General features: G+C 42.4%; 8 protein-coding genes across 16 annotated transcripts; 7 read left to right on the top strand and 1 right to left on the bottom strand.

Annotated features, from left to right (window-relative positions):
• The first annotated feature begins 1046 nt into the window (after positions 1 to 1046).
• On the top strand, positions 1047 to 7618 carry tom1 (target of myb1 membrane trafficking protein). Of its 4 annotated transcripts, none has more exons than XM_069701237.1 (16): positions 1048 to 1201; positions 1893 to 1977; positions 2066 to 2144; positions 2230 to 2379; positions 2463 to 2597; positions 2705 to 2839; positions 3049 to 3165; positions 3391 to 3521; positions 3651 to 3693; positions 3768 to 3906; positions 4097 to 4151; positions 4636 to 4699; positions 5056 to 5118; positions 5506 to 5568; positions 6298 to 6337; positions 6888 to 7618. In XM_069701237.1, exons 1-16 carry the CDS (start codon positions 1150 to 1152, stop codon positions 6980 to 6982), a joined length of 1446 nt encoding a protein of 481 aa, XP_069557338.1. In that variant the 5' UTR covers positions 1048 to 1149; the 3' UTR covers positions 6983 to 7618. The 4 variants fall into 4 exon arrangements, with proteins under 4 accessions (XP_069557340.1, XP_069557338.1, XP_069557337.1 ...); XM_069701236.1 differs by having other exon boundaries at positions 1049 to 1201; positions 3388 to 3521; XM_069701239.1 differs by lacking the exon at positions 2705 to 2839 and having other exon boundaries at positions 1047 to 1201; positions 3388 to 3521.
• Positions 7619 to 8363: 745 nt separating this feature from the next.
• Positions 8364 to 13067, top strand: gcat (glycine C-acetyltransferase). Its single transcript, XM_069701240.1, has 9 exons — positions 8364 to 8642; positions 9382 to 9512; positions 9608 to 9709; positions 9803 to 9949; positions 10633 to 10787; positions 11610 to 11692; positions 12009 to 12180; positions 12363 to 12484; positions 12622 to 13067. The coding sequence occupies exons 1-9, from the start codon at positions 8423 to 8425 to the stop codon at positions 12771 to 12773; spliced, it is 1284 nt and encodes a 427-aa protein (XP_069557341.1). The 5' UTR covers positions 8364 to 8422; the 3' UTR covers positions 12774 to 13067.
• Positions 13068 to 14261: 1194 nt separating this feature from the next.
• mcm5 (minichromosome maintenance complex component 5) lies at positions 14262 to 19830 on the top strand. The gene is made up of 16 exons (XM_069701069.1): positions 14262 to 14549; positions 15149 to 15275; positions 15383 to 15511; positions 15598 to 15770; positions 15857 to 16012; positions 16119 to 16288; positions 16382 to 16553; positions 16639 to 16750; positions 16873 to 17016; positions 17097 to 17162; positions 17245 to 17421; positions 17508 to 17620; positions 17719 to 17847; positions 17964 to 18106; positions 18608 to 18735; positions 19506 to 19830. The coding sequence occupies exons 1-16, from the start codon at positions 14377 to 14379 to the stop codon at positions 19605 to 19607; spliced, it is 2214 nt and encodes a 737-aa protein (XP_069557170.1). The 5' UTR covers positions 14262 to 14376; the 3' UTR covers positions 19608 to 19830.
• Positions 19831 to 19875: 45 nt separating this feature from the next.
• Positions 19876 to 21514, bottom strand: hmox1a (heme oxygenase 1a). Its single transcript, XM_069701068.1, has 6 exons — positions 21388 to 21514; positions 21251 to 21300; positions 21039 to 21150; positions 20720 to 20935; positions 20371 to 20643; positions 19876 to 20212 (listed from the first exon to the last, which is right to left on the bottom strand). The coding sequence occupies exons 2-6, from the start codon at positions 21298 to 21300 to the stop codon at positions 20048 to 20050; spliced, it is 816 nt and encodes a 271-aa protein (XP_069557169.1). The 5' UTR covers positions 21388 to 21514; the 3' UTR covers positions 19876 to 20047.
• Positions 21515 to 22937: 1423 nt separating this feature from the next.
• On the top strand, positions 22938 to 34383 carry foxred2 (FAD-dependent oxidoreductase domain containing 2). 3 transcript variants are annotated; one of them, XM_069701233.1, is made up of 10 exons: positions 22938 to 23066; positions 24412 to 24629; positions 24727 to 25032; positions 25116 to 25367; positions 26110 to 26424; positions 26557 to 26723; positions 27013 to 27178; positions 28372 to 28598; positions 28696 to 28866; positions 33575 to 34383. In XM_069701233.1, exons 2-10 carry the CDS (start codon positions 24415 to 24417, stop codon positions 33805 to 33807), a joined length of 2052 nt encoding a protein of 683 aa, XP_069557334.1. In that variant the 5' UTR covers positions 22938 to 23066; positions 24412 to 24414; the 3' UTR covers positions 33808 to 34383. The 3 variants fall into 3 exon arrangements, with proteins under 3 accessions (XP_069557334.1, XP_069557332.1, XP_069557333.1); XM_069701231.1 differs by having other exon boundaries at positions 23322 to 24629; XM_069701232.1 differs by having other exon boundaries at positions 22938 to 23394.
• Positions 34384 to 34574: 191 nt separating this feature from the next.
• On the top strand, positions 34575 to 39976 carry ankrd54 (ankyrin repeat domain 54). Its single transcript, XM_069701230.1, has 8 exons — positions 34575 to 35304; positions 36297 to 36344; positions 36432 to 36530; positions 36805 to 36876; positions 37092 to 37139; positions 38646 to 38770; positions 38871 to 38978; positions 39102 to 39976. The coding sequence occupies exons 1-8, from the start codon at positions 34920 to 34922 to the stop codon at positions 39174 to 39176; spliced, it is 960 nt and encodes a 319-aa protein (XP_069557331.1). The 5' UTR covers positions 34575 to 34919; the 3' UTR covers positions 39177 to 39976.
• Positions 39977 to 40192: 216 nt separating this feature from the next.
• Positions 40193 to 46686, top strand: hmgxb4a (HMG box domain containing 4a). Of its 4 annotated transcripts, none has more exons than XM_069701225.1 (13): positions 40193 to 40250; positions 40914 to 41011; positions 41277 to 41413; positions 41521 to 41596; positions 41708 to 42289; positions 42437 to 42640; positions 43593 to 43771; positions 43867 to 43948; positions 44058 to 44122; positions 44226 to 44322; positions 44427 to 44590; positions 44775 to 44897; positions 45465 to 46686. In XM_069701225.1, exons 2-13 carry the CDS (start codon positions 40975 to 40977, stop codon positions 45507 to 45509), a joined length of 1791 nt encoding a protein of 596 aa, XP_069557326.1. In that variant the 5' UTR covers positions 40193 to 40250; positions 40914 to 40974; the 3' UTR covers positions 45510 to 46686. The 4 variants fall into 4 exon arrangements, with proteins under 4 accessions (XP_069557326.1, XP_069557329.1, XP_069557328.1 ...); XM_069701227.1 differs by lacking the exon at positions 40193 to 40250 and adding an exon at positions 40283 to 40785; XM_069701228.1 differs by lacking the exon at positions 40914 to 41011 and having other exon boundaries at positions 40217 to 40250.
• A 1473-nt stretch (positions 46687 to 48159) lies between these two features.
• LOC138622428 (GTPase IMAP family member 7) lies at positions 48160 to 51641 on the top strand. The gene is made up of 3 exons (XM_069701224.1): positions 48160 to 48276; positions 48705 to 48847; positions 49631 to 51641. The coding sequence occupies exons 1-3, from the start codon at positions 48252 to 48254 to the stop codon at positions 50495 to 50497; spliced, it is 1035 nt and encodes a 344-aa protein (XP_069557325.1). The 5' UTR covers positions 48160 to 48251; the 3' UTR covers positions 50498 to 51641.
• The last annotated feature ends 9307 nt before the right edge of the window (positions 51642 to 60948 follow it).

The following is a 60948-nucleotide window of genomic DNA, read 5'->3' as shown; positions in this document are numbered from 1 at the left end:
CTCACAGAATCCTACTCAAGTAAAAATGTACCCAAATTAAAAGAACTCATTATGCAGAATGGCCCATTTCAGAGTCACCCATATTATATTGTTGGATTATCATTATTTATTCATTGATTTGGAAATATCTTTAATGTTTCAGCTGGAACACTTTATCTTCTGATGGGTAGCTTAATCGACAATAATTCAGCATAATTTATTAGTTGATTAAAATTTCATATAAATAATCAGAATCTCCAAAATAAGTGACTAAAGGTTAGCGACCTCAAAGCACTGAGGTCCCAAAAGTGGTTCAACGCCAACCTGCTGCCTTATTTACGCTAAAACACGCCGTCGGGTCCCTCCGATACGGAGCAAGTAAACTGGAGCTCGTCAACCAGAGCAGAGACGCAGATTTCACTCCTTTTGCACTGATCACTTCCGGCATGTTGAGTCGACTTTGTTCTCTGATGCCATTTTAATTTTAGCAACTAATTTTTGTTTTTACTTTCCTGCTGTACTGATTGTACATCCATTCACCCACTCACCAACATTCAGCACTAAAATAAGTATTTGGGAAGAGGAAATGGACAAAAGGAGATTTTATTTTATTATTTTATTTTTTTATGGAGTTAAAGGTTGAAAAGTGCCAATAAAAATGACATGTTGAGAGTGTGAACTTTCTTTACTTACTTTAAATAATCAGCTGTGATCATTATCATTGTCTAGTTCAATGTTGCAATAATGACAGTAATTAATATGTGTCAAAAATATATATTTAGGACCTTTTAGGCTTTGTTTTTCACATCCAGATCAATAACAGTTTGTTTTTTTTTTTATTGAATTGGAGCAGCATTATTCTCTTAGATGATTTAAAGACAACCGACTGGTGTGTGTGCAGACTTTTATATATAGGTACGGTCTATGGTGCAGACACGAAACATACCTGTGTGGGGCGCAGTTACAGTGTACTAACATTATTACAGCGCTCAGGCTGCTTTCCCTTTAAAGTATGACGCAGTTCAACTGGTAGCCCACTTTGTTGAATGAGCAGCCGCAGCCGCAGCAGCAGCCGCAGCAGCCTGCAGGAGCGGAGCGGCGGGGCTTGTTGTCGCATACGGCTCGGCTCCGGGGACGTCGGTGCTTTGCTGGAACCTCACCGCGCTCATCATGGAGTTTTTAATGGGAAATCCGTTCAGCACGCCGGTGGGACAGCGCATAGGTGAGCTCTTTTATTCCCGTCACATCGTTGCATTGTGTGGAAAAAGCAGTGAGGCTCAGTCATCGTCGCTCAGACCTCCAGCGGTCACGTCTCTGCTCAGCTGCTCTTGTCGGCTTTTTTTTTTTTACTGCACGACTAATCCGCTTATAATGTGAATACATCAAAATATAGAAATCAAGTTACATTTATTGAGAGTGACGGCGTCGCAAGGGCTTATGCTGTGATTGACACGTCCGCCACGCAATGATTTGGCAGAGGCGGGAGGACGAGGCTGAGGGGCCGAAACTGATTGGTTGTTGTTGTCGTGTCCGTTTAACCTGCAAATAGCTGGGCGGGACGCTCAGTGGCCGACATCCCCCTGACCCAAATTTGATTGTGCACATTGTGTCTTCGTTGACTGATGGAAATTGACAGTGGGCCATTAAAACAAGGAGATCAGCAGATTAAATTAGAAGCTGCAGTAGTGCAATTTATACAAACTGTAATATTTTACATAAATATCGTCTCGTAGCCTGTTTTTTGGCATAAAAACTGCAAAAGACCATTAGAGAGTATTTTACATCCAGTCCAAATTTTAGCCCCCACTCACTAGAAGGATTTAGATGCAGCATGAGATAAATGCTTTTCATAGTATCAAAAAAACTTCATGTCCTTCAGCAGTGTCCTATTTCTTCTCACCTACTTTGCACAGAGCGTGCGACCGGCTCCAGCCTACCATCTGAGGACTGGGAACTCAACATGGAAATCTGTGACGTGGTCAACAGCTCAGAGGAAGGGTGTGTGTGTGTTGTCTATCAGCATCAGGAACAAGCTACTCCCCTGGAGGTTACATTTCTCTGACCTTTGAAAATTCTCTAATTACAGACCCAAAGATGCAGTCAGAGCCATAAAAAAAAGGGTTGTGGGCAACAAGAACTTCAAGGAAGTTATGCTGACGCTGACTGTGAGTATTGACTCTGTTTGTGATCCCATCAGGTGGGCGTAGTTTGTAGTCTGTAAGGTGCTTTCATGTCTCATTTTGATTGCAGGTCCTGGAGACCCTTGTGAAGAACTGTGGCTACAGGTTTCACATCCTGGTGACGACGCGGGACTTCATCGAGGGGGTCCTGGTGCGGTCGATCATACCGAGGAACAACCCTCCATTAGTCCTGCACGACAGAGTGCTCAGCATCATACAGGTGAGTTGTGGTGCATGGAGTGAAGAACAAACTGTCACATTGCTTCACTGTCTGATAGTAATGTGTGGTTTTCTCTTGTTAAGGCGTGGGCCGATGCATTCCGCAGCTCACCCGACCTGACGGGTGTGGTGTCGGTTTACGAAGACCTGCGAAGGAAAGGACTGGACTTCCCCATGACTGAACTGGATGGTTACTCACCAGTCCAAGGCACCACAAAGGTTCAAACAGGGCTGTATGCACAGTGTTTTGCTGCTGATAGTTGGGGTGGTGCTTATCATCTTGGCTCATTTTTCTTTCTGGTCATTTCTGTGCCTTCGTCTGTCAGACTTTGCCTGGGAATGGGCCTGCTGTTACTACTCTGCCTGCTGCGCTCCTCTCTTCCAAAACTCCGCTCATCCCTCCTCAGACCTCTGAGTTAAAACTGGCCCTTGAGGGAAACAATGCCTTCACTCCCAGCCAGGTGATGGGACTAGAAAGAGATATTAATCTTTCAATATCACTGTACTCCTGTTAATCACTGGTCTTTCTCCATGTTGGTTCAAATGTTCTCTCACATCTCCTTTTCTCTGTTTCTCAATTCATTTGGACCTCTAACCCTTATTGAAATCGATATTTGCCTTCTTCACAGAGTTAGCTGTGCTTATTCAATAACTACCGTTGATATTACAGGTTAAACAGCTGAAGACGGAGCTGGGAGTGGTGCGGAGCAACCTGACGATGATGTCAGACATGATGAGTCAGCTGGATCCAGTCACGGTAAAACAAGCAGACATGGAGCTGCTGGAGGTAAAAACAATAAATCAATGTTTACATGCGTGCTTTACTTACAGCAATGTGTGACGTTTTCTCAGCTCTTTCTGTTGCAAGAAAATCTTTTCCTTCCATTTATGTTGAATAACGCTGCGTTACCCTTAACTGATCTCCTACTTTTATACATTTTGTGTTGCATCGACCCCTCCAAACCCCCCCCACCCCACCCACACATTCTTTGTCTGATTGTGTCATTAGCAGTTATACACAGTATGTAAGGAAATGCAGGACAGGATAGTGAAGATGGTCCCCAGACTCAGCGAGGAGAAGCTGATCGAAGAGTTACTGGCGACTAACGATGAAATAAACACTGCCTTCACTCGCTATCACAGGTAAATACATTATTATTGTTATTTCTATCATTATGATAATATTACCTCATTCGATAACAAAATAAGACGATGATGTTATTTCAGCCTGATGGGTTTCTCCGCTTGATGATTTTGTTTTGTTGTTTGCAGGTTTGAAAGACGAATACCCAATGGTCAAAACACAGCACAGAAGGTAAAGAACATTGATATCAGCTTTGAATTGGTTGTTTGAATTTCAGCACTCATAACTCTATCAATTGATTTCAGAGCCACACATACGTCAACCTGACAGACCTCGATTTGAAACCTGAGTCTGTCAGCCAGTCAGGGCTTGCATCGTTCCCCAGTGACAGCTCAATGAGCCTGTCGAAAGCTGACAGTTTGTCTAGTCAGATGGCAAAACTTAGTAAGTACTCCAGTTTCATACATTTTCAGACGATGTGATTTTATTATTATTTCTTTATTATTATAAGCGTAGTTATGACTGAATGAATCGTGTAATAGCACACATGCCTTCATATATACTGATTTACTTCTTCTCATTCTGTGCTGTATAAAACTCACTCGTCTGCTACTTGTTGCTCTTTTTCTTGCAGGTACAAGTGAATCAGATGACACATTATCACAGAAAATATCTCAACAAAAAACAAGGTACAGAAAAACTTAAAGCACGGAGCTGTGATCTTGAAGATGTAAACACATTTACAACCAGTTTGTACAGAAGTACAGCTGTTGAAATAGCTAAAAGTAATGGCTAAATAGTTTAAATACAAAGCTAAATATAATGGATAAGTGGTTAAAACATCCAGCGTCTTACAACTCAACCTAACCTAACCATCAAGAGCTAAATTTTTTATAAGCAAATCATTGTAAAACTATGTGGCACACTTGCGTACTTGATATAATAAATGTTGTGTGAATAGCAACGGAATTTGTCGACTTATTTTGTGACGCTTTTGTTGTTACAGTTTTGCAGCGGCGTCATGAAACTGTGTCACAGGCTGTTTCTCAGGAATGACTCTTTTAAAGCTGCTTTAACTGTTTTGTTTTTAACTCTGACTCATTACCTTCCTTCTCAAGACCTTAGTTATTAGCTTGCATGGCTGTTGACCAAATTGTAAACCTTGTGTTTCAGTAATCAGAGTGAGGTGGATGGCCTGGCTCAAGCTCAGGACAGCGGACTACCAAACACTGGAGCGGTAAGCAAAGATGCCATGAAATCCAGATTTGATACAGTTTAACAGGTTTAGTCACAAGATGTATCAGCTGCTACGGTTGAATTTGTTCCTATTTGGGATGTGACCTCTGAGATGTACCAGAAAATAGAAGGGTGGAAATTGTTTATCTAACTTATGAGACTACAAAAAAAAGCACCATAGTCAAGTGAAAATTTTAGGTTTTGTTTTCAGCAGAGTAACGAGTGTATATTCACGGTATTGTATTTAATAGCTGAGCTGTAATACAGAATCACTGGGCTGAACTGTAACTTGAGTGAATATGTATGTTGCTCAGTAAATGTTTTCCTCTTAAATTCACTCTCTGTCTGTACATGAAGGATGACAGTCCAGACTCCACCGGCTCCTCACCAAAGTTAGATTGGATGATTAAAAGGGGAATGGTGGGTGTGAGTCCAAAAAAAATTGTCCTGGCTTTGTACTGATTTCACCCTCCCACACCCTGTGTCTCTTGGTTTTTGTCATGAGGTTGTAATTTTACTTTTGCTGCGGCCTGGGTTTCTTTTGTTTGGAACACGTTTTGGGTTTCGTGGTTCAGGTTTTGAAATAAAACACAATGGTTTGCATGCCAGTGTTTGGTTTGCTATTCCCGTTAAACTTCATTACTGTCATACCTGGAGTCCTTTTCATTTCATGATTTACTGACATGTGGTTGTTGTTTTGTGTGGGTTTTTTTGTTTATTGGTAGCTTTGTTTCATCTTCATCCAGTTTTACGAGTGGTTCATATTTACCTCCTGTGACCAACCTACTGCTCTGCTTCCTTTCTCAGATTCCTATCAACCAGTCCAATGTAATGGATGACATTGAGAAATGGCTTTCGTTGGAAGATGAGGTGAGTTAAATCCAATAAATAAAAATACTAAATTTCCCCACTGTGGGATTAATAAAGTCTAATCTAATTTTATCTAATAATCTATTATTTGGTTTTATTGCATATTTATCTGCATTTTAACCTACTTTAAACAGCTCCTATTTTAAAAGTGTGAACATTTTCAACTCTGTCTTATCATTTCTTCTTTGACTGAAGAATAATTTTGGTTAATTTAATGTCTTAACTAACTCAAAAAAGTGTGTATAAATGCTCCATCTGTTTCTTCATCTATTTTCGCAAACTTACATTTTTGTGCTTCATGCTTTTTTTTTTTTTATTAGCTTGCCTTTTTTGCTGTTCAGTTACAGTTTTGCAATCTCACAGTTACATCATATTCTGTAAATTATAAAATGTGAACTCGAGCAGTATTTTCATACAAACCTCCTTGTAGTAATTAAAATTATAAGATGATGTGGGTGCATTGCAACATTAATTGCAGATATCAGTCCACTGTATTAGAAATTATGAGTTATATCCACATAATGCCAAATATCTGTAAAAAAAAAAAAAAAAAACTACCTGCTGTCTTCTATTAGTGCATGCTCTCATAGCGAGATACAATTATTTGAAATGAAAATTAACAGAATTATCTTGTCACTGTAATTACCCTTTAACTGGGGTTTCCTTTAACTTAAAAATATTCATAAATATATGTAAACCTGACATGTGTCTTTTGTGTTCGTGACACAGTATGATGACTTTGAGGACTCTGACGGTGTGACCAGTGAAGGTAAGGACTTTTACACTTTATGTTATTTTTAAAATGAGTTGCTATTATTTTATTTAGCATTAATATCCACCTGCAGCAACCAAGGAGTTCTTTTTTGAGGCGCTTACTGTCCAATAGAAACACTTAATATTAAAAGAGAATTTTTGTTTACTGTGTTAACCAGCTATATGTGAAATTAAAGGCACATCATGAAGTTGTGATCCTAACGTTGCATTTACTTGTTCTTTACATAAATATTTCTAACACTTAAATAGATTATTTCTACTCATCAGTCAGTTGCTAAATATTTTAGCATTTGACCAATAGCCAACAGTAGAAGCTTTAGTACTGGGGAAATACTGTCTCATACTCCCTCTACTGTCAGTGACTCTAAAATGTTTTGACTCAGACGTTTTTATTACTTCAAGGACGAAAAACTAAATAACGTGAACAACTCACAGATGTCTTAATCATAGTCTAACTTTTTAACTTACAAAATATTTGATCAACTATTTTTCTCAATTTCTCAGTTGACATTCTTTGACAGCATCCTGCTTGTTTCCCTCTGCAGAGTTTGACAAGTTTTTGGCAGAAAGAGCAAAAGCAGCAGATCGCCTGCCATCACTGAGAGCTTCCTCACAAGAAAACAACGTCTCAGAGTCTTAAGCCTCGCTCGACCCTGCCAAACTAACAGTACTCATGAAGCTCCTGCGCTGTCGGCTGGAAAATGGAGATTTCTTATTGATAAATGGTTGAATGGCACATTTGATACGGGAATTCCTTCCATGTTTGAGGAAGGATGTCTTTCCTGTGTACTCTGCTCTTTATTGGGGAGCAAACGTGTTTTTAACTGCTAAAAAATAATGTTATTTGATGAAGGACAGAAGTTTTTACTTGACATCGTTATGTGGGTTTGTCCATGAGCAAACGTTTGCACATTTTATATGGTTACATTCCTGCCGTCGAAGGAGAAAGTAGATATTGTTAAAAAAAAAATGCTTTGCAACATAGATGATGTATTATATTGCTGTTAAATATATATATAACTATATTGTTAATGATGGGTTACAGAAAATGCCCCTGTCAAAGTAGCATCCACTGTAAAAAGAAGCTCAGCTATGACATACTGTAATAGTGTGACGCTTCACATCATTATTGATAGTGGATGTTGATAAAAAAAAAAATTTGATTTTTTTTTTTTTTTACATCCAACTTTTCCCTGTGAAGATGTATTACTTGAAATTTAACGAAACGTCATGACAGACTGCTGTCTGATATTAAACTAAAACTATTAACTGGAAATCTGTATGTTCTCATTCCCAATTCAAAGTGCACTGCATTAAGTTTTCTTACTATATAATCCACCTCATGGGATCACTGCAAAAGGTTTACAATTCCTGTTAGTTGTTAATGGCTCTGATCCTGAATGTATCACACCTACTTACTGCCTTCAGTTTAGTTTTCAAGTAAAAAGAGTGCATTTAAAACACACTAATGCCAAGATTTACCATAAAGTAGGAAGATTCTCATGTGGGACGCAATTTAATGTTTAGATGAAAGTGCAGTTTAGTTTTATCCTGAAATGACATTAGTCTTCAAAGGAAACTGAAGGCGAATGTGTAATGTAATGTAACTAGTCATAGAGGGTAAACAGGGTAACTGTGTGTGTGTGTGTGTGTGTGTGTGTGTGTGTGTGCGTGCGTGTGTGTGTGCGTGCGTGCGTGCGTGCGTGTGTGTGTGTGTGTGTGTGTGATAATGACTCCCAAGTTTTTCTTGATGTAATACCGTGTATCGTGTCAATATTAAACTGTGAATGACTAACAAAGTGGTTACAATGTAAGAAATTTCAGTGAAATTGAGTTTAACTTATAGCAGTTTATATTATGCATCAGACTCTGTCCTCTGCTACCATAGTGGATCTCAACAAGTGAGTAAACACACCCTGAAATATGATTGCACAAAACAAGACACCTGCCAAATCGCCCTTCCCTCTGATTGGTCACCCACACATACGCCTACCCTTATTACGTGACGCAGCCACGCCCCGTCTTTACGTCTAGTCTCGCCGTGACACGTTTGTCACCTCCACGCTGGTGTTAAACTGTCATGTCTCTCGGAAAAGCAGCCCGGAGTTTGGTGAAACCGGTGCGGGGGGTCCTGCAGACCTCAGCCTCGGCTCTGACCCGGAACTATGCCGCTGTCGCTGAAGCCAGAGCGGTGCTGGAGAACGAGCTCGACGCGATCCGAGCCGCGGGGACTTGGAAAGGCGAGAGGATCATTACCTCCAAGCAGGGTCCTCAAATCAGCGTGGACGGCAGTCGTGGCAGTAAGTGGTGGTTGTTTATAACAACAGCAGTTAGTATATAAATCACTGGGAGAAGCAAGAGCATGTCCGTAAACGCACCATTACGTACAAAAGTCTGTATAAATGTGCGTCTGCTGTGGAGTTGGCGCTCAGCTGCGATGTTATCTCCAAATAATAGGAAATAATAGTGTCTTGTTTCACACTGCTGAGGTGGTTCTCAGGAGAACCTTCAGGAAATCCATTCCCAGAAATGTAGCAAACAACAACAAAAACATAATATTCAAATTCATTTAAAATAAGGGACAGCAATTCGTCAGTTCCTCTTAAAAATGGCTCAAACTGTAAGCCAGCTTTCATTTCAAAATAAAAAGGAAACCTAGTAAATAATAAAAAAAAATTAAAAAAAAAATCTAATAATGACGCAGCTTATCTGTGCCTCTGTTCTGCCGGCACAGCAGCCATCAGTGTTTACATTTCAGCATGAACCATTGCCAGAGATTGTCTGATTCATGAATGGCCTTTTGACGTTGGGCCATGACCCTGAATGACTCTTGAGCTCAGTGTCATTGTTATTTCTGTGACTCTTTGTTCTGTGCTCTTTGTTTGTTTTCCCTCTTTGACCGCAAAATACAGGCCGGATTTATATTTCACGCTGCAAGTTATTCAGTGGTTATTGTCTTACTGTCTCAAACAGTTGTTATTTTACTTTAAGTATCCTCTTTTGCATCTAAATGCTCTTTTTTTTTTTCTTTTTTTTTAGGTATACTGAATTTCTGTGCCAACAACTACCTGGGACTGTCCAGTCATCCAGACGTGGTGCAGGCAGGGATTGATGCTCTGAAGTTATACGGTGCTGGATTGAGCTCTGTCAGGTTCATCTGTGGGACACAGGTATGGTGGTTAATGCACACTAACATTAAAGCCTGTGAGCTGCTGAATGCTTTGATATTAATGAGGTTTAAATTTGTGTAACATGTGATTTACAGGATCTACACAAAAATCTAGAGCAGAAGCTGGCAGAGTTTCATGAGAGGGAGGACTGCATTCTGTATGCCAGCTGTTTTGATGCCAACGCTGGATTGTTTGAGGTTTGTCAAAGTTTACTCTGTGCAGTTTCAGGACAAAACCGAAAGGATCTCCTAAGTCCCAATCAGCGAAGGCTGAAATCTCTCTCGCAACAGGTGCTGTTGGGCCCAGATGATGCGGTGCTGTCTGATGAGCTGAACCACGCCTCCATCATCGATGGGATTCGCCTGTGTCGGGCAAAGAGGCTCCGCTACAAACACATGAACCTCAGCGATCTGGAGACGAAGCTTAAAGAGGCTCAGGTGTGTGGACCTCTTGTTTTGCTGCGACAGGGCGAAGAGCACAATCTTCTACATCATCATTACTGTGTCCTTCATTTATGTTTATGCTGCTGAAATACGTAATGTCTTAATATCTAAACATTTTAAGCTATTTTTATCTATTTATACTGGTTTTTTTGGGGTTTTTTAGACGTTATAAAGAGTTTAGAGGCAAATTAATCACCATTTCTGTTGTAAACTGCATTAAGTGCCATGCAGAAATATAGAACTAGCAACTGTAACTAATGATTTAGCAAATGATCAGTTGTATTTGTGTGAAGCCAAAACCAAAACTATCTACATGGCTAGTTATCACTTCCAGCTGTTTTGTAATTTTGGGTGAACCAATCCTTTAAATATATTTCCCCTTTTCAGTATCATGTGAGGCAACTGAGGCTGCTGTCAGTGTGCTCATTTCTGAACTCTTCATCTGCATGCATGACATCCTCTGCTGTGTGTGCACTTGGAGGAAATCAGTGATTAATAAGACATTTCAAGATTTATGTTAATTGCTCATCACTTGTCTCATCTAAGACATAATTCCACAGAGGAGTTCACGCAGGTCAATGTCCGTCAGAGCTCCATGCTGCTGCAGTATTGATTAGACTGTAAAAGTGCTGCTGTTTGCTCCACTGCTCATCAGTGCTGTGCTTTGTCCTCCTCAGTCATCTCGTATGCGCCTGGTAGTGACAGATGGCGTCTTCTCTATGGATGGAGATGTGGCTCCCCTGCAAGGAATTTGTGACCTGGCCGAGCAGTACGGAGCCATGGTGTTTATAGACGAGTGTCACGCCACCGGGTTCCTGGGGCCCCGTGGCAGGTGGGTGAGAAGCTGTTTTAACCAAAGACGGGAACAAAAATTCAGTTTCTTTAGTATGTTTTTATTTTAATTGGTGTTTTCTGTGTGGTGTACAGTCTTGTAAAATGAGGTAGCTTTACTGCTGGACTTTTTTATTTTTGTATTATTATTATTTTTTTATATATATATATATATATATGAAATATGTGAAACCAAAACATGAGTGCTTCTTCACTGCTTTATTTCAACCTTTTATACTGTGCTGCCAGTTTGAGACTTTAAATTACACTTGATATAATGGCACATATTTTTAAATATGCAACTCATAAACAGGAAACATATTATACATTACACTTATCTAGGTTTTCTTTATTCATAGTAATTACTAAGTCAGCGGTAGGGAAGATGGAACATGCTTATGAGCTTCTGTGTTTTGATATTACTTCCATTTAGAGTTCCTATGGGTCTCAAATGATCAAATGACATGAGGTTGTTTTAAGAAACTGTCAAACATGGCTGTCTGAAATATTTGTGACAGTGTCATTCATTGTTACGGTCACTAGGTGTCGTCAAAAAGAGGATGATTGAAATCCTACAGCACTTATAGGGCTTTAAGAAAGTTAAGCTCTGTATCAGTGTGTGATATCAAATTGCAATCCGGTGTTCGTGAATTAGATGCATGACATCAAGGGTGTAAAAGGGAGAGCCGCCGTGGCACCAATTCGGCTTTGTGACTACCTTCAGTTTCGGCTTATTGGCGCAACATTCCTGCCTTTAACAGGCTGTAGAAAAGGGGCGATCAAGAGGAGATAAACCGACAAGTCAACCTCCTTTATTTTGCAGAGGAACAGATGAGCTCCTGGGAGTGATGGACAGAGTTCATATTGTGAATTCCACTCTGGGGAAGGCGCTGGGAGGAGCAGCAGGTAAGTCTCCATCTCACTTTGAAAACATACAGTAACAGTAGTAACAGATTGGAACACAACATCTGGCCGATTATTATTACATAGTTTTTAGTACAAAAGAAGCCAACAAAAAAGTGGCCCATTCACACATTGAGCAGACGTGTTGGCATTATCTTGGTGTAGTTGAGCATGGCCACCTGATGAACGCAGGTCCAATATTTAGCATTAGATTTATTATTGACAGCAAAACTATTGTCAAGTGTGACTTCAGGAAACTGACATTAACACACAAGATGTGACATAGCTGTTTAGTGCCATGTCACTCTTTCTCTTTCAGGTGGCTACACAGTTGGTCCCAAGCCTCTCATTGACCTGCTGAGGCAGCGCTCGCGGCCCTACCTGTTCTCCAACTCCCTCCCCCCTCCGGTGGTGGGCTGTGCCACCCGTGCTGTGGAGCTCCTGCTCGCCTCTAATGAGATCGCTCTGAGCATGACGGCCAAAACCATGAGGTGCGTTTGTTCTGAGGAGGGGTTGGACTATCTGGCTGGTTTACATTGGTTAAAACTGAGATCTCTTAGGTTTTGCCACCACAGGTCACATTAATAGTGTTTTGCAATGTCGTGAATACAGCTTAAACTGCTATCCATCTTCGATTGTGATTGTAATATTTTTGTCGATGCTGTCCAATCAGATTCAGGAACAAAATGACACAGGCCGGCTTCACCATCGCAGGCTCAGCTCACCCCATCTGTCCTGTAATGCTCGGCGACGCCCGGCTGGCCTCTCTGATGTCTGACGACATGCTGAAGCTCGGTGAGACAGCCAGAACTAATCCACTGATCTGAAAGCATCTGAACCTGTTTTTTTTATTTTGAAAGAAATGATCAAATGTGCCCCCATTCACACAGAAAACATTTCAAGCTATTTTTAACGAGTCTCTTTCACCACAGGAGTGTATGTGATCGGGTTCTCCTTCCCAGTCGTACCAAAGGGCAAAGCCAGGATCCGTGTTCAGATTTCGGCGGCCCACACAGAAGAAGACATCGACCGGTGCGTCGACGCTTTCATCCAGACAGGCAGAAAGCACGGAGTCGTCTCATAAATTGGACACGAGAAGGAATCAGAGAAGGAATCAGAGAAGGATTCAGCGAAGGAATCAGAGAAGGAATCAGAGAAGGAATCAGCGAAGGATTCAGCGAACCGCTTGTCCTCGTAGTTCATGCTGCCTGTTACTCAAGACCTATGAATGATATTGATGGAAATCTTTGTTACATTTGAAGGTCAATAGAGGTAAATGTTATTTTTGTGTTTGCTGAGCTGAATAAAGCGCTTTTGCTAGAGCATCGATGTTTTTATTTAAATAAAAAGGGCTGCTGATCCCACACTTGCCACACTACTTTTTATGAGGGAGAAAATGTTTCTATTGAATCCTTTTTATCTGTCGACAATCGACGAGTCACTTTTGACCAGTCCATCTATTCCACAGATTTAATGATTGTGAAGATAATCTTGGCAAGTTTAGTGATGCTACTAGTTATATATATTGTTGCATCATCAGCATTTATTGTAGTGAACATTAAACTCATCTTTCAAATCAGAAAAAAGGAATCGTGAACTCTCTGTTTTGCTTATTTGTGTGAGAAAGATGTTTAGGTATCTCTCCTTGGAACGAGAGATGCAAAGAGCAGACTTGAAAAATTCAACTTCATTGTCACACTTTACTTGGATGTTTGAGCTGCACTGTACATAATGATATATAAACCAAGTTTGACACTAAAAAGATATTTTTTACAGGTTTAACGCATACATACCAACATGAATTTGTGACATCACAACTAGTTTGGAAGCCAGTAGTGGTCCCAATAATCATCTTAATGTGATGTGGATCAAACTTTTCAGTAAAGAGACATTTTACCTTGATATTTAAAACAATATTTGCATGTTTAATACTAGATTTTTTTGAGAAGATGTAATTTCAACACTTTTGTAACAGGATAATTAAAGTTATTAGAAAGAAAAAAACCATCAGGAACAGAGTGTTTCTTAAAAAAAAAAAAAGGGGGTTCTTTACATTTTATTTTCTTAAAATTTGGACACTCATCTTGCAAGAAAGCTTTATAAATTATTGTCTCATTGGTCCTTTGCAGCTTTGGTCAAACTTTGTCATTTCATAAATAAGTATGAAGCCTTTCAAACTGACCTAGTTTTACTGTAACTATGGTAATATTTGATTACACTCTAATCCTGTCAAGAAGCTCCTTTAAAAGCAGCACAACCACTTCTTCGCGGTGGTAAAACTGTTTACTAAAGACAACAGACTGCAGATGAATCTAATGTTTCATCCCGGTGTCCTTTGTGGCTGCTACTCCCATGCTTTCTTTCTCCCCTCCTCCGGTTGTCTGTTTCGCGCCATGAGCGCTTACAAGCTCCACCTTCACCGCGACGTTACTCCTCCGACGAGCTGCTCTGGCCAATGGGAACAGGCGGGGTTTGACTTCAGCCAATTAGAGGACAGGAAGGCGCGCGTTGAGAGAAGCAGCTCGCGGGAAACAGACGGGAAGGAAGTCAGTTTTTGCCGCGAAACAGACGCTCCGAGCAGCTTTGTCTCTTGACAGTTTACATCCATTTGTCTTCTGACTAAGAAGAACTAGTTTTTAAACTCAACTTTTTCCTCGTGACGTTGCGTTCAACGACTTTCGTTCAGTATGTCTGGCTTCGACGACCCGGGAGTGTACTATAGTGAGAGCTTCGGAGGAGGAGAGGGACCCGGCGGGGACGAAGGAGGACAGAAGCGGATCCAGATCAAAAAGCGGTTCCGTGAGTTCCTCCGACAGTTCAGAGTGGGGACCGACCGCACCGGCTTCACATACAAATACAGGTGATTTACCAGGGATGGGACGTCTTATTAGGAACGAACGTGTATTAGCGAGGCAATTTTTAGCTTCAGAACACAGACTGAGTATAAACTGATATTAATATCGCCTGAAACAAACAAACTGCATGTTGTTATCAGGCCATCTCAGTTTTGTGTGGGTGTCGACTTTTAAAACAAATGGACGTTAACTTGGCAGGGGAGCTTCAAGAAAGTTGCATTGAAGTTGCATTCTGGGAAATGTGGGCTCGAGCATTGCTGGAGCTAAACTTGTTATTATTCAGAGTAAAAGTCGGGATATGTGGATCTCTGAGGCTTCTACCATAACCATCGGGTTGTTTTTTTTTTTTTCAGTCTGTCTCTTAAGAACTCGAATGAATGAGTAAATCACAAACAGTCGTTGGTCAATCGGGCATTAAAAAGTGCATCAAAAAGCTCAATCGGTGGCAGCATTAGCTGTGTGGTCTAATCTATCAGCTTGGAATATTTGAGCTCTTATTTCTAATTTTTTTTAAAAAGCTTCTTTTTTTGTTTTGTTTTTTGGGGCTGACCTCATGCAACAGCACTTCATGTATTTTCCTGTCTGTTTTCTGTTTGCAAATCAGAGATGAGCTGAAGCGCCACTACACCCTGGGGGAGTACTGGGTGGAGGTGGAGATGGAGGACCTCGCCAGCTTCGACGAGGATCTGTCGGACTGTCTCTACAAGCTGCCTACCGATAACCTGCCGCTGGTGAGTGCGCTGCTTCACCGGCTCTTTATTTCACCAAAATCGTAACATTTTCTCACATCACCGGTCTCAGTCAACATTGTTCTCTAACAATTTGGTCTCATTTGAAGCTGGAGGAAGCTGCAAAGGAGGTCGCTGATGAGGTGACTCGTCCCCGGCCTGTAGGGGAGGAGACGGTGCAGGACGTCCAGGTCATGCTGAAGAGTGACGCACATCACGCTTCCATTCGCAGCCTCAAGGTGCCTCTTGGTTTCCTCATCCTGTCTCGCATCGTAGCTATTCCAGACAGTTTGATCACACTTTCTTTCCCACCCCCCGTCTTCAGTCGGAGCAGGTTTCCCGTCTGGTGAAGGTACACGGCATCATCATCTCAGCCACGGCGGTCAAGGCGAAGGCCACCAGGGTGTGTCTGCAGTGTCGTGGCTGTCGCTCCCTCATCAACAACATCCCTCTGCCTCCGGGCCTGCAGGGTTACGCTCTGCCCCGCAAGTGCAACAAGTGAGTGTGACCAACAGGAATATATTTCTCAGCTCGACTTCCTCAAACAGAATTACCCTTTTAACAAATCTCTTGTCTTATTGCAGCGAGAATGCCGGCAGGGTGAAGTGTCCCGTGGACCCCTACTTCATCATCCCGGACCGCTGCGTTTGTGTCGACTTCCAGACGCTCCGCCTCCAGGAGGCTCCGGATGCTGTGCCGCATGGAGAGATGCCCCGTCACCAACAACTCTACTGCGACAGGTCAGGAACATTCACTTGGAAACTTGTGATCCAGGGTGGTGTTTTCTGCCGCTGTGCTCCTGTTGACTTAAATGTTTTTCTCCTCCTCCTCCTCCTGCTCTCTCAGGTATCTGTGTGACCGTGTTGTCCCCGGTAACCGCGTCACCATCATGGGCATTTACTCCATCAAAAAGATGGCTGCTGCAAAGGCCAAAGGAAAAGAGAAAAGTGTTGGTGTGGGCATCCGTGCATCGTACCTGCGTGTGGTCGGCATCCAGGTGGACACTGAAGGGGCGGGTATGTTAACGTCTTGGTTTGATGCATTTCTAGCCTGTGGGAGGAGATTTATAGACTCTGGTTAAATTCTAGGTTTCTTCTAATCTCTTCCAGGTCGTGGTGCCACTGGTTCAGTGTCTCCACAGGAGGAGGAGGAACTGAGAGGACTGGCTGCTTCTACAAACATCTACAACTCTCTGGCACGCTCCGTGGCTCCCTCCATCTACGGCAGTGACGATCTGAAAAAAGCCATTACCTGTCTGTTGTTTGGAGGTTCACGGAAGAGGTGAGGCTGTGAATGATATGCTTGCCATTATATTGTAATACTCTCCCCTCACATGTCCAGTAACGCTTTTGTTTGCTGCTTTCAGGCTGCCCGATGGTCTCACTCGTAGGGGCGACATCAACCTGCTGATGCTTGGAGATCCCGGTACAGCCAAGTCTCAGCTGCTCAAGTTCGTGGAGAGATGCTCGCCGATTGGGGTAATTATCCATTCTCCTCTCTCCTCAGCTGATGATCCCCTCAAACAAAAAAACCTCATCATGAAGTGTGTAATGTAATAAATCCACCCACTGATGCTGAGCCTGGACTCTGTGCCCGACAGGTTTACACCTCCGGTAAAGGCAGCAGTGCAGCTGGTCTGACTGCCTCTGTGCTGAGAGATCCCAGCACTCGTGGGTTCATCATGGAGGGGGGAGCCATGGTGCTGGCTGACGGAGGAGTCGTATGCATCGATGAGTTTGACAAGGTAAAACAGAGTTTAGTGGCAGGAGTTGTATCTTAATCTTCATTTCAGCCACAGGACTAAAGACTTATTTTGTTATTCAGATGAGAGAGGACGACAGAGTGGCAATCCACGAGGCCATGGAGCAACAGACCATCTCCATCGCTAAGGTGTCAGCCTTTTGTGCTTGTAAAAACAATTCACACTGTGCTGCGGTGTTGCCGTGATAACTAACATCTGGACTCCTCTCAGGCCGGCATCACCACCACCCTGAACTCTCGCTGCTCCGTGCTGGCCGCGGCTAACTCCGTGTTCGGCCGCTGGGACGACACAAAGGGGGAGGACAACATCGACTTCATGCCCACCATCCTGTCCCGTTTTGATATGATCTTCATCATCAAGGACCACCACGACCACCAGAGAGACATGGTGAGGAGGCTGGTGGCTTACTGCTTTAAACCCATACAGATACAGGATTATTACTGAGTTTAATGGTGAATACTTCTGTTTGTTAGACGCTGGCTCGTCATGTGATGAATGTCCACCTGAGTGCTCAGACGCAGACGGAGGGCGTGGAGGGCGAGATTCCACTCGCCACCTTTAAGAAATACATCGCCTATGCCAGAGTGTGCGTGGACCTGATTTGATATTTAAAACAACTCTGTGACTGTCCTCCAATCATAATGTGCTCATTGAAAACTATTTTGTATGGATGTTTGAATACAGTAAATGCGGTCCTCGGCTCTCTGCGGCGGCGGCTGAGAAGCTGAAAAACAGATACGTGGTGATGAGGAGCGGAGCGCGAGAGCACGAAAGAGAGAGCAACAAAAGACCTTCCATCCCCATCACTGTCAGGTAGCTTTGTTTTTGTTTTCTTCCTTTTCCAAATCAGTGATGAACATGAATCTTGTACTCCACGTCTGATACTTGGACGCTATGAAGTATAATCCTGTATGTTTCTGTTTTTTCAGGCAGCTGGAGGCCGTTGTACGAATCGCAGAGTCCCTCGCCAAGATGAAGCTGCAGGCTGTGGCCGGTGAAGAGGAGGTTGATGAGGCCCTCCGACTCTTCCAGGTTTCCACGCTGGATGCTGCTCTGTCTGGCAGTCTTTCAGGTGTGTGTTTTATTGTATTTCTGCCTGGAGTAAAACTACATAAACGCTTGGCTGCAGTGTGACGGCTCCACTGTAAATATGGCTATTACTTTAGTTCAAATGTCTACCTAGCTTTCTCTGATGTACCTCGGTGGGTCTTTACCAGAGGGGCGTGGACCCTTATCACCAAGAGGAAAGATTGTTGAGTAGCTCAACTAATTAGGAGAAATATACCCACATATAAAGTCAGCTATATCGTTAAAAACTGCATGTTGCAACTGGGTAAATTGCTAGCTAAATGTCATGAATAGTTGAAGTAGTGAGCTACAAGTGATGAAATGTTGGTTAAAACTGATTAAATAGCTAAAAAAAAAAATAGGTGATATAGTTGGCTAAAAGTAATGACCAAAGGTCATCTCTGCGTACAACTCCCTGATTGTCAAAGCTCAGCTAAGTCTTTTAACAGGACGCAGCGAAGGAGATTCCTGCTGTTAAATCTCTCCAACCACATTTTGTGTCCAGGAGTGGAGGGCTTCACCTCTCTGGAGGACCAGGAACTTGTCTCCGGTATCGAGAGGCAGCTGAAGAGACGCTTTGCCATCGGCTCCCAGGTGTCGGAGCACAGCATCGTCCAGGACTTCACCAAGCAGGTCAGTCTGAGAGCATCATAACGGGAAGTAAACAAAAACACTTGAGAACACTGCATTAATCTGTTTGCATAAACGTACTGGGACCAAACATCCATCTGGATAGAATACGTGAGCTCTTCGGTTTTCTATTGGGGAGAGGTAGAACATAGTAATCTGATAATATTCTGTCGACTCTCATTCAGGCCTGAAAATCTGATCTTGTAATTAAATGATCAAAAAAACACAATTTGTTTGTCGTCATAATAAAAGATGGCTTGCTTGTTTGTTTAAATCATACAGAGCATATGGGGGATGACAATACATCAACCACTAAAGGGTTTTTTTGTTTGTTTTTTGTTGGGGTTTTTTTGTGTGCAGATACCAGTGATTTTGTGACCAATATGGAAATTTAGTAGAGAACAGTTTCCCACTGTCTTAACACAAGAGCAACTTGCAAATCCAGTATTACTTTATGTCATAGAATATTGCAAATTTTAACCAGGGAAAGACAATTTTATTTGTCAAGCACATTAGGGCAAAATTTTAAATAAATATTTAAAAAAATTCCCCTTGGGGATTAATAAAGTATATACCTACCTACCTACCTACCTACCATAAAATAAGAGAAAAGTCAAATGAAAGGCAGTGAAGTTAATAAAATGGAAATAAAAATAGAACACAAGTTTTCGATCAGTAACCGAGTCCTGAATTTGCTCAACATTCAACAAGCTCTCGGTACTCTTGTGTTCATCCTGTGACTGATGTGTTCCTCTCCTCTGTGCCGTCTACAGAAGTATCCCGAACACGCCATCTACAAAGTCCTCCAACTGATGTTGAGGCGAGGCGAACTTCAGCACCGCATGCAGAGGAAAGTGCTCTACAGAGTCAAGTAGAGTCAGCCATTACATACCCCTATAGTTTTTGATGTAAATAGTTTTGGTCTATTTGTGCTGTTATATTTCCCTTGCAGACATCTTGGAATAATTTCTTGCCACCAACTGTTTAATTACATGTATCAGGATTTATGCTATAAAATGGATAGAGGGTGTCACTGTTCCAGTGGTAATGATGCTTTGGATCAACTTAAAGCTGTTACTGAATGTCTGCATGCCATGAAAAAATAAATAAAAGTATTTGAAATTATATCAAGAGTCATTCTGATTGGACAGATTATTTTATTACAAATCATTAAAAAGATGAGTTACAGCAACAGTGAGTTGTTTACATACACATGATTTGATAGACTAGCTGAGACACAACATTTCAGTCTTGACTTCATTGAGTGATGAGTAAAGTGCTGCTTGTGCATATCCAGTATAAAAGCAGGTGAAGACTAAAAGGCATAGATGCCCACTCCAATCGTGGCCAGTGCGACGCACAGTCCCACGGTGAACTGCATGATGGATGACGGTGGGAATGCAGCAGTTGGGAAGTTGCCATTTGTGTGTTCTGCTGTTCCTGTTGTGACACTCAGCATTTTCTGCAAATCATCAAAAACCTGGAAGGGGAAACACAAGATTTTAAAAACAATCAGCAAGTTGGCAGCATGTTTGTTCTGCATGTGTGATTCACTTCCTCTTTCTGCTGGATTCAACGGGACTAGTGGAGCTTTTTTTGGTCCCTGACTCTTCTGCTCTTCGACGACTCCTGACTCACCTGAATGTTGAGCTCGAAGGCGGACACGGCCTCCTCCAGCACCGCCTCCTTCTCCTCCTTCGTCAGGGCGATGCTGTTCATCCGGCTCCTGTAGAGCTGCTTGAAGCGGTTGGGGCTGCTCACACCGGGGAACGAGAAGAACGACAGGCCCTCTTTGCTGCTCAGCTCCAGAGATTTCTGGGTAATCTTTCCCAGCACTTGTCCCCCTGATAGATCACCAAGATATCGAGTGTAGGCGTGGGCTACGAGCAGCTCTGGGTTCTCCCTGCCAATCTGAAACATGTGGGGGGGTGCGTTGAGCTGATTTCAGTTCAGATTTATGGATCATTGTACGGAGCATCGTACTCACCTCTCGTAGCCTCTGTTCATATTTGTGTGTGGCTGCAGGGACGATCACTCTCTTCTTCCAGTCTGAGCCAAAAAAGTGCTCCAGATCTCCTTCCAGTGATTCAAGACGGGCAAGTTCCTGAGGGAAGTATATCGGTGCAACCGCCGGATGGGAGCAATTCCTGTCTAGCTCCTCTTCTAGAGCCTTGTAGATCTCGTAGAGGGAGCACAGCAGGACCTGATTAAAGCATAGAGATGCATATCCACTTTTTAGGATGATGTAAAAACCAAAAAAAATAAAACAAGACAAAGTGTGATGTTTTCCTTTGTTTACGGCTCACCTTGTACTGTGGCAAAGTGATCTGTCCCTTCTGGTAACTAAGCATCAGCTGAGTGTTTTCGGCTCTGACGTGGTTGTCCTTAGTGGCTGCTTTAATCTGCTCTGACAGGTCGCTGATGGGAAACACGGGAAAGGATCAATAATTCATCATATCCTGAAGAAGAAGTACGAAAACTAAAAAAAATGTCTTAAATTTGTGAAGGAAATTGTCACCTGCCAAATTCCTCAGTGTCATTTTTCCTCGCACTCTTCATATTCTCCATCTATTGAAATTGCATCAATTTTTTTATTTGGCTAATTAAAACTACATTTTTGTACAAATCACAAAGTACATAACACATTTTACTTACGTTCAGTAAGATGAAGTCTTCGGTTCCGTATGCTCGAGTGTGTTCTCGCGCTGCTGTCACTTCCTCTGGATGGTCTATCAGCTCTCTCCTACCTCTTTTATACAGCCATGACTGCTGTAACTGATAAGTCACATGGGAATTGTGACTGCTGAGTCATTTTAATCAGACTGCTTCAGCTTAACATGACAAAACAGATGTTACACAATGGTAGGAAAATCTGAAAACATGATAAGGCAGAAATCAAACACTCAGTGCACAGCTAGGTTTTGTACTCCCTCTGATTTTAAGTACAGGGCTAAATGTACATTTGGAGAGTAGATTACTTCGTATAATTTAGAAGTACTTGTACTCTATCAAGTATTTTCATTTTTTACTGTTTGGTGCTTCTGAGTTACTACTTTTCAGAAAAAGATATTGTACTTTTATTTAAGTGTTAATCTATTCAAATATTATGCAATGTCATGTTGTTACCTCGAAGTATCTTGACTCCTCAAAGTTCTGCTCACACATCAAGGAGTAGTAAAATCTACCACAATCATAAAATGTATTAAAAAAAGCCCTCTCAGTGATGAATACTTTCACTTTTTATAGATTTACCTGGTCATATTTCTCTTCTTTTAGGCTACTTCCATATACTTACGAAGATATGTAAGTATAAATATACTTATACCTTGACAGGTGGTAAAATGTCATCGTCAACCTTCACAAAGCAAATTCAATGATAAATATAAAACCTGGGGAAATTGAGTAATGAGTGTAAAACATAAGACTGAAGACTAGTCGGAGTGTCAGGTTTATCTAAGGCCACAAGTAAACATAAAGACCCACTCACTGTGGTAACCACACCCTCGATCTGGTTCTGTCATATTGAATGGAAACTGAAAATGTTATTGTATTTCCTCAAAACCCTCTTTTGTCGGACCACTTCTTATTAACATTTGAAGTTACAATAATGGACTACACAGCATGTGGGACTAAATCCCACTACAGTAGATGTCTGTCAGAAAATGCCGTGGCCAAGTTTAAGGAAGCAGTTACATGAATTTGAAATAGTTGCAGTGGTAGTCCAAATACAAATACAAAATAAAGTTTAAATTGGAGGAGAGGTTAAAACTTCTGTCGGTGTGAAGTGTCAGTTTAAGTGCTGAGAGAAGTTGAAGTGCTTGAAGTTGAAACACTGAAAGGATTTGAAATGTCAGTTGACATGTAATTAAAATCCTGAAGGAGATGAAGGTAATCAGTGCTGGTTACAAATAGCAAGAAGTGGAAAAAACGGCACTGTCATGTTTACAATTTCAAGCTTTGAACAGAGTCTCAGGGGGAAAGTATTTCCCTTTTCCCTCTGAGTTCAGCCCAGTTGGTTTGACAGTGATCAATGACAGTGGGCATTGTAGGTAGGATTGTTAAATTGATATAAAATAAGATGTGCACACGTCTTTTATTCTGTTCTATTCTACTCTATTCTATGGTATTTTCTAATCACGCCCCTTTATGCCAGCCGCCCTCCATTGGTTTTTGTGATCCGGGCAGGGGGGGGGCAGTAGGTTGTGCTGGTGGGTTCTCAGAAGACTACACATTCCCACATAGCGCGTTTTAAAATGCTGAAGAGTAAACATGTAGCGGCCTTGACAGGTTTGAAGCCCCAGATGTTGCGCTCGAGGGACCGACAGCTGTAAAAGGTACCGTATTGCCTTCCATGTTTCCGCGGTTGAAAGCATTAGTCGACCTCACATCTGGTTCAGCGGGCGACGGCGGCCGCCGCATCCCCGGCGGAGTGATGTAACATCGGCCAGAGAGTTCACGGAGAGCCGGGGGACTCTTTATCCCGCTTCTTAACCCCGGTTCGCCGGCTTCAAGTCGCTAAATTATCCCATTGGTTTATGAAGTGTGATGTCTTGATAAATCTGGGCTGAATTTGTTTATTTTTGCTCCAGAGTGTCGAGCTGCTGCGCGTATGCAGTGGAGCCAGTTGCCCCATCATGGCCCAAATGCCCCTGCTGCCTGAGAGTAAATACAAACATTATGTTTACGATCATTTGCAAACATATCTCGTATTTTTACGTGGAAAACAACTTTTTCTAATAAAATCTAGAATTATTTTCACCATATTGCAGCAATATTAGCCTACCAGATATAAATATTAGATTTTTTTTTTTTTTTTGGCCATAGCCTATATATCCCCAAATCGTATGTGTCTTTGTAGCACAGATGTTAAATTTTTTGGGGGGGATTTTATGGCACTACAATTTTCTAAATATATGTAAAAGTCTATCAGGTCATTTTTATAATGGGTGATGGAGAGCAGGGGTTTCAGCACATTATGTGGTACTGTATTATTCTTCTAGGGTGATTACCACAGAGCATTGTAAGTTAAATGAATATTTACACACATGCATTAATATTTGATTATTTCTTAAGTACACATTTTGAAGTCTTCTTTTACTGTGACAGTCGTTTGAGAATGATTTAGGAAGCAGAAGGGGACTGGCCATGCTTCCTGTGTAGAAAAGCCCATTTCTAAATAGTGTTTGGTGTTGTAAATTAAAATCTACTTTTATTTCTGCAGTTTCTACGTCATTATATGCCATATTCAAATAATGGTGAGACTGACCTCTCCTGGACTGCTTTAGAGCTTCCAGAGCAAACCATCGTGATGGGGGGCAAATGTGTCATTGAAGCATTTATAGGAATCTGTATCTTATGCCTTATCTATGTGTTTTATTTTTGTACGGTGTTGGTTTAATGTTAATATTTAGCGACTCAAATGGTCTTGTTCCCTCCTTAGTAGGCACTTTCATCTAATCACCCGTAGCAGGCAGGGGATGTGATGCAACTACACGCTTTGAGTGGTTGGTGTTGTTTGGTGTTGATGTGATGTTGATGTATATTGCTTGACGTCAGTAAAGCTTGGAATTTCACCTCAGTCTCATGCCTCTGCTGGCCGAACTGACAAGATGTATTTATTTACTGCAACACGTCACCCTATCATCACACACATTTGAACTACTTTCATTCATCTGGCAGGTTATGGATCGGAGCCTTGTGTGTTTCATTCTTTTCACCCTGATTGGCTTTGTGGTCAGCTTTTCTGACAACCGGCACCACAATGGCACCCTCCACTATGACTACTGCGTGCTGGGAGCCGGTCCTGCAGGGCTGCAGATGGGATACTTCCTCTCTAAGGCTGGAAGAGACTACATCATCTTGGAGAGGAACTCAGGACCTGGCAGCTTCTTCAACAAGTGAGATACTTTGTGACAGCTTTCGACACTGTACTCCTCTGTGGTCCTGCAGCATGTTTAAGACGTGTCCTCTGTGCTCTGCTTTGTGCGTCCCAAGGTATCCCAGGCACAGGAAGCTCATTAGCATTAACAAGATCCACACAGGGAGGCGGAACCGAGAGTTCAACCTGCGTCACGACTGGAACTCGCTGCTGAGCGATAAACCCGACCTCCTGTTCAAGAGAGTGAGCAGTGAGTTTTACCCGCCAGCTGAAGCCTTCCCTGTCTACCTGTCCATGTTTGTGAAGGAGCTTGGGTTGAAGGTCTGGTACGGTGTTGACATCGGAAGGATCAGGGCGGTGCAGTCAGCCTCTGGCAGGAGCTACACCCTGACAGATCAACATGGGTCAGACTACAAATGCAGGTACTTTGTGCCACACTGCACTTCAGGTGAAAAATTCCCCTTTGTTTGGATTGCGGATTGTACTTTTGTCTTCTCTTTCTCAGCATCCTTCTGGTAGCCACAGGTCTGTGGGTATCTCAGAAGGTAGAATTTGTCGGTTCTGACCTGGTTGAGGGCTACGAGTCCATCTCCACTAACCCCGAGGACTACAAGGACCAGGCTGTGCTGATTCTGGGAAAGGGGAACTCTGCTTTTGAAACAGCCCAGAGCATCTTGGGAAAAGCGAGTCGGGTGCACATGCTTAGTTCCAGCCCTGTTCGACTAGCCTGGCAAACACATTATGTTGGAGATCTCAGGTAAAGTAAAGTGAGGATAACTTCATACAAAGTGCAGGAGAACAGAAAACAAGCTAAACTACCAGGATTTTTCAAATGAACTCCATCCAACCATTTCCCACCGTTTATCCGGGTTGCGGTCCGGTGGCAGCAGGTTGAGCAGGTTAGCCCAGATGTCCCTCTGCCCCTGCTAAATTTTTCAGCTGCTTCTGGGGAAACACAATGTCTTCCAAGGACAGATGAGATATGTAATCCCTCCAGCGGGTTCTGGGTCTACCCTGGGGTGTCCTACCAGTTGGACGTGCCCAGAAAACCTCCAGTGGAAGGAGGAGGCATCCTGATCAGATGTCTGACCCGCCTCAGCTGACTGCTTAGAACACAAAGGAGCAGCGGCTCTACTCAAAGCTCTCTCCAGATATCAGAGCTCCTTACACTATCTGGAAGGTTTAGCCCAGCCACCCTACAGAGGAAACTCATTTAAACGTCTCATACTGTATCAGCGATCTTACTCTTTCGGTCACCACCCAAAGCTCATGACCATTCGTTAGGGTCCGAATCTGGATCAACTGGTAAATTGAAAGTTTCGTCTTCTGGCTCAGCTTCCTCTATCAAAATGTTATTGTATAAAGCCAACTTTACTCCGATCAGCATCAATTTGGGTGCAAAGGAAGCCAGGTGACAGGCTGGGCCGAGGGCCTGGGTCTACCGATGCCCGGCCACATGTGCTTTCAGCCTAAACTGACCTGTTGTTTTTGCTTTCCAGAGCTGTGAATAACGAGCTAATAGACACATACCAGCTGAAGTCCCTCGATGGGCTGGTGGAGGCACGCCTGGAGAAAATAGTCATCGCTCGGCGAAAGGAGGAGAGCAAGAGGAGATCAGGTGGAAAGAAGAGAGAGAAAAAGGGTCAGCTATATCTTACTTTGAATAAGTACATTCAGAAAAAGGAAGAGAACAGTCCGGATGTGACGGGAGAAGAACTGCCGGGGCATCACATCGACAACTTCCCGATGCGAAAACCCTACGACCGCGTGATTCGATGCCTCGGATTCCGATTCAACTTCAGCGTATTTGACAGGTAGAGATTTATACAACATGGTGGGCTTGTGGTATTATACCAGTGCCCATGCCCATTCATGTAAGTAATGTCCTTAATATGTATAAAAAAAAAAAAAGCTGTTTTATTTAGACAATGTTCCCATCTCCACAGCTCTGCCTGCCCGCCTAACAGTGAAAATGCAAAAGGGAGGTTGCCGGGGGTGACAGCCTGGTATGAAGGGAAGAACACCCCTGGCTTGTTTGTGCTGGGAACTGCTGCTCACTCCAGAGACTACCGCTCATCTGCTGGAGGCTTCGTCCATGGATTCCGTTACACAGGTGAAAGTCAGACAGATGTTTGTTATTTGGTGACACTGTAAAATAGTTGTCACTGAAAAATGCCCACTTTGTTAATGGCATCATGGCATCACATCTTGGCCTACATGCTCTGATCCCAACTGTAGGTCATACACTATAGTTGATAGTACTCGGTTGTGGACAGTGAACACTCACATCTGGAATGCAAACAAACTGACAACTCTGCTTTTGAACACAACAACACCTTTGTGCCACCTTTACATGTAGTCAGCATTATTTTAAATTAACCTATATGTATTTTATGCCACAGCACGAGCTGTACATCGTGTACTTGAACTTCGTTACCATAGCAACCTGTGGCCATCAACAAAACTGTTGACAACGCAGTTGCAGCCCTGGATTCTGAAGCGGGCCGGCGAGGCCTCTGGGCCGTACCAAATGTTTGAGGTCCTTGGGGATGTCGTACTTCTTCGAGGGTAAGCAGATGCTTATTTCACCAGTGATAATTGCCATTTTCCAGCTTTCCTCTTTTATTAATGAGAGCTTCCTGTTGTCACTTGCTGAGTTCAGGTCATCCATCTGTCCATCTGTCCTTTTTATGTTGAATGTCCTCATCAATGGCTGCTTCAGAACAGTTTTATTTACACTGCTCCTAGTGTATCATAAAGCACCCACATATTGTGTTCAATATTGTATTGTTCACGATAATATCAGAGTATAATTTCTATTATAAATAAATTCACACTGTAAAAATGACAATATTCTGACTTGTTGAGCCAATGGCATCATACCATAATGCATCGTAACAGCATGATATATGTTACGTGCCAAATTTACACAGCAACAATAAGCATTGCTTTAAGTGGCTCCACAGTGGAGTAGTTAGTTTACAAAAGATCAGATGTACAATAAAACATGGTGATATGTCAGCTTTTACTGTATATTTTATGGCAAACAGTTTAATTTTTACTAACATATAAAACTAAAACACTTATTTTGCTGCAACTGCATGTTCTTGAATTAAATTATAAAATATTATTTAGTATTTTGCCATCTCGTTAAGAATATCGTCATCCAAGAATTACCCTGAAAAATCTTGATATTATGTTTGGGCCATATTACTCACCGCTCCCACATCACCAGCCGCCTCTCAGCTGGTCACCACAGTGGCCACATCTGTTCAGAGGTGTTCTGGTCAGGATGTCTGAAACACCTTCACTTTTAATTAACCTGGAAGTTTCACACATTACACCATGAAAATGGTTCAAAAACTACGTTTCCTATGAGCAAAGTATATTTTGTGCAAAATTCTATATACGGTCGCTTGTGATAACACGTGAAATTCATGTTATTTTTCTCTAAAGAGTGTTTTTTTTTTTATCAAGAAATATATTGTCACTGCTCTACCATAATGATATTTGTCTTTTTACATAAATAGCAGTGTTTGGCAGGGAATGCTTGTATTGACAGATGATGTTGGAACTGCATCATCAGGTTATCCATCCTGTTAAGTCTCCCTGTGTTTACTTAGTTCATATATTGCTGCTCTACATAGGAATAAAATCACCAAAACATGTCTTACCTAACCTTTTCACAGGAAATAAAACTACAGTTAATCTATTTGATGCTCATCATCATATTTGATCTGTCCTCTCTCCTTGACACAAAGCTCTCACTGTGAATACATGGAAGAGTTTCCACTCCAGGCCTTGCCTCAGTTCTCTTCTCTCTCTGGTCATGAGGTCTCCAACCATGGACTGATAGTTGTAGTTATGCAATATGGGAAGAAGATGATAGACTATCTGGGGCGCAGCAGGGCAGAAACAGACTGGACTAAAGCTTGGAAATCCAACTTTCTGCACCCAGTTTTATACTTCTATGACACACTTCCTACTGGTGAGTAGAAATGCTGCTAACATCAGAATTTAATGTACTTAATTTGACAGGGAACAAACTCTGAATGAAAGTTTTTGATAGAATCCTTATTTTCCAGAGGAAGAAATGAAGTTGCGCCCCCACGGCTGGCCTTTACCAAGGCCCAAGGCAATTCATCACATCGTTGAGGACTTCCTCACAGAATGGGAGAGTCCCATATCCCACATCCAGCCTCTGCGCCGTTTCCTGGAGCACTGCGTCCAGGCTGACCTCAGGGCCTTCTATGCAGGTAAAGCAGCATGTTGACAAGCGATCTGTTTCCAGCCCATACATTTTGATCTCTTTTTTTTAATACTCGATCTGACTAAATGTTCCAAGTTCCATTTCTTGCTGAAGAGACCAACATTTTTCTCATAAAATACAATTCACTGATTTAACAATGTAATACAATCAATAAATAACAAGACTTTCAAACCAAAGAATACATTAATTAATCAGACCAGCTGGATAGATAGGAAGTTATTAATATTAATTAAAATTTTCATTATCATTTGATTTGACAGTGGGTTCACTTGGGTGAACGGACCCTTTAAACATCTGAACAACATTAGGACATTTCTGTCATTTCAACATGTTCATTTTTGCAACACGCTTTATTGTGGTGTCAGCAGCCCAACCATCTCTTGCTCTTCATCAACCTCTCAGAAGCACATTTCATTGATCTGCACTACATCAGATTGTAGACACAGATATTGGATGGAAATAAGTATAAAAACTGAAAAATGTTTGTGTATGTTTTGAATTCTTACTGTAAAGCTGTTTGTGGCCTTGATTTGAAATTAAATATACAGCAGGAATGAATTAAGGAATTGTTGTTATTCAAATACATCAATCACAGGTGTTGTGGAATGTGACATCACATGACTTCTTTGTGATGTCACAATGCTTCTGTTTAGGATCAAAGACACTGTAAGTGGGTGTGGTATTCTAGAAGCCACGCCCACTTACAGTGTATATAAGCGAGAGATTTTCAGCCTATCAGTACACCAATCATCAGCACACGCACACATCAGACAGCATTTAAGACACAACAACAGTAGAAAGTGACTGCAACGAGTAGCGAACAACCAACTAGGAGAAAATTGATTGTATTAGAATCAGATTTGGAACAAAAACAGAATCAGATCAAAACTAAATCAACTATCTCAAGAGCTGTTTAGTCTCAGCGTGAACAAGGTAATCAAGACCTTGTCAAAGAGGCTCAGGAAGGTTACAGTTGTGCCTCGTGAAGGCAGCAACAAAGCCAATGAAATGGTCAAGGGGTCCTCCACCAGTAATCAAGCCAGGATGGGCAACATCCATGCGGAGGTTGAGCCCCAGAACTCTGCTGCTCCCGCTTCTGTTCATCCAACACCGCCACAAAACAATTCTGATGTGGACTATCTGAAACAGAAGGTGGAGAATCATAAACGAGTCCTGGATAGGACCATTAACAGTCTACAGGAGGAGCAGAGTATGAAAGAAAAGGCAGAGAACAACAGACAATACAACCGGAAAAGGCTCTGCATGGTGGAGAAACAATTGCAAAAGGAACAACACCTGAGACTCCACAATGAACAGGACCTGACGAAGCACAAAGAGATTGTTAGAAATCTGAGTCGGCCCTCCAAAGTTAACCTTTCGGCTGAGCCCAGCGCAATGGAGACAAGCAAAAAGGAGCTTGTATGTGCACTTCAGATGGAAAGGTTTAGAGCTGACATCCTCGAGAGGAAGATTAAAGCCATAGAACTTCAGCAGGAAGAGGCCATCAAGGACAATGGGACCCTGGATGAGCTGAAGTTCTTGAGAAAGCAATTGGAAAACAAGACCGACTCCTGCCTTGAATTGTCCACCAAAAGTATAGCACGGGATGTGGACAAGCAGGCTCTGGAAAAGAAGCTTGAAGAGCTGATAGCCATCCTTCATGAAGGCAGCAGCAACAAGGACAAGGATCCATCCACCTGGACAGAAGCCACCACAAAACAATTCTAAACAGGTGGAATGTCTGAAACATAAACTGGACAAACTTAAATGGTCCCTACGCAGGATCCATCACCGTCTTCGAAAGGAGCAAAAGACTAAACAAACGGCAGAAAACAACAAATACTGTGACTGGAAAAGAATCCTTGTGGTGGAGAAACAAATACAAAAGGAACAGCACATGAGACTCTGCTATGAAAAGGAGGTGAGATGGTACAAAGACATCATTAAAGATGTGAGTCGATCCTCCAAAGCTGACAATCTGATTGAGTCCAGTGACACGAAGAATAGCAAAGGAAAGCTTGTGCATGCGATCATGAATGAAGAGCTGAGGGCTGAAGACCACCGGTTAGAACTGGAGAACATAAAACCCAAGCAGGAAGAGGCCAGCAGTGAGGATGTAACTCATGATGAGCTGAAGGACTTAATAAAGCAATTAGAATACAAGACCAACTTCTACATTGACCTGTGCACCATAAATAAAGAAAACATAGAGGACAACCAGACTCTGAAAAGGAACATGGAGGAGCTAACAAAGCAGTTGAAGTACTCTGTGAGGGCCGTCAACCACAAGCCTGAGGTCATCTCAGAGGGGTCTGCATCACAGGACAATGTAACCTGACCTCAGGTCAGGTTACCTGGCACCGCGCTAGTGGCAGCCTGTTGCAGCAGCTCCCCCCTGAGAGCCCCCCTGCTGTAGCGAAGAAATTTCCCCTCGGGGATTAATAAAGTGAAAAAAAAACAAACAACAAAAAACAACGGTCTCTACACCAGAAATGACCTTGACACCAGAAATGGTCTCCACACTAGAACTAATCTCAGAGGACTCTCCACCGGAGGAGGCCGGCAAACACAAGCGTATCGTCCGAAAGGATTCTACACTTGAGGACAACTTGACAACAGTTTTTACAGCAGAAAAGATCTCAACACCACAACAGGTCTCAATACCGGAAGAGGTCTCAACACCGGAAGAGGTCTCAACACCAGAAGAGGTCTCAACACCAGAAGAGATCTCGACACCAGAAGAGGTCTCAACACCAGAAGAGGTCTCAACACCAGAAGAGGTCTCAACACTACAAGAGATCTCGACACTACAAGAAGTCCCGACACTACAAGAGGAGATCTCGACACCAGAAGAGGTCTTGACACCAGAAGAGGTCGTAACACTAGTGGAAATCTCTGAAATAGAAAAAGTCTCTCTGTGGAGACATTTTAAGAAATTCCTGACACCATCACATCGCCGCAAATACAAACATTTTGAGCAGAAGCAGGATGAGTGAAAACAAAAACCTGCTGGTATGTCTAGTTTTGTGAGGACCGACCTTTTCAGTTTTTATTGGTCCTCACAAAGATAGATGTCAAAGAACACAGAAGGGTACACTATTTTAGTATTTAGTTCCTGTTTGTGTGTTTGTGTTTGTGTGTTCAGTGAGTGTTAGGGGTTAGGGCATTTTCGTGGGTTTTTCTCTGGGTGCTTCGGTTTCCCCCCCCAAAAAAATGGTACACTGTATAAACTGTAACAACTTAAATAAATTCTTTAGTCATGTATACAGAAGTAAGTATTCTTCATAGTGAAGTTTGTCAGTGGCTGAATGGTTACAGTGCAGGCCAAACAACTGCAACGTCCCTCCGTTACAGCCAGAGACCTGTGTTACATGCAATAGTTGCTCTGTCACCCAATGTTTCCTGTTTTGTTTCTTTACAGGCCATGTTTACACCAGCAGAAAAAAATGCTGCTGTGTGTTTGAGGGGGGGGGGGGGAAATTTTTCTAAAGTCTAATGAAACAACTAATATACCAACTCTAAATAAATCAATAATCTTCATCAGCTCAAATCGCCTGCCTGTCTGACGCATATAGTCTTTTTATTAGGTTATTTATGACTTCTTGAGAAATAAAACTTCTGTCCATGTGCATGATAATTTATCCAACCACAACAACTCATGGTAGCCCACTAAAACGTGTTTTTATTGTAACTTGGCTACCTACTGCCACATTTGGCTACTTTATTGATGAGAGAGGTCACGGGTAGAATATTTCAAATTGAATCTGAACAGCCAGGTTCTCCTGAGGAGAAAGTGAAAACATATGTTATTTGCAGAGTCATTTTCTGGTAATTTAATACACCTCAATAATGCACTATGAAGTCTCAGAGAAGAAGAATACAAACATAACAAATGTATAAGCCTGTACCCAAATACACTGTAGAGGCAGGTGATTTTTATTTTTTACATTGTTTTGTATAAAGACATATGTTTGCAGATTATTTACAGTAATTTATAGACTTTGTACAATGGATTGTTTTCATTATTAGGCATATTATCTAGTTTATTTTGTATTAACTTAGGGGTTTATGCAAATTATGACACTACTGCAAATATTACAATTATTGTGCAAATATTATTATTATTATTATCATATATAACTTGTAAGCAACAAATTCACACTTTGTGTCCAACAGTTTACCTGCATTTGATGCAGAAAAGCTTTTAGCCTCATAATTATATCATAAGATCACAATGCCACTTAAGAAGGTTTAGGTAATGACGTTACTGCTACTGTTTATAACTTGTGCACAACCCTTCTTTCAATTTTGAGGCATGCATGTTGACCCTGCTGCTTTGTGATGGCAGCAAATGTTTAAGAAAGTCAAAGAAAAGCAGTGTACATTCTGCATTTGTTTGGTCTGTGTGAACGCCTCAAAGCAGAGTTCAAGAGTTGGGGGAGATTTGGCAACATGAGGCAGAGCTTCATCTGCCATTGATGATGGTCCCAAATCTTGTATTGTGGGCGTCACTGTAGATATTTTTAGGTGCAGCTTGGGACATAAAGACATTGCACAAACTTTAAAGTTGCATTTTTAAACCAAGGACATCAAAGCAAGTTTTTTTTTTTTTTTTAATTGCCTCATATGATACCATAAAGACATGATGGCAGACGGTAGTTTGACTTATTCCTGTGTTTCCTCCTGTCTTTTAGAATCGTGTTTCCGCTCATCCCTCACCCACCGTAAGCCGCCGCTGTTTTGCCAGCAGGGATACTTGAAGCAGCAGGGTGTCCCTCATAGCAGTCGGCTGCGGCAGCACGTCCATGACGCCGGGCTGAGTCCCACCAGGCGAGATGCAGGCACATCAGGCGCCGACCCAGCTTTTCCCAGCTACCTGGCACCAGGTGGAGCCTCCATGTCTTCAGGACTGAAACTTGACTTCTGATTGTTTTACGTAAAGAGTGTTAAAGCAATGCTGTTTAAGTCTGTCAGAATTGCTACCTCCAGCAGTCATAGTCATTCCCTCAGCAAGACCAAATATTTGGACGGAAAACCATCCTACAAATCAGTGGTTCCCAACCTTTTTTGGGGTGGGGGGGCTTTTGAGCCATTAAGATTAAGCCATTTCTCCTCCATAAACTCGTCACCAGATATCTGCCACTGGATTATTTCAACCAAAGACTTCTGATCGTGTTTAAGTGTCAGAAAGAAGTACATTTTTATTCAGAATATAAGTTTGTATCCTTTTTCTGGTAATCAGCTCCTCGCAATTCAAACAGGTTGAGGTCCAAACCTGCAGGCTGGAAACCACTGCTTATCACTGGAGAGGTACTTTGCCTCTTTGAAAGCTCCCGTATTATAATTATTCCTCACAAATATTTATATACATTACACTGTGTCATTTTCATATTATGAAAATCTATATTATGTAAAGCTATATAGATGGCGGGTGGGGGGGTCACAAATAAATATGTATTTTACATGATGTTAAATGATTAAACATACGTCAAACAGGACATAAGACGATTGTTTGTTTGTTTACTTCAGATGAATGTTTTGTTTTTGGTTTTTTTGGGGGGTTAACGTTACTGATTTTCACGGTACGCATGCCCAGAGCTGTGATTGGTCTACCCTGAGAACAGTTTGATTGGCTGCTTAGTTGTGCTGCTCCAATTGGACGGGAGCCAGTGAACAACACGGAATCTGATTAGTCGTTACTGCGCAGAGGCTGTTGACTGTACAATGGGTGTGCCTTTTACTACTCTTATCTGATGAAATGGAAAATGGAAAATAGGGGACATGTTGGTGCTATGAAGGAAAATGAATCTATTGTGTGAACAGTTTAAATGATCCAGGATGGAAAGACTTTAACGGAGGAGTTTCTGTGTTGTCGCACCGTGAAGTGGCCTCAGGCGTCGCCTGACGGCGTGCATGCCACATTCAAAGCGGACTCCCGATGCTACTGACGGCTTCATTTCCTTTTAGCTTCGGCAGGAGTTGTAAGGACCTTGTGTAAAAAAAAAAAAAAGAGAGAGCTTACCTATGCTACTGTAAAATATGGACGAGTGGAGCACTATCGTTGCCTCGGATAATGACCGATCCAGCTCCGAAGGGGAGTACATGGTGGAGCATGGAGCCGAGGATGAAACCCGCCGGGAGGCGGTGGACAGGGAGCAGCGGGGTGCTGTCGCGGGGAGGACGGACGACGTGGGTACCGCAGCTGTCGGGTTTGGGTTAAGTGGGATAGGTGAGGGCAAAGTGGTGTTGGGTCGAGTCGGACAGAGAGACGAGGTGGAGCACAGGTACCTGCACGTGTTGTGGAAGCCGGTGGAGATCGTCTCCGGCGGTGTGGCGAGCAAGCTGGGGAAGATGACGGGGACGAGGTCCAGGCGACACCACCGAGCTGTGCGGAACCTGGGTCCTATCGGGAAAGATATTTATGGTAAGGGACAGTTACATTGTCCTGTAATTAAAAAAATAAATAAAAAGGTGCATGTGTGCAGAGGTGTTTTAAAGTTAAACTACAAAACAAGCAGACGTTTAGTATGTGTGCTAATATTGTAGACTTATTATCTCAATGGCCCTAATATGGAGATACTAAATGGTATGTGAATAAGGGTGTAAGATATAATATTTTGTGATAACTGCATCGATCCTCAAAAACACTATAAAATTTTAATAAATAGTTGACTTGCGAAGGTTCGTGGCAGACAATGGTTCATTCTGTGTTGTAGTTAAACCCCCGACCACTAGGTGACAGTAGTGTAATCTATCGTCAGTTATTTGATTCCTCCAGTCCAACGTAACAATGTAAAATGTGACGTAACTGCTCACTTTTACCATAGATTGTAAATGAAAGTGGATGTTGCTTTTGGGTCTGAAAAGAAAAGCCAATGCGGAAGGAGCATAAAGTTCAATACCACCGATGGCCCCTAGGGGCTGGCTCCAACAAATCTCTGGCTCCATTGACTCCTATTCACCTTCCTTCAGGAAATATTTTCTGGCAGTTTATGAGAAAATAATCCCATCATTAATTAGATATTAGGCTTCAAAGAGCAATATATTTTGGGGCGTGAATGGTTTTATTGACAGGCCAGGGGTGCTGTTAGGTTATTGCTATAGTTGGCTGTGCATAGTACACTGGATTCTCAGCCAGATAGAGTCAAATCCACTGCTTGCTCCTCCCTAGTTTGTCCAAATATGGTCACTTTAAAAAAATCTATGACAACTTTTCTAAATTTCGATTTAAAAAAATATATCTCTTTGCTCACAGTATCACAACATATTGCAATATATTAAACCGTAAACCCCTGTATTCTGATGTGTATCGTACTGCCAGATTCTTGCCAATGAACAGCCCTGATGCGAGTTTGGTGCATGAAATCCTCGAACAATATTTGAATCCCTGACACTTTTGATGTCTTATATCCACAGCTGTGAAAAAACTGAGGGAAGCCGCGAACAGCAATGATATAGACACAGGTATGAACATTGAGGAAGTAACAGTAAAATACCTTGTGAGCAGTGCAAGGAAAGGATGATTGAAGGTTGAGTTTTTATTTTCCCCAGTGCGAAAGCTCCTGCAAGATGACATAGACCCCTGTGCAGCAGATGACAAGGGAAGGACAGCTCTGCATTTCTCCTCATGCAATGGCAATGAGAGCATTGGTAGGTTGGTGAGGGCTATTAACGACATCATGACATTATCACAGGAAGTCATTTACCATGCAGCAAGATCGTTGGAGAGGTTATCTTTTGTGTGCAGTGCTTAAACCACAATGTAATTGAATAACACGCTGTATAACTGTATTGTTGAATTGCTGTTCCTCACAGAAATATAAAAGAGAGTCATCCATCCTTGGGTTGTTTTTTGCTGTCAGATATACTTTCTTGTACTCTGCATTTACAATTAAAAAAAATGTGTTTGTTTTTATGTTTGTAGTGCAGTTGCTGTTGAGTCATGGCGCTGACCCCAACCAGCGAGACAGTCTGGGAAATACCCCCCTCCATCTGGGTAAGACCGTACAGTCACCACGAACCAGAAACTGTAGCACTGTGATCAGCAATGCGTACGACTGGGGTTTCACCCTGCATACATCCCGGCAGCTGCTTGAGGCTCATACGCCTAAAAGTTAACACATCTACAGCAAAGCAACATTGAGGTCATATATTTTCATTTGTTAATGTATTTGTGTCACAACTTCCCCGTTTCCCCCTGTATTTCTACAGCGGCCTGTACCAACCATGTGCCTGTAATCACCACATTGCTGAGAGGAGGTGAGACCACTGTGGAGCTGTTGAATTCTTTGTGTCTCTCTGAAGTCTTTGTCTTTGTTAGTTTGCTGAAAATATGTGGGCGCAAGATCAACTTTTTTCAGTTCAGAGTTACTCTTTTCAACATTATACGAGTAGGCTTTCAAAAACTTCAGAGAATTTTCCTGTAGTGTGCAAATCGAGCACAGCACAGTGACATGCATGAAGGAGGAGGAAGCACTAATTTTGTGACACCAAATTTGATCTCGTCCATGCTGAACATCGTAAATGCACACATGCTCGTGCTCAGGTGCTGACGATGATCAAGCGCCAAAACTTGGAATACTCACAAAGGTTAAAGCTTGCACCCTGATCTGTGCAGGTGATGCGCTCTGTTCGTGAACAATAGGAGCAGCCTCTGAACTTTTTGATCCACCCCTTGTATAAACCGTGTGAGAGGGACTATTACAGTTTAATGTCTGTTGCCCTAAAGAAGCATATGTAAGGGTTAATGCATAAGGGAGGGTGGTTTGTTGTAAGCGGTTGTAACAGACTTCCTGTCGTGGATTATTATGCTTGTTCTGTGCCGGCTGGTTGTTCCGAAAGCTTTATTTTTTCCACACTCAGAACACAATTAAATGTGAGTCCAAATATATGTGTATCAAACAAAAAGTCTCCAGTCATAAGTTTTCACACAGATGTTGACATAAGTAATCAATATATACAAGTTGCCAAAATGCATTCTGGGGTGTCCTTATATGGGGAAACAATGTCTGCTCAGCAGACAGCACATACTGTGGTATTAGGATGCCCCCAGTATACTACGGCCATTCCCTAAACATGAACAAACAGATAGATGTGGTGACTTCTTGTCTTCCATCATAAAACATTTACAAACCCAGTTGCAAAAACAATAACCAATGAATTAGTGTCTGAAGCTTGTGCTTTTGCTCAGTACTTCTATCTGCTTTCACCGACACTGCTGTTGTGTGAAACTGCTGGCAAAACTTGCTCTAGTAAAGGTCAAAAACCCACAGGGTGTCTTAAACTGTAAATTACTTTGACAATATGGGAATAGTGATTTTAATAATTCTCATAATGGTAAAAGAAAGGTATTGTTGCTCTGGCTTTTGCAATTAAAGCAGACTAACACATGCAACAGTTGAGAATGATGAATAAACTGTTCACCAGTACTATATATATATTTTTTTTTACAAGTGTCTGAGTATCTTTCCTGTGGCTCGGGTATAATTTCAGTAATTTCCAGCTGCCTGTACATTTTCCACTAATGAATTCCATTAAAATGTTATTCAGTGGTAGGGCAGTAGCCACAGAAATGCCTGTTGCGAACCCAGACAATATTTTTATAAAATGAATCGGTGTAAATTTAGAATTTAATGGGATTGTTGCAAATTAAAACAAATATATGTCAACAAATAAACTTCAGATATAAAAAATTATTATTCAATTAGAATTAAACTTTATAATTTGTAACGGAGAGGTTTGTGTTCTGTTATTTTTTTTGTCAAGGAGCCCGTGTGGACGCCCTCGATCGAGCAGGCAGGACCCCTCTTCATCTGGCACGCTCCAAGCTAAACATCCTGCAGGAGGGAGATTCACGCAGCCTGGAAACCCTGAGAGGCGAAGTCACACAGGTAGAGGAGGTGTTATCTCGCCCGGCACAGATATATTCTGACAGTGTCTGCCCTCCTTGCTGATGAATACTTGTTTTTAATGTTTGTCCCTCACGTGCAGATTATTCAGATGCTGAGGGAATACCTGAACTTAATGGGCCAGAGTGAAGCTAAAGAGAGGCTGGAGCACATTTCGACACAGCTGCAGCACACGCGTACCAAAGAGCAGGTGAGACCCTCGCTGAAGAATTCTCATAATCGGATGCGCAGAAGGGAAGTTTTAAGGTGTAACTAAGCTGTCCTGTGTGTGTGTTTGCTTTTGTTAATGTTTTTTTTTTCTTCCTCCTCTCAGGTGGATGAAGTGACTGATTTATTGGCCAGTTTTACATCACTCAGTCTACAGAAGCAGAATTTGGGTGACAGGTAGATGATGACGTGCACAGAGAGATGAAGCCCTGCTCCTTGTCAAAGCAAGCCTCCGCCTCACTAGCCTTGGTCACACAAGCAAAAGCTAAACCCAAATGCTGCTGTTGTTTAGCAAAAGTACTGATATATTGGACTGTTGAACACCTTGTGATTTTAACCAAGATGAGATTATTATTATTTAGTTAGTAGCATTGACTGTGTGGTTAGTAGTGAGCAACTACAGTTCTCATGATGTTTTGTGCCAGGTTTGTGGCCAAGACCAGTGTGCTAAAAATGATCACAAATTTGTTGCTGTCTTGGTTCAAATGAAAAGATGCTGAAGTACGATGCGCTAGATATCAGAAGGAGAGTGGCACATGGTAATAAAAAGCATAAAAGAAATCCCCAAGGGCCAAATGCCTTGAGAAAAGGAAGCTAGTGGACCAGAAGCTAACCCAGAAGTGCAGCGGGACCTTGGCTCTCTGTGGACTGTGTGTGTGTGTGTGTGTGTGTGTGTGTGTGTGTGTGTGTGTGTGTGTGTGTGTGTGTGTGTGTGTGTGTGTGAGAGAGAGAAAGCTTGAGTCAAAGTGTGTGTTTCTTTGTGCTTACACTTTTTGCCTGCTATTATTAGACCAGTTTTATGTTCATTTTAAGACATAAGATTTAAACGATTGTTGTATTTTAGGTTTTCTGATCTGAAGCATCTTTGTATCGTTGCCTTTTTCTTTTTTTTTCTTGTATTGCATGATGTGAACTGTATTGTCAAAATGGTTTGGCTGTCGTGGGAAATCAATAAATCTAAATCTTTGATTATATTCATGGGATTTTGTCCTCAATGGTGATTTTTTTTTCTTTTATAAGGGTTTGTGGTGCATTTTAATTTATGCATTTCATTGACATATTGAATGAGCGCCTTTTGTAGCTGCCGTCTGGGATCGTGGATACGGCCTTCAGTGAACGCACTCCAAATATGGCTACTTTTACTCCACGCTGATTGGCTACGTTGTCGAAGCCCCTCCCCTGCGCCGACACGTATTGTCTCACTGATAATAAAGATGGAGACCGGACCCGCGTAAATTGGGGAGATCCGACAGAGGTAGTAAAATTTAATAAAAACACTTTATTCCTCACTTCCCGGTGTTTGTAAACTACACATGCTATCACTCCGGAGCAGAGGAAGACGTACGTGCACTTGAATGCATGTCCGCCGCAGTGGGTTTTCCACTTATAGGCTACAGCGGCCTAGCCGCTAGCAAAAGCCTCGAGCTTTCCGTCGCCGCCTACCCCGGCCAGCTGAGAGCGCGCACGGCGGGGCGAATTCAACCCTTGGAAAGCGTTGACTGTCAAAGTGAATAGCGAGGGGGTGTGTTTGTGTGTCTTTACGAAAGTAGGCGGGAATTTGTTTAGCTATCATTGTACTCTTTTGTATTTGGCAGACCACATTATTATTGTAATAAAACGTAAAAAAAATTTAAAAAAAAAATGTTCCCAAGTGGCGAGCACTTCTCCACTTTTAAGTATGTCTGCAGCTCCAGTGCTGCTAATAGAGCTCAGTGCAGGACTAACCAGGAATAGCTGAAACAACATCTGTTTGGACGAAGACAAGACAGAAAGGGACAGCTTTTCAACCTGTAACTTGCACTGCAATTTTAAATGCTGTCACTCATTTATGGACAGAATATATATTAATATTAATTTTAATATTATTAATTTAATACTTTGATTTGCATTTCATTTTCTCTCGATGTTCACGTATCAGGTCAGTATCCTGCCTTAATGCTGCCGGCGACATCCCATGATAAATAAACAAAGGAGAAACCATGGCTTTTGAGGAGATCAAGGGTAAAGGAGGAATTGGTAATGTCCACCTGCTGTACACTCTTACGAAACAATTCCATTTTTTTTGTGCCGTCAGAAACACAATAATAAGTAGTGACAAAACTGCATTTAGTGTAACTAACTGGTAGTTTGCGCAAAGATTGAGGAACCATTTCTAAAGACAGAGATTCAACAAGACCCAGAATATAAGTCATGTTAAATATTTCCCAACGCACATGCGGGCAATAGAATCAAGTTTTTCCTGGTCAGGTGAAAATGATAACATGGATTTCATGTATTTTAGATGTGGGGATGGAGGGAGACAGGGGCCTTGTGGCTGGTCGGAGCCAGAGAGAGAAGAGGAGGTCGTACAAGGATCTGTTAAGGGAGGAGGAGGAGATTGCTGCCCAGGTGCGAAAGTCTTCCAAGAAACGGCCCAAGGTAAGTTATCTGCCCTCATAGCAATATCACGTGAGCTTTTTACGATATGGTGTCAATGCTCCTCTCAATATTTAGAATGAAATGCTATTGTTTTAATACCAAATCAGGATTCAGAACTTTTCATGCTGGGAGGAGACTCGCACAAAAAGAAGAAGAAGCATAGTGATGAATACTATTACAGAGGTGAGAGGTTGTATTGCATGTATTAATGAGAAGATGTATTTGAATCATGTTTTATTTTCACAAGTCTTTGCTTTGTAACTGTTTGTCCCCCCCCCCTCCCCCCTTTACCAGACCAAGACGGTTCAGGCCCACCTCCCCACAAGAAAAAGCACAAGTCTGCAGACCGCTCCCCGACCCTTTCTTCCCCCTCGTCGTCCCACCCGACAGATACAGCGATGGGCCTCCTGCAGGCTATCACCTCTCCCCTGGCCACAGGTTCAGACCCGAGCCCCCACCTGCACAAGAAACCCTCCTACCCCTCCTTTTCCTCGCACTCTTCCAAGGACCGCAAACGTGAAAGCAGCAACAGCGGCGGAAGCAAAGGGAGCCACTCCTTCTCTCACTCCCGGCCGCTGTCTTCGTCGTCGTCCTCCAAGAAGCACTCCTCTTCCTCGAAGTCGTCCCTGTTCCACGGCGGCGCTCCTAAAGAGGAGCCCTTGACGTTACGCGAGGCCGACGGGCTGAAGATGAAGCTCATCATGTCGCCGGAGAAGGAGGAAGCAGAGAGCTTCCCGTTCACGCCACACTCCTCCAAAGGAGGCGTGAAGAAAGAGAAAGATCGAGAGCGCACGCAGATTTCAAAGTCAACGAAGAAGAAGCTGCAGCAGAACAGAGATCCACTGCCTGTAGTGGGGAAGGAGGTGGAGGTGGAAGGTGAGATAACCCTTGATGCAAGTCATTGCCCTCCCCTCTCTTCTGACCGTACACATTTCCATTTCCATTGATAGTGATTGACATTGAACTCGTTGTCTTTCATTGTTTTGTTATTTAATGTTTGCGTCGCTAATCTCTGTAACGCAGGTCATTATGGAGGCGCCATGGGAGATGATAGCTCTTCATCTGGAGGAGAACTGGAGGCAGGTGAACTTGTTATAGATGATTCATACACACACTTGTCAAAAAAGAAGAAAAAGAGCAAGAAAAGCAAGAAGAAAAAGGACAAAGAAAAAGACAGAGACAAGGAGAAAAGTGGGAAAGACAAGAAGCACAGCAAAGGATTCGGAGGTGAGTGGACTCAGAAATGAAAGATATTGTCTTTTGACATTCAGCACTGCGTTGTTGGAAGCAGTTTTTCCTTTAATTCTGCATTTCTGTTTTGGATTTGAAAACCACAAATGAGGAAGTAGAATAACATCACTTTCTATGTCACATATACAAACTCACGTTAACGACACAGCTGACTATTTCTCTTATCATATTTACTGATTAGCCGTGAAGGAGCACGTTTTAATCAGTCAGACAGAGCTGGTGCAGCAAACCAGGCTCTTCGTCTTGCTGCCTGTAGATGTTGTGGTCATGTTTACTTGCAATGCAGACATTTAAAAGCTGGTGCTCTTAATGGTTGAGAGCCAGAGGAAGCACTGTGACTGATGAGGGGAAACTCAGGATCTCATACGCATCACTCTTCTTTGGTCAGCTTGGTCTCTGCCTCTGGGTTTTGTTTGCAGTTATGCAAAGCAGCGCTAGTGGCTTCCAGGTAACGGCGCCCCGGTGCGACACTGCGAAGTCCCGTAGCTGCTTCCAAATGCTCTCCCCTTTTTGAAATGATTTGACGATTAAAACCACAAAGAAATTAGCACATATGCAAACATTTAGCTCGTGCTAATTTACTAAATAAGCGTATATAGTCGTATTTAAGCAAAAAGTTTGAAGGATAATGCACTACTGTTGTTTATTATGATATTAGAAAAATACCGTGATAGACACATTCCTTATGGAAATCTTACAATTTTGCAAGTTTTACTGTCGTTGTGCCTCTCTGAGCCGAGCTGAAGTCAGTGAGGTGTTAAACACGGTGCCACCAAAACAGAGGCCGATTCTATTCTGAACCCAGAATTACAGATCAGACTAACGGACCCTGTTTTTGATGTGTCATTTTTTTTTTTTTTTTTTATGTGTGTATTTTCCCCAAGCACTTGTCATCACTTCTGCTTTGTCTTTGTACGACGTTCACCAGACTCATCGAGGGGACACAGTCACTCCCATCCCACCGTCACTCACAGTGCTGTGGGTCCGATGTATGCCATGGGCACGCCCATCCCTCCACACCACCACCAAGGCAATGACAGCGTGACCGAGAAGAAGAAGAAGAAGGAGGAGAAAGATCGAGAAAAGCACGAGAAGGATAAAGATAAGGTACTATTCGGTCGTGTTTGTAGTTTTGTAAGTAATTGTTTTGTGCGTCTTTGTTTTTTTTTTAACATTATTGAGTCTTTTATTCCCTCTTCAAGCCCAAGAAGAAGAACACAACAGCATATCAGGTGTTCTGTAAGGAGTACAGAGTCAACATAAATGCAGAACAGCCAGGACTAGGTGGGTCAAATTTACAGCACAAGTTATCACGACACTGATTCGGACGCAGTCCCTTCAAATTTAACTAAAAGAAACCACAGAAAACAATGTCTTTGTGTCTAATCTGCAGTGTTTGGTGAGCTCAGCAAAAAGTTGGCAGAGGTGTGGAAGGCGATGCCAGAGAAAGACAAACTCGTAAGTTGTTTCCTGATCCTGTTTTAACTGTATATTACTGTTATGTATGCAGTTGAGGTGGTGCTTTGAATGTCATGTATCTTCTGTGTGCCCTTTCCTACAGGTTTGGAGGCAGAAAGCTCAATATCTGCAGCACAAACAGAACAAAGCCGAGGCCACCACAGTCAAACACAAGACCTCCAGCGAGGCCAAAAGCAAAGGTGTATTTGCTTCGGCTGATTGATACCAAAGTGTTATTGTTTCTTGTTTCTTTCTCTGCTGGAGCTCATTGCTGTTGTATCTGAATTATGTTTTGTCATGAAAGTCGTAGGAACAGGAACAGCGATTGTGTCGCCAAACAGAGCGCCCAGCACTGTGTCCCTGTCCCCGGCTCGGGTCCCAGACGTCGATCCCATCGATGCAGCAGCTCACCTGCAGCTGCTGGGAGAATCTTTGTCCCTGATTGGACATCGGCTTCAGGAAACGGAGGTGAGGTTTTTTTTGTTTTTGTTTTTGTGTGTGTGTACATGCAGCGCTTAATGTTTCCTAAAACATTTTATTAAAACATAAAACCAGGCTGGTAAATACAAAGATGCACCTCATCAGCACCTTCGTGTTCATCAATATGTGGTGAAATAAGGAAGCTCTGTGATTGATGCTGCCTTGTGTTCAGGGGATGGTTGCAGTCTCCGGGAGTTTGTCAGTTCTCCTGGACTCCATCTTGTGTGCGCTGGGCCCACTGACGTGCCTCACGGCACAGATACCACAGTTAAACGGATGTCCTCGAAATGTGCTGGTAAAGTATCAACATTTATCATCGTAATTGATTCATTTGTCAGCTTTATAACTTCTTCACGTCGGAGTATCGCAAAGTGTTTCTGATGTATGGTCTCCATTTTTATTAGATACTGACTGATAGTAAACTTTTGGGGCCAATACTGAAATTGGGGAGTTACAAATTTATTTATTTTTCGAATTTCTATGTCGTCCAAAAGCTTGTTGTTGGCTACCAAACGCATCTGGTGAGGGTGCGACTTGCCGAGAGACATTTAACCAAATATTAAGTGTTTTGTATGTATATTTTTTTACTCATATAATTGTATATATATATATATATATATATGTATATATTAACCTATTCAACGACTTCTATTAAAGACGCATGTTGATGTTGTACACCCGTTCAAAGAAATCATCTGGAAGCCCATATATAAATGAATGAATACCCTGTGTGCACCCTCACATGTGGTTATCAAACACTTTTGACACTTGTGACAAAGATGTGTGATGGAGGCAGGATATTGACCACGTGCACATTTTCTTGTCATCCTAACGAAAAGCTTTTTTTCCCTTTTTCTGCCAGTCGAATACGTTGGACAACATCGCCTACATCATGCCTGGACTGTGAGTCAAAGACGATCCTCAATCTGGACTCACTTGGCATCAAAAGTCGCCAGATTTGATTGGACGTCTCTTTTACTGGAGAGACTGGAGAGACTCTCGGACCGCCGCTGTCTGGCATCTGAACATTTCTAGCCTCAACATGTTTTTAAAGTGTATTTTTTTAAAAGACTTTGTTCTCTTAATCCTCTTTCTAATAGCCGTATTTTTAAATGAAGCATTTTACTGTATATGTTAATCTCTTTTTTTTTTTACTGTTACTGTACAGCCTTCTGTTTTATGAATGAGTGTGTGTACTGTGCTGAATGTATGCGTGCATTTGTTTAGTTATTGAGTGGGACTGTACTTGTGTGACCTGTACGAGCCCATAGGGCTGGGCAATATATTAATATTATATTAATATTGTGATATGGGACTCGATATCATCTTAGATTGTGGATACTGTGACATCTTAATATGGCATAAGTGTTTTCTCCTGGTTTTAGAGGCTGTCTATATCCACATTACTGATGATTATTTATCAAAAATATCATTGTGTAAATATTTTGTGAAAGTAGAAACCTCAACAATACGGATATCGAGGTATTCGATTTTGGCGGTATTGCCCGGCCCTACATGTCTGCATATTGATTTTTTTTGTTTGTTTGTTTGTTTGTTTTTACTAAAATGTACAGAAACATTTAAGTTGTTGTCGTTTGCTCCATCAACATAACGTAATATATTTAACACCTGCTTAGTTTTTTCTCTTACCGTGTATAAAGTAGGCTACTTGTTTTATGCATTTCATATTTTAGGGTGTGTACAAGCAGCATTTGGACTTGGATTTTATCAGCGAATTTTCAAAGGGATAGAGAGGTCATAATGTAGAGCTGTTTCAACAACCCACTGTCAGCTTGAAATTGAACTAAGTGGCAACATTAAAATATGATGTTTCAATGTAATGGATGTTTTTGACTAGCTGCACGAGGGGCTTCCAGGATTACAGTGATGATGGGTCACTAATGGCCGAAACATTTCGCGAGTATTCACGAAGAATCTTACTGATTTCAGTTGCCCTCTACCATGGGCGTAACCACTGCCTTTTTTTGGGGGGGGGGGGGTGTCCACCCCAATATGGAGAAAATATCAATCTGTGCCACCTGTATAGAGTAGAAAATATGTTAAATATATTCTCCTTTTATTAACACCGTGAAAGGTTCTGTCGCTTGTTTATGACATTTTGGACCACATGCTATACAAAGACATTTTTATGACATTTTGGACGACGTACTGTAGTATGACGTTTTTTTTAAAACATTTTAAACAACATGCTTTACCAATACATTTTTAAAACAGTTTTGGTAATATGTGTGACTTTTTGAACGATATACTATGGTATGACGTTTTAAAGACATTTTGGAGAACCTACATTTTTACGACATTTGGGACGAAATGCTCTAGTATTACTTTTTTTTTTTTATGACATTTGGGACGACATACTATATAGTGTAATGTTTTAATTATATTTAGGAGAAAGTACTACACAATGACATTTTTATGACGTTTTTGGACGACATGATATAGGTTGACTTTTTTTTTTTTTTATGACATTTTCGACTACATACACTCATATCTGGATGACATATCTGACATTTTGGACGACGCACTCCAGTACGACTTTTATACGACATTTTGGGCACTTAGAAAAGTATGAGATTTTTATGACATTTTGGACAAAAACCATAATATAACTTTTTATGACATTTTGGACGACGTGCTATCATTTTTATCAGTCACCTGAAGTCCTGCGTTGGTCGAGGAGACCACCAGTAGACATTCACCTTAAGTCCTGCCTCGGTCTATCCGGAACCCCCTGTCGGCCCAAACCTTGCCGGTCCGGCGTTGGGATTCGCAGACATCCTCCAGACACCTCCCTTCTCGGCACGCTCGCTCGCTCGCTCACTCACTGACTACACAACCTGGACTCTGCCTGTACACACACAAAACTCATTCTCCCTGGACGCTAACAACTTCCCTACTTCATTATATTCAATGAAGCTGTTTTTTTATACATTATTCCCGCTTATATGTCTGCTCTGTTCACACATAACGCAATACTATGACACTATGATTTTTGGACATTTTGAAATCCATTTAGGATATTTTGGACGACATGCCTTTTAAAAAAACAAAAACAAAAAAAACATTAACAACATACTGCAGTGGGAGGGAGCCATAGTGCCCAGAGAGAACATGCAAACTCAGCACAGAAAGGTCCAGGCATAGGATCGAACATGGAACCTATTCACTGAGGGGGCGACAATGCACTTTATGACTTTATGACCAACAGTCAAGCACACCAGATTGCTGCTCTCAGCTGCTTCTTGCACAACACTGTACATTATTTGGTAATTCTTGTATTTCTTGTATTTGTCTTTTATTTAACTATTTCTATTTTTATTCTTTGATATTTTTTTGGATATTCTTAAAAATCATAATCTTTATATTTGCCCGTTAATGTCCTTATTCTTTTACAGATGTATTCAGATAACATGGTTGAGCCCTTGCCCTCGACCACTTACCACCTGTACCACCATGAGGTCGGTGTTCCGTCTTCGACCTGATCCAGTGATGCTGCCATCATCTCGTCCCGTCGGCAGATGGCGCTGTGTTCACTTCTGGTGTCAGAGGCAGGGCTTGAGTGAGCCAGCAGGAATTAGGAAGTCCGTCCCGGATAAACTCTAAACACTGCATTAGAGCAGGACCCGAAATGTCAGCGTCTACTTCGCAGTCAGGTAGGCGGGATGATTCTTCTTCCTCGAGGTGTTCCGGGAGCTGTAGAAGAGAGACAGCAGGAGAGAAGTCAGTAGGTGCGGCTTCCAGCTGCGCGGCTTCGGTATTTGAGCCGTCGGCGGCTGCAAAGGGCGCTGCCACTTCTCGGAAATCTCAAAGCCGTGCATTAGTGCACACGGGGGGTGATGGCACAAACCGACCACCGAAATAAACAGCGCGTAAACTAAACCTTCCTACTTTTGTATATGTGTGCAGAACAGGATATAAGAATTGGGGGTAATTTTGCCGTCGTAAAATGTCGTGGTGAATTAAAAAAAAAAAAAAAAAACAACCTTGTTTAAATTGTTTAAAACATACTGCACGTTTCTAAACCGCTTTAACAAAGCACAGAGCATCGTGAAAACCGTGTTTCTTCGCCTGTGCTGAGCAGAGCTGAGGCTCGTGGTGCTGGGCCGGACTGGATCAGCGGTAGGCACGATTCTGGGCCTGCAAGTCTCCCAGCAGGGCGCGGACGCCGCTGATGCTGCCCTCCAGGAGTGCAGGAAACACAGAGGAGAGGCCGCCAGCAGACAGGTAAACAGGCAACACTGGAATGGCATTTTAGAAGTTGGCTTTTGTAAAAAAAAAATTAAAAAAAATAAAATAAAAATAAATAAATATATATATATATATATATATATATTACAGCCACAGGTGCAAAAAGACAAACACTGCCTTAATTTTCTTATGTAAATATCATTCACAGATATCAACATGGCCAATTTAAAGTTATAATCCTCAAGATTTCAGTTCAGGAGTATTTGGTGACACCTGTGGTCACTGGTGGTAAAGATAGATGCTTTCATGTCAGCCTAAGAAGGTCAATAGTTTTACCCTTTTATAATATGCATATCTGCGAGTGCAACCACCGGATATATTTCAAAAACCTATTTTGAACTATTAATGAAAGTGAAAAATAGCTCATGATTCAAAATATGTCGATAACACACAATAACGCAAGCTCAATTTTGTCATCTGCATGTATCCTTTCACTGCCTCTTGCATGCCCTCGCCATTTTAATCCATTGCGTGGGCACTGGACCTCATCAGTGGCAATGCAATGCTACTATATAGTCGGGTAACTAACGAGTGCAAATGCATTTAACAACTACAGAAGAATAAATATTACACTTTACAAAATTGCTGTGAACATCTTGAGGATTATTACTTAAATAAAGGAATGCAATGCACAAATCTTGCCACATAAATGAGAAAGAATATACGCCCTGTACCAAATTTAATTTACAATTTAAGAGTAATACAAAAAGTAGACAGGCTTACTGTGATTGTTTAATCTTTATGCTTACCTCTCTGTAGGTGGTGTTAGTCTCCAGTCCAGCCTGGTTCAGCTCAGCCTGCAGCCCAGAGGAGAGGAGAAGACATATCTCCTCCTTCATCGCTTTATCCAGCCCTGGGCCACATGCCTTTGTGCTGTGCGTCCCTATGGACCAGTCAGCCGATGGAGAGGCCAAGGCGCTGGACGTCCTGGCGGAGCTATTCGGCTCCTCAGCCGTCAGCAGAAGCACCATCGTACTCTTCACCAACACAGAGGTGCTGGAGGAGGACGAGCAGCTGGAGGAGTACCTCGTCACATGGCGCAAGGACCTCCAGGAGCTGGTGGAAAGATGTGGGGAGAACTACCACACCCTGGAAACCCGCAGCGGTGAAGCAGATGAGAGGAACGTCGTGGAGGAGCTGCTGGAGAAGGTGGAGCAAGCAGTGCAGGAGAGCGGGACCCAGCACTTCAGCTGCCCTCTGTACCAGGAGGCTGAGGAAAGAGTGCGCAAGAGGCAGGAAGAGATAGTGAGGCAGAGGAGAGGAGAGGAGCTGAAGGACCAGATGTCTCCCGAAGACTCACAACCAGAGGAAAACGTGACAGAAGAAGAAATGGCAGCAGTACGGGAGGAGGCCGAGGGGAGCGTAGGCAACCTGGATGTGGATGTGGAGAGTATTTTCCCTGCTACCAGTGTCTCGCCTTCCTCCCCGGCTCCACCGTTCCTCCGAGGCTTGTGGGAGAAGCTAAAAGGCTGGATCAGGTGGCTGCCCACGCTGGTGAGAAGAGAGGCCCTGCTGGGGGCCCTGGTGGGCCTGTTCGTGGGAGGGCCGTTTGGAGGTATGGTTGGGGCCTCTGTGGGGTCTGTGGCTACTGAAGTGGGGAGAAGAAAAACACAGAAAACTAAATGAAAGATGATCTCAATTTAATCTATTATGCAAAAAGTTGCACCTTAAAGTCACTTAACTGTGTTCAGCAAACCAGTGTATTACTGAGCTGTGGGCGTTCCAGCCAGCACCTGTCACAATAGTATTTATGCCTGATCAATGAGCTCCACTACTTATTTTCTATGTCGGAATGGGCTCCATTCTCTATTAACGATTTAAAAATGGTTAAAAAAAAATAAAAAAAATCATGCTTCAGATCAGTAATAACTCAAGTCTGACAGATTTTAAAAAATCCTTTTGGCTGGTGTATATTGTCCCCTAGTATAACCCCTTCTTTCTTAATTCATCCTGATAATATGAATTACATTTTCTTCCACTACAATAACATACCTGCCAACGTTTAGGTTTGAAAATACCAAAGGTTTTTTTCAGTGGTGTGGGTAAGGGGGTTGTATCGTACATTATTTGCATTTTGCCTGCAGTGTCAGCCCCTTTACATGTGGGCTCATATGTCCTGGATTTCAATACAGCTTAATTCAACATATTCTTTTTTTTCTGTTGTCAGAAAGCAGAGCATGAAATAGTGGCTGGCCAATAGACAACATAAGACAACATATTAAGCAGTGCTCACTTCCAAGCTGCTGTGCTGCTAAAATTCGGATGTTATACCCACGACGTTGTCTGACAAGCTCACTGTTATCATAATTTAGACATGACACCCGTGCGGTGATTCTGGCTCTATTTAAATGTAAAATGAAAAATTATAAAGCGACAGAATATTTTTCTCAAAACAAACCACTGGTACCTTGCATTGACGATAACTGCTCTAACTGAGTAAAAAGTGCCTCAGGAGGACATTCAACAGCCAAATAGATTATTCATATCCTGGCAACCAGTTTGTCCTTTTAAGTGGATTATTTCTGATCACTAAAGAAATCATTTATCAACCATTAAAGTGATAAGTTACAACTGTTAAAAACTTTTTACGCTTTTTAGAAAGGGGGACAATAAACGGTCATAACGCTGTTAAAGGGTAATACCCAGAAGAATCCACAAGGTGGAGACATTGACTTTGATACAGAGGACGTATGAGCTTTGAGATGAACCGAGAGATAATTATTTACTACTTACCAAACAAATAAAAGCTGCTGTTTTAAGTACACTTTAAGCTGTTGTTGTTGTGAGATCTTTGAATCTAAAATTATTCACTTCTACAGTGGGATTGAGTTGTGGACACTTTTCCATAATTGAAGGGCATCCAACATGTAACAAAAGCCGACATTTGACGTGTGTTTTCTGAGATACATTTTTCGAACCAGCATCAATTATGTCATAGAATAAAGTGAGTGGGACATGGATAGCTGTGGTGCAGCGAAGCAGACGGGTCTCCCAGACTCTCTCTGCTCTTCGCACACCGGCAGGTTATAGCTTTGACATTGATGTAATTGATACTCTGCTAAAACCGTCCGTCATAACCCATCCTTACATCTCTCTCGCTGGCTCTCGCTCTCTAAGCTGCCGGCGGCTCTGCCTGAGGAACAGCTAGGCGTTTCCGAATGTGGGTGGTCCGGCCGGGGTGGGAGGGAGGGAGGGGGAGAGAGAGAGAGAGAGAGAGAGAGAGAGAGAGAGAGAGAGAATTAGCCCAGCTCTCATGTTTCCCCAAAAAGAGAGAGGGGAGGGAGGGAGGGAAGGACACGAGAAAGAGAGAGTGAGTGAGAAGCAGCGAGAGTCAAAGGCAGAGAACAAGCTCTGGGACTACATCTGTCTTCCAGATGTGGCCTCCTCTGGTCTGAAACAGGAAAAAAAGAAGGTTTTAAAAGTAAAGGAAAATTGGTGCTAAACAGTTTTTTATTGTTAGGGATTACACATACAGTACAGACTACAGTATACAACACCAGCTTCACAATCCACCCGCCACGACGTGCTGCTTTTTTCTCTTTGTGAAACTCCAGTGAAATGGCACACTGGACCCCTTGAAGTTAATGGATATGAAGGAGCACCTGTCCAAATATTATTCAGTCTCAGTGGATACACGTAACGGATTAGACAGAGATAGAGTTGGCATTGTGGAGAAAAATTAATGAGAAATTTTTGAGGGGAATTTATTTCTTTAGGAAGAAACTGGCCTGAAAAGTATCTCAGATAAAAAAAAAGTATAACAAAAAAAGCAAGGCCTCATCTGCGGTGGTGGGTCAGAATCAGTTCTGGAAGATGAGACCTCACCAGAGACAAAGATGCAGAGTTGATTTGTGCCTGTGTGAATAAGCAAAGCCAAAATCTGAACAAACATGTGAGGGAATCAGCAGTGAGCCATCATTAACTCCCCGGCTGTAACTTCTGCTCCTCTCCCTCACAGCAAAAATGTTGTTCTAAGGGCCTTGTGGTCCCTGGTTGGACTGGGGGGGGGGGGGGGGGCAGTCTGCTGTGAGACATGGACGCCCGCAATATTTTTTTGTTATCATCGCGCCCTTTGGGCTGGAAAAAGACAGCAAACCAAAGGAAAATAAACAAGATGACACACTTTTTCCTTAACAGAACAAGGCGGTTCTCTTTCTGTTGTTTCACACAGAAACATCACGTTAACATTAACCGGCCCGCATTATCATAAAGACATGAGTTTGAACACGGTATTTTTTTTGTTTTTTTCATTTCTATTTGAGCATGACTTCTTGTCTGAACATAAGAATGTATAAGTCAATCAAACAAATCATTTGGGAATAGCAGCAAATGCCACAAAAATATGTCACGTAATCCTTTTAGTTTTAAGATTTATCTATATAAAAAAATTTCTATAAAATAATTTATTTTTTAGATGCATTTATCAAAATATATATATATATATGTACAGCTGTAAAAAAAAAAAACCGACGCAGCAATATGCTTGTACAGCAATATCTTTCAAATATAATGTGTCGTTACACAAATCCGTAAAAGATCACATAAATGCTAAAACAAAAATCAAAATGAACACAATCCGACCGAGGGATCCTGGTGGACTCTCGTGACAATATGACCTCAGGAAACAATCTTTGTGTCTGACCTCAGAGCTGTTTGTGTATGACAGCCGCGCTGAGACAGCAGTGTCCGACAACCGCCTCTCCTCCTCCTCCACCTCCTCCTCTCTCTGGGTGTGCTCGCTGCGAGCCCTCTCATCTTTTTCCCATTAGAGCTGTTTTCATGCTCCTTCCTAGCGTGAGCGTGTGTGGCTGCAATTGTTTATGAAGCAATGCCTGCCCCATCCGACTGTGTGTTTGTGTCCGTGTGCGTCCGGCAGGAATTATGCAACAAGCGGCTCAGAATATGATAGAAAAAAATGAATAAAAGAGGCATAACCATCGGGGTGTTGAATTTCATTATTTTCTAAATATGTACATATAATTATTATAGTGCAAAAATGTATTTTAAAAAGTGGCCAAATATATTGAAATATTTTTTATTTTTGAGATGTAGATTTAAATGCATTGGTTCCTAACTCTTTTTTTTTTCTTCTGCTACTTGTGGCAGAAGTTAGACATTTATCCATTACATTTAGCCTTTTCAACCATTTATCCTTACTTTTAGATAACTGCTTTGAAATTACTATATTATCTTGTTTGTGCATTTTTTTTTTTTTACCATTAATCTATTACTTTTATCTATTTCTTTTATGCTTGCTTGCAGCTATCAAATGTGTGTGTGTGTGTGTGTGTGTGTGTGTGTGTGTGTGTGTGTGTGTGTGTGTGTGTGTGTGTGTGTGTGTGTGTGTGCGTGTGTTTAGAGTGCTCTGCTTGCTGCCAGTTTTCATGCTTTCTTCATCTCACTACGTGATGGTTAGTTGTTACACCTTATCCAGTGCATAAATATATATTATTAATTGCACCATCCTTACTTTTTTTTTTTATTACATTTTTTAAGCTGCTCCAGACTTTACACAAACTCAGAGTAACTGTTAAATTAAAGCTGGTTGGAAAGTGTCTCCACATAACTCCAGAAATGAATTGACAGAAATAACATAGATTATAGATTACTGGTAGGGGTGGGGGAAAATTTAAACAGAATAAAATCAAGATATTTTGTATTTGTATTTTGTGTCGATACATGGACCCCATGTATTGGTATTTTATTATATGAATACATTTTTCAGGTGCATGCAACATTTATGGATTTTCTGATGGATGATGATCTGTCTGTCTACTGGACGATCCCAGTTTACTGCAATAAGAATGATTGAGATGAGATAAACAGACTGAAAACTTAATTTCATTAGATAAAACAGATGTTAAAAAAGTTGGGGACATAATTTGTAATTGAAAAAAAGATAATATATTGCAATATATATTATCACAATCCTCAGCATATAGCAAAATGATTATAATCGCAATAATATCACAATATAAGTCCTGTTATCATAATTTGGGCAGTCTGGTGATTTCCACCTCTGTGTCCACTTCTTTATTTGTCCCTAGAAAAAGTCTGAAAATGAGTATTATCTGCCACAGATGAAATGCGAGCTCAGATATAGAAGCACTGCAGCTGAAGTAAAGCAAGCTCATGTCCATAATCTGTCCAGAACATGTCTCCACCACACAGAACAAGGTGTCAGGACAGACAGGACGAAAAGAAATACAACAGGAAAGAAGCCCCCACACAACATTAATACAAAATCACATACAGCTGCGGAGGTTAGGGCTCTGACGGACACACACACACACACACACACACACACACACACACACACACACACACACACACACACACACACACACACACACACTGGCGCAGCCGCACATGTACCAGCAGCTGAAGTGCTTTTGGGGGACAGCGAGGCAAAGTGGAGGTGAGCTGGGTGAACCGGCCGGCATGAGAGTCACCCTTCATCCCTTCACGCCTGGCCACAGCCCTGATGCGACAAAGGAAGAATCCTCTCTTGGACAGGGACGGGAAAGAGGAAGAAGACGAAGGAGGAAGAAGGACGAGAGGGGAGGGGGGGGGGAGTGAGACTTGGATGATGCTGTGTGGTCTGGTTCAGGTTTGTACGCCCTGCCGTCATCCGTCTGTTAAAAAGAGAACTCCAAATATGGTCGCCACATTTGTGTCATTTATTTTCACTCGTACAACCTTAACATACGTTCTGTCACTTGGATACCAAAAAGGCAGTGGGGCTTAACTAATACCCCATGGCAGCATGTCAGAGTCAGATGACAGTAAATGAGTTCCAGTTGGACTCAGTTCGCTTGCCAAAGGACAGATAAACAGGGGGTGGGAGGGTAAGGTCACCGACTCGAGTGTGTCTTACAGGCGTGTGGATCAGCCTACTGTGAGATGAGTGGATGTACGAGGATGACAATTACATGAGGAAGGGGATGAAGTGGGCTATTATGCAGCTTAAAGCGAGCTGCAGGAGGCCACATTTACATGAGGATGTGTTATTTAGGAGCTGCGGTGAGATAACACGGCGTGAGAGGAGCGAGAAAAAAGCCGGAGCTCCGTTCCTGTGACAGCCCCGAGGAGCTCCACACCACACCTCCTGCAACAGATGGGCTCAGCGGGCTCCAGGGGAGGTGGGAGGGGGGGAGTTCAGTCAGAACAGAAGACAACTCACTACTTGTGTAGCTGTGGTGCTGGTGTTGGATGGCCCCTGAGCTCACCATAATTGATGAATAGTGTGGTCCACATTAAGTGACATGCGCCGTTGGCTGTAAGTGGGTGCGATGATTGGGGGCCTCTTTGAAGCCGAGGCCGTGGGCTGTGTTTGAACCGTCAACAGAGACCCCTCTTCTCTGTAAGGGACACCAGCCTGTGGTTTGGTCGCAGCCTCGGCACAGGCCGAGCACGCAGCACACAAACAAACACACACACACACACACACACACACACACACACACACACACACACACACACACACACACACACACACACACACACACACACACACACACACGTTACCCTTCAGTAGTATTATGGGGTTTTGGGGGAGGTGACTGTATTATTCCTGCTGCAACACTGACTTAATTCAAGGCAGATCTGACCCGAGCTCGTTCTCCTCCACTTCTGCTCTATTGGATCAAGTCTTAATCCTGCCCTCACCACATGAATGGGAGACACAAAGAGGAGCTGCGCTCACTCCTGCCACATGCATCAAATGTCACTCAGGTCCATATGCTGTCATACAGCCTATGATGGGTATCGGCGTGTCATGTGAAAGCTGAAGGAGCTTAATGGAGGCCTAGAAAGACCAGAGCCTGGAGACAGAAATGCAGGAAGATTGGAGCCACATCTCTCAGATACCGTCAACCTGTAATTGATCTTCTGTTGCCCGGTTGTTTTTTCGCAGACCCACAAGCCTGACACAGCCTCTGCCAGGAAAGCCAGAGGAGCTGACCCGTTACCCCCACTTCAGAGTCGCAGCACACAAAACAATCTCTAAATAGGAGCGTCTTAGGAGACAGTAAGCTATGACTAACAAACCCGAGGCACCTCACAACAACACTGGGAAGCGTCCAACTTCCATCACAGCAACACCAGCTCCCGCTCTCAGCCGAACACATAATAACTCCTGCTCAGCGGCCCGTTATTGTCGTATCTTTTCAAATGATGCCAAACCCAAAACACACTCCACTCACACACTCGACCTTGAGCTAACAAGGGACGCAGGGCTATTCCAATGACTGCACTCACCAGACAGCAGATCGTGGGGCTGAGGCACTTGCGGTGGGGTTCAGCGTTTTAGTGTGTGTCATGGTCCAGCTCCCACGCGGTGGAAACACAGAGGCCCCCGTGGCGGCGGGTGCTACTGAGGCCCCCAGATCCCCACTGACGCCCCAAGGGGTAGACATGCCCTTCAATCTCCGTCTGAAATGAGAGACAGGCCATGGGTGCACAGGGATGGGCCTCTGATTTGTTCTGTGGTCCCTTTGAAAGCATGCATCCTGCAGCAGAGAGGAGAGGAAAACATCAAGTAAACATGACAGGCAGGATGAGGGAAAAATAAGATGAAGATGTGCAGCTGCAGTGGCTTTACTTCGGCCCAGAGAGGGCAGTGGAATCAATGTGGAAATGATAAGGTGGTGTGAAGAAGTGGGGATTCTTTACATGCAGTAACTTTGGTGCTTTCTCTCTCTCTCTTTTTTTTTTTTTTTTTAAAGCTCAACTAATATGATCCTTCAAACAGAAAGAACTACAGCAACTGTGTTCAAATCAAGGACTTCACTGTTAAAAAAGAAATCACTCATGTTTCTGAACACTTATTTTGGAAGGAATTAGCTGTCAGATGAAGAATGATCAAAGAATATGTTGAATCCTTCGCATAACATACTCTTACACAAATGTGTTTCAGTTTGTGCATGGTTTGTGCACAGGCATGAGCCAGAGAGAGAGAAAGAGAGGGAAGGAGTGTGTGAGACAAATCGTGAGAGAAACAGACAGATTGTGGTGGCTTTGATGTGCGCTCAGAGCTCGCTCCTTAGAATAGATCCTAGGTGGAAAAAAGTAATACAGGACAAATGTCTCTCTGCAAACCACTACAGTAGAAGAGTGTGTGGGACTCTGTGTGTGTTTCCATAACTGTCAAATGGCTTGCACAGACTCATTCATGTGTGCAGACTATCGAGATGTCAATCATGAGGAGTGAAGTTGAAAGAGATTTTTTTTTTTTCCTCTCAAATATCCCCAAGCAGCGCAGACAACTGACACGCCTTTAAAGGGAAACAAAACAGCCCCTACCACATCTAAATCTCGTTGTATTCTCTTCTCCTCAGAGGAAACTCGTGTGATCACAAGTCTGCCACCAATATGCTCCCCATATGTCCAAGTCCGGTCTTCTGGTTTATAGGGAATTTGCCTTTTGGGGGGTGTATCTATTTATCTGCTCTACGTATCCTGCATATTAAGAGCAGGCTGTCTTTGTGTGAATGCTGACAGCCCGTCACTTAGCACCGAATTGATGACTTGCTTTATCAAAAGCACACAAGGCAGTATCAGAAAAATCAGCGGTCATAAATCAGTAGTTATCTATTTGTTTCTGATCCAGCCCCTGCATCCTCATCGGAAGAAACCAACTGCCTCTTCATCACCACCACTCATCTTCCAAATGTGTTCATTCAAATGGGCGTCATGTGACACTATTAACTATATTATATCTTTATAATATACTGGTTTTTATTATTATTATTGTTTTCATATAATTCAGCTGTCAAACGTGTAGGTCGGTTTGGTCAAGTTTGAAGACGATAACTTTATGTTGCAGAAACTGGAGATTTATCCTTTACTAACTGTGATAAAGGACTTTGTTAGTCACTGTATTAAGTGGCAGGAATCAGCCAATCACTGCCCGTGCTGCTGGTTTGCCTGTGAATTCTAACTTATGCTCATTATTGTAGTTTGTAGGTGGGGAAGGGAAGAGTGTGCAAGGTTAGGTTAGGTTAGGTAGTTACTTTATTAATCCCCGAGGGGAAATTTTTTTAAGACTTTACTTTTCACACATCATCCATCAGTGTGTGTGTCCAATGTACCTGCATTCTTGTTGTTAATGCACCAGCCACCTATCGATCCCTCATTACACTATTTCAACTACTAATCCATCACTTTCAATAACTTTTTATATTGTTGATCCATTACTTTTCATGCCTGTTTATCCATTATTTTAGCTGTTTTTTTTAAGCTGGTTAATCTTTTCACTTTTAGCTAATTATCGTAACCAGTAAACTGTTGCACATATACAGTCGCTAACTATTTCAACAGTTAAGGCATTAATGTGAAGTATTTCAATAACTAAAATATTACTTTTTGCTGTTTTAACCATCAACCCATTATATTAAGCTGTTTGAATTGTTAATCCATTGCTTTTAGCTGCTTTTAATTATAAACCATTACTTTTAACTAGCTATTTTGATCCATGACTTTTATCTAACTATTAAAACACCGAATCTGTTCCTTTAAATTAAGTCTTTTATCTGTTAATCCATAGCTGTTAGCTGTTTTGGCTTCCTGCCTGCTATCTAGTTTCCACATAGTACATCACATATAGTGTTCAGGTATTCCACCTGATTTTATATACAGGGTATTCTATATATATATATGAAGTATTAGTTGGAATACTTCAAAATCTTTCTATATACGTCATGGCAACCAGAAGCACCCTCTCTGGTAGAAGCGCCCCTGTTGGTGAATCTCTGTCCTAAATGGGTCCAAAGACTCACGGCTCAGCAGTGCAAACAGATTGTGCAGATATGAAGCACATCAAGCAATGTCAATGTTTATTCAATCTAAATTCCAAGATTACTTCATTTTTTTAGCACAATGCCAGATCCCAGTCACAGCCAACATCTGAATACACCATCACTCACTGAAAAATTACAGACATCAGAAACTCACAAGCAGAAGGGATTTGAAAAAAATGAATCCACGCATTCACACGGCTCATCTAATAATTAACGGATGCTATGACTCACCATGGTCGCAGCACGGTAATTATCTGAGGAGGCTGTCATATTTATTTAACTAGGAAGCTAAGACCGCTGAAGTCCAGTCATGTTGTATGTTAGATCGTGTCAGATTGAAACCATGACACATTAAGCAGATTTTTTTTTTTTTTTCCCCTCCCCTTGCTCTCTTTCTGTTGAAGCAGGGTGGTCCTCACTCTGGCTCCGGCCTGGTATCTGTGTGTGTGGTGTGTTTGTGAGGCTGTCACAACAACATGACCCCCAGAAAATTTCAAACATACACAGTAATTCGCCTCAGACACGCACATATTGCATATCCACACGCACACACGCCGAAACCCATGTCCCGTCTGCAGGGACAGAAACAACAAGGCTGCCATTGACACTGACCCTAACCTCCATCCCATCTCTCCATCCCCCTGGTCCTCATCACCCTCCCACGTTGCCCGGGCCCGGCGCTGGCCAAAGGGCCGAGAATGCGGTTCAGGTGCAGGACTCTGCTGTTTCCAATTAGTGGGGTATAAATTAGCATCACTCTCCCCTGTCCTCTCTCCAAACATTGCTGTCTCTTCATCCCTGTCGACCCTGCACACTTCACTCTGCCTCTGACCTCCCGCCCGTATCACTCCGACACATAAATTCACCTCCTTTATGGCCCTTGTCGACAACCTCTGCACTGCACTAACTCATGCTCAGTGCTGTTAATGTGCAGTGCATTTGGTATAAAACCCTCCATTTTCAGTCAATGAGAGTATAAATCCACCGCCATATATCTGACTGTGAGAGGTATATAACTTCTGGTTTTACTGTACAGTCTGGTTACTGTAACTGACATATTTCACAGGACACGGGGACATGTGCACCCCACATTGCACCAAGGCGTGCACTGATAAGGTTACACTGAGATTCAATTACTGTGAGAGGAAATGTAGCTTTATGCCTCGACCATATTACACAGGGCGTTTGCGAGCGCTTTCTTCCATAGGTCAGTCTGTTAAACCGAGTGTTATTTTTCCAGGGCGGAGAGATCAGCTGCAGTGTAGCCAAGTAGGACCT

This window comes from Brachyistius frenatus, unplaced genomic scaffold, assembly GCF_029030835.1.
Source record: "Brachyistius frenatus isolate BFR_SWC_R1_liver_20210118 unplaced genomic scaffold, ASM2903083v1 Contig_36, whole genome shotgun sequence".
NCBI classification, from domain to species: Eukaryota; Metazoa; Chordata; class Actinopteri; family Embiotocidae; genus Brachyistius; species Brachyistius frenatus.
The sequence above is the reverse complement of the archived record's forward strand: the minus strand, read 5'-3'. Positions and strand labels throughout refer to the sequence as shown.

What these genes read in the sequence shown, in the direction of transcription:
- tom1 (XM_069701236.1), top strand. Translation starts at nt 1,150, where the DNA reads ATGGAGTTTTTAATGGGAAATCCGTTCAGCACGCCGGTGGGACAGCGC. An exon ending in CAGTCCAAGGCACCACAAAG is followed by an intron (nt 2,598 to 2,704) that starts GTTCAAACAGGG and finishes TTCGTCTGTCAG; the next exon opens with ACTTTGCCTGGGAATGGGCC. An exon ending in ATGCCTTCACTCCCAGCCAG is followed by an intron (nt 2,840 to 3,048) that starts GTGATGGGACTA and finishes TTGATATTACAG; the next exon opens with GTTAAACAGCTGAAGACGGA.
- gcat (XM_069701240.1), top strand. Translation starts at nt 8,423, where the DNA reads ATGTCTCTCGGAAAAGCAGCCCGGAGTTTGGTGAAACCGGTGCGGGGG. An exon ending in CCAACGCTGGATTGTTTGAG is followed by an intron (nt 9,710 to 9,802) that starts GTTTGTCAAAGT and finishes CTCTCGCAACAG; the next exon opens with GTGCTGTTGGGCCCAGATGA. An exon ending in TTCCTGGGGCCCCGTGGCAG is followed by an intron (nt 10,788 to 11,609) that starts GTGGGTGAGAAG and finishes TTTATTTTGCAG; the next exon opens with AGGAACAGATGAGCTCCTGG.
- mcm5 (XM_069701069.1), top strand. Translation starts at nt 14,377, where the DNA reads ATGTCTGGCTTCGACGACCCGGGAGTGTACTATAGTGAGAGCTTCGGA. An exon ending in TTTGGAGGTTCACGGAAGAG is followed by an intron (nt 16,554 to 16,638) that starts GTGAGGCTGTGA and finishes TGCTGCTTTCAG; the next exon opens with GCTGCCCGATGGTCTCACTC. An exon ending in AGACCATCTCCATCGCTAAG is followed by an intron (nt 17,163 to 17,244) that starts GTGTCAGCCTTT and finishes GACTCCTCTCAG; the next exon opens with GCCGGCATCACCACCACCCT.
- hmox1a (XM_069701068.1), bottom strand. Translation starts at nt 21,300, where the DNA reads ATGGAGAATATGAAGAGTGCGAGGAAAAATGACACTGAGGAATTTGGC. An exon ending in TCACTTTGCCACAGTACAAG is followed by an intron (nt 20,936 to 21,038) that starts GTGAGCCGTAAA and finishes TGCTTTAATCAG; the next exon opens with GTCCTGCTGTGCTCCCTCTA. An exon ending in CCTTCGAGCTCAACATTCAG is followed by an intron (nt 20,213 to 20,370) that starts GTGAGTCAGGAG and finishes TTCCCCTTCCAG; the next exon opens with GTTTTTGATGATTTGCAGAA.
- foxred2 (XM_069701231.1), top strand. Translation starts at nt 24,316, where the DNA reads ATGCCTCTGCTGGCCGAACTGACAAGATGTATTTATTTACTGCAACAC. An exon ending in AACTTCAGCGTATTTGACAG is followed by an intron (nt 26,425 to 26,556) that starts GTAGAGATTTAT and finishes CCATCTCCACAG; the next exon opens with CTCTGCCTGCCCGCCTAACA. An exon ending in CCTCAGGGCCTTCTATGCAG is followed by an intron (nt 28,867 to 33,574) that starts GTAAAGCAGCAT and finishes CCTGTCTTTTAG; the next exon opens with AATCGTGTTTCCGCTCATCC.
- ankrd54 (XM_069701230.1), top strand. Translation starts at nt 34,920, where the DNA reads ATGGACGAGTGGAGCACTATCGTTGCCTCGGATAATGACCGATCCAGC. An exon ending in CAGCAATGATATAGACACAG is followed by an intron (nt 36,345 to 36,431) that starts GTATGAACATTG and finishes TATTTTCCCCAG; the next exon opens with TGCGAAAGCTCCTGCAAGAT. An exon ending in ACACGCGTACCAAAGAGCAG is followed by an intron (nt 38,979 to 39,101) that starts GTGAGACCCTCG and finishes TCCTCCTCTCAG; the next exon opens with GTGGATGAAGTGACTGATTT.
- hmgxb4a (XM_069701225.1), top strand. Translation starts at nt 40,975, where the DNA reads ATGGCTTTTGAGGAGATCAAGGGTAAAGGAGGAATTG. An exon ending in GCACAGCAAAGGATTCGGAG is followed by an intron (nt 42,641 to 43,592) that starts GTGAGTGGACTC and finishes GACGTTCACCAG; the next exon opens with ACTCATCGAGGGGACACAGT. An exon ending in CAGCGAGGCCAAAAGCAAAG is followed by an intron (nt 44,323 to 44,426) that starts GTGTATTTGCTT and finishes TTGTCATGAAAG; the next exon opens with TCGTAGGAACAGGAACAGCG.
- LOC138622428 (XM_069701224.1), top strand. Translation starts at nt 48,252, where the DNA reads ATGTCAGCGTCTACTTCGCAGTCAG. An exon ending in AGCGTCTACTTCGCAGTCAG is followed by an intron (nt 48,277 to 48,704) that starts GTAGGCGGGATG and finishes TGTGCTGAGCAG; the next exon opens with AGCTGAGGCTCGTGGTGCTG. An exon ending in GAGAGGCCGCCAGCAGACAG is followed by an intron (nt 48,848 to 49,630) that starts GTAAACAGGCAA and finishes ACCTCTCTGTAG; the next exon opens with GTGGTGTTAGTCTCCAGTCC.